This window comes from Callospermophilus lateralis, chromosome 11 (assembly GCF_048772815.1).
Source record: "Callospermophilus lateralis isolate mCalLat2 chromosome 11, mCalLat2.hap1, whole genome shotgun sequence".
NCBI classification, from domain to species: domain Eukaryota; kingdom Metazoa; phylum Chordata; class Mammalia; order Rodentia; family Sciuridae; genus Callospermophilus; species Callospermophilus lateralis.
In genome coordinates, this window is record NC_135315.1 from 120409361 (window position 1) to 120481449 (window position 72089).

General features: G+C 35.1%; 1 protein-coding gene and 1 non-coding gene across 2 annotated transcripts; one reads left to right on the plus strand and one right to left on the minus strand.

Moving 5' to 3' along the window:
* The first annotated feature begins 1415 nt into the window (after window positions 1-1415).
* LOC143410788 (transport and Golgi organization protein 1 homolog) lies at window positions 1416-39521 on the plus strand. The gene is made up of 26 exons (XM_076871508.2): window positions 1416-1509; window positions 2529-2662; window positions 5540-5626; window positions 7482-10281; window positions 11865-12068; window positions 14332-14480; window positions 14731-14752; window positions 23611-23699; window positions 23940-24017; window positions 24104-24214; window positions 25450-25521; window positions 25719-25823; window positions 26466-26588; window positions 26687-26795; window positions 27834-27889; window positions 27978-28068; window positions 28240-28378; window positions 33151-33252; window positions 34100-34160; window positions 34275-34310; window positions 34387-34454; window positions 34566-34666; window positions 34850-34987; window positions 35930-36006; window positions 37610-37772; window positions 38783-39521. The coding sequence occupies exons 1-26, from the start codon at window positions 1416-1418 to the stop codon at window positions 39094-39096; spliced, it is 5523 nt and encodes a 1840-aa protein (XP_076727623.1). The 3' UTR covers window positions 39097-39521.
* Window positions 17500-17606, minus strand: LOC143411019 (U6 spliceosomal RNA). The gene has a single exon (XR_013092750.1). It is a non-coding gene; the product is annotated as a U6 spliceosomal RNA (small nuclear RNA).
* Window positions 39522-72089: the final 32568 nt, after the last annotated feature.

Consider the following 72089-nt stretch of genomic DNA (forward strand, 5'->3'; position numbering starts at 1 on the left):
TCCAACCTGGCAAGTGCTGGGCCAACTGGACCTGAGCACCGGCCAGCGCTTCTGGAAGCACAAATTCTGTGCAGACGACGAATGCAGCAGTGAGTGCGCAGGCGGGGCGGGCGGCCCGGGGTCTCCGCGGTGGCTCTTCAGGGCTGCATGGGGCTCTGATCCCCCCCAGTCCCCAGCCCCGCAGGCTGGGCTAGGGGGTCACAGGACGATGGGTGGGGCGCAGGAGTGACAAGAGCCTCGGGACCCTGAGTGTGTCCCCTCCGACTCTGCCGGCACCCCGGCCAGCCCGCTCGGGTTGCGGGGGCTTCGACTCCCACTTGTTGCCAGCGTTTTATTTTTCTCTACTGACTGAGGCGGGGTTGGGAAACAGGATTCCCCAGAGACAGCTCTCAGTTTATTGCCTTCCAGGATTCGCCTAGGATCTCAGTGGGTGATGGGGTTGCGCACCACGCGCCTGGGGCTCCCCACGCTGTAGCAGAGCGCTTTTCTGCCCCCGCCACAGGGACCTGGGCAGGTGCAGTATCAGGGCAGATGCTCTCCAGGGCTCGGTGGCCCTAATCCCAGCGGCAGGTTGATGGTGGGGCTCCTTGGGAAAGGCTCACTGGCCCCTTTGTCTTTTTGCTGCACTGGGGATTGGGCTGGTTTTGCCTTTTAACAGGGACTAGAGTTTAGGCTTGGGAAGAGCACTGAGTCCAGGCATGCATTGTGTTCCGAGGTCTCGACCCCGACTCTGCTTCAATCCTGTCATTTCTGTGCATAGAAGCCTCCCTTCATATTTGAGGTAGGGTAGCAGGTGGGCCAGTAATCTTTTGCTTTTGAAAGAGGCCAAGGATCTGCACTGGCCACCTGGGAACTGCAGCCTTTTCTGTGCGCAGGAAGCGGACAGAATTTCTTCCCAGTCCTGGATTGGAGGTGGGCAGTGGGGAGGATGTAGCCATTCAGATTCAGATGAAGAGGTTTGTTGCAATAACAATAATAAATACTCCAAGATTTTTATAAGCCAATTCAGTTTTAGACTCAGTCGCTAGTGTTGTTGGAACCTCTTTCCTCTATATATTTACTGGCCCAGAATACTTCTTATGGCCTCCCGCTTGGTTTCTAGTAACCTTCTAACTTGATGACCATGTTGTCCATAAATTGTAAGCAGTACATACTTTAAAATATTCATGCTAAAAAGGCCAAGAAGTTTACCATTGAGCTCTTTATGCCTAAATTGGTGTGACCAAAAACAAATTTTATAATTTGAATTGTTTGTTCCACTCCAATAAAGAAAAAAGATGTCTCCAATATATGTTAAGCAGTTCCTAGAGGTAACCCTAAGGCTGGAGTAAATAAACACTCAGAAAAGCAAAGCAGCTGCCATGATATTTCCTTTCAGTTTTGGGTGAACAAAATCAGGCTTCCAGCATGGTAGAATGTTTGCTATTCTTGGCTATCAAGCGCTATCCTACGTGGGCTACCTGGACAATCTCATCACTGATGCTTCCTCGGTACTAAGACATGGTGTTGGTAAGGTTCAGTGGGGTAACATAACTTGAGAAATGGCCTGTGTCCAAACAGATGTGACTAAACACAACAGGTGGGTCTGTTGTGTTGTAGGAAGTAATGAGGTGTGTATGTCAGGTGTCCTTGTGTGCCTTCCAAATAAGTGCTCCAAAAAAAAGAACTAAATAGATGCTCCATAGTATGCATTATGTTGTCACCTAATGTTGAAAATGTTGCTTCTACCAGTTTCTAGATCAATTGTGATTCTAGTCCTGCATTTTAAGCATGAAGGTATTGCCTGACCTTTTCTCATGGTTAAACTTGTTCCTTGTCAGATAGGATACCCACTTTTGATTTTGTTTATTAAAAAAAAATACGAATGAGGATGTTTTGAAACAATCTTAATGTTGGATATAGTCAACAATATTTGCTCAGAGAAAATACATTTCCTGGTAATTTACCCAGATCCTGAACACAGAGACAGCAACTCTGCTGCAAATGAAATTGACAGTGTTTATGGCTGCATGGTAGCACTTGCAGCCACTTAAAGGTAATGTCTTCTAGTGGTTAGTTCAAGTTAATTAACCCCTTGGGGGTTCCTGGATATTCTTCCCTCTTCCCTCCCTATTACCTCTGCATGAAGCCATACTTAAGCCTGTCCGTGTCTACACTTGGATTTACATATTTGCAAAATGAAGCTTTTTATGATTATGAATCAGAAAAAAATTGAGGCCTGCAAGAACCAAGAGTTTCACTGAAACCAGCCATGATTGGTGGTAGCCACATTGCTTTTTATTTCTCAGCACAGAGAAAAATAGAGAAGCTTCCTTTTCCCTTGTCTAATTGCAGGGAATATTGTATTTTATAGCAATAAAATCTCGAAGAATTTTAGATACTTTGAGCAGGTGAATTAAAAGTGATTCCAGTACTGGAAAAACTTGATTTTTGTTCATAGTGGGATTCATATTTCCTGATGGGTCAATGTGGATTGTGAAAAATCAAATTCTAATGTTTGTTTTTCTTTTTTCAATGTTCATATACAGTGTTAATGTACCGAGGTGAAGCTCTTGAAGATTTCAGAGGCCCAGATTGTCGTTTTGTGAATTTTAAAAAAGGTGACCCTGTATATGTCTACTATAAACTGGCAGAGGTATCACCAGAACTTTGGGCCAGAAGTGTAAGTAAAAGTTTGACAGGTGTTATATTCTTACTTTTGATGGGTTTTTCAGCAGTGTAGATTTAAATGACTGATTTCTTGGGGTCTTTGTAGAGTTAACCTAACCTCTCTGCCAGGCCCTGTGCTCCTAACATGCCTTAGGCCTGGCACAGCATAGAAAGTCAGTAGACTTTCTGAAACAGAACTGAACTGGTTGTGGTTGCTACCCCTCACATCAAGTTCTAGAAGGCTCTACACATCATAAAGGTTGTCATGGTGAAAACCTGACAATTCTTAGCTTTGTTGCTTCAAAAAGGAAGGATTCAAGGACATTAGAGTTAATCCTATAAATTAAGTCTGAGATAGTAACTCAGGCATGCATATTTAAAGTTGATTTTTTGTGTATTTTACCTAATCATTTGTGCTGTTTTTACTCTAAAAAAGCAGAATATTATGTTCATTATGTGCTTTTTTTTTCTTTTTTGCAACTTCTGGGTCATCCATTTCCTGCTTTTCCTATAATCTATGCCTGAAGGTTCCCCCAGGGGTTCTACTTCTAGCCAGTTGTATGGATCTTCTGATGAAAGACATGACATTGTTTATATCATGCTTTGATATTTTAAATGGGGAGATTCACTAGGAGTGACCTCATTGAAAGACTTATGAGTATTGTCCTTTTCATTTAAATGTGATATGTGGATTGTTTACTTAAAATAGTAGCAAGGGTCTTTGATGACTGTAGGAATGTTCCAGTTTAGAGACATTCCCGGTTGCATCCCTGAAAGTTCTCACCCTAAATAAAATACCACACAGCAGAAAATAAGAGTAATCCCTATGGGAAAACTAGTTTCATTTTGTTGCCATTTCTGATTCTTAGGGAATGATCTTGAAACTTGGTGCCTTTAGGTACAAACTTTATATTTAGACAGAGTCCCAGTTGCAGTACTCCATATAAAGAACCATCTATTGTTTCTTTCAAGTATACCAAATAGGATTCGTAATCTTTAAACTTGGAACTGTTTTTCCATGTACCTAAGTGGCATTTTTCATACAGTAGTCGTCTTTCTCCCCTTCTTTGAACTTTTGGATAAATGGGCTTGATTTACATTTTCTCCTGTCACATTGTAGCCTGTTAACTATGTTCATCCCTAGGACTCTTGCCATTCTGGGTGGCAGCACTCATCCTGTCTTCCTGAGGAGCCCTGCTTTCAGCACCTGACCAGAAAGGATCTTTGCCAACTGATGAGTGTTTGGGTGGCACTTTGTTTGCATTGCTCCTGTGGCATTCATTTGTCTTCTTTGCCTTCAGTCAGGTTGTGTTTTATCTTAGCTCCCTATAAAGTGAAAAACTCCGTTAGGAAAGGACCCCTGTCTAATCCATCTTCCTTTTGAACATTTCCTTTCAGGGCAGTGGCACTTAAGTACATTTGTTCTGATAGTAGCTTATGCAGAATTTGTTCTCTTGTGGCAGTTCTTTGCTCCCCACCCACAAATCAAATCAGCAGCACCTCGGCAGGGATGATGTATGGAAGCAAAATTAGGTATAAAAATTATTTCCAGTCATGAGCCTCCATGATTCTGCATCATTTTTTTTTTCATATCACAAGAAATGGGATACCACCCAGTGTGTAATTATGGAGCTTTATATAATCTATGGTCTCAATTGACACAGATTAAGAAGAGATAAATGTGTTTCCTTTCTCCATACATCTCTGTTTTTTTTTTCCTTTTCCAAATTTAACCTTAATAGAATTTTCATCAGAAGGGAAAAGTGTATTTCCCCTCAGACTCGCCTCTCATGTCATGAATGTTATACTTAGGAAATTAAAAACTCTTTAGTTTTCAAAATGATTCTCCTTTTGAGTTTTTAGTTTTCATTCTGCAATGTTGTTGATTTCTAGAGTCTCAGACTTTATCTGCCAGTGATGAAGCTTTTAATTGCTCCGTCTTGTCTTATCTAATCTTCATGGCAGTATTCTACCACTAATACTGGCTCTCAGATGGTTTCTAGATATAACAAGAACATTCATGAATGGGGATATTTTAGAGTTAGTGATAAGATGCCTTTTTTAATTTTCTTTTTTGGGCGTTTGATTTGCCTATCAGTTTCCTTTAATTATTGGCAAGAATCTTCTGTTCCTTTTAGTCAGTAGTTAGTAATAAGAGTCTTTCTCAAGGGGAACTTTATATACCTTTTGTACACTTTATGTAACTTCATATAATTTAGCTGTTGGTGCTGAAAATAAATGGGGTTCTTTTCTGCAGAGGATTTATTTTGGGTGAAACTGAAGCTTGATATGTGGTTTAGTATGCATTATATTGAATATTATTTTCTCCCCAAGTACTTGTAAAAGTAGATTTGGAAAAAGCTAGGAAAGCATATACTATCAATACATTTGCTATAGTGGTAATACATTTTAGAGATTTTGTATTGTTTTTACTTATTAATTTTCATGACTGTTGTGTATTGGTTAAGAAAGACATAAATATTGGTTTATGAGCAATGCTACAAAATGTACAGGTAAATTCTTGCTAGAGGTTATTTGGAATTGCATTTATAACCAGCTTTGATTTATATAGTTTTAACCATATAATATACAATAATCTCCTATGCAGATCTTTTTATTTACTTCAGAAGTCTTAACTTTATATGATCTGTGTTGAGAATTAAGCTAAATGTAAAAAAGAAAACTTCAGTGGTTGGAAATGTTGTTTTAACAGTTCTGTAATTAATTTTTATTTGGAATAATAATCTCAGTGTAATTGTTATAGCAACTTTCTTTCTTGGTTATACCATATACCTATCTATTATGTGTATATTTCCTGCCACTTCTGAGAATCTCTTATTTATATTCCTTGTACAGAATTTATTTTATATTTGTCTCCTTTGCACTATAGGTCGGCCATATTTTTCGATATTTTCCGAAAGATTTCATCAAGGTAGTTCGTGAATATACTAAAGAAGAGCTACAAATTTCAACAGTTGTAAGTTATGGATTTCTTTTTTGTTCTCAATTGTAAACTGGCTTATAAATCCACCCATTATATTCAGTTAACTGCTTCTGAAAGTTTTATAATGTGTTTATAACATTTGTGTATCAGATTTTCATTTGAAATCAGACTACCTATAAAAAAAAGTTTGAAAGGCATTCAAGGGTGATTATATTATAATCTGAGAGTTTTCTAATATATTGAAACAGATATTCTTATAGAAGGCTGTTTACTCAACTATAGGGCTTTTCTCTTCTGTTTTATATGTGAAAAATAAATAATGTAATATATTTGTACTTGGCTATTAAATTTAAGAGGTAAATAATTTCATTTTACAGGCAAAAGGAGGTATTCCAACTTGAAAACTACTCATTGGATAGTTATTAGACATTTTAAGTATATTTAGGTTAAATTAATAAACTCTAACTTTTATACTAGGCTAGAAATACATACTTACAAAGGTTTTCTTATTCTTAGTCATATATGGGATCGTAGTCATGTTACAGATTTGGAAAAGGGGACCTGAGCGTTTCAGGTGATGTTCAGTCTCAGATCTTTTAAGGCCCCAACTGCTTTCTTTATACAGCATTCCTGTATTGTGCTCTGACTTAAATTGATTTTGTGACTGAAAGGATTTCGTGTTCTAGAATTCTCACTTCAGCTGATTATTTTCTAGAGTTTTAAATTGTGTAGTAATTGATGCCCACCAACATTGAAACATCTTTGGGCAGCTCTTTGTAGTGGCTGTAGAATATGCAAGCTGCTAGGCTACGATAGTTCTTAGATTAGATGGGGTGAATGGATAAAATCATCCTGTTTGTTGTTGCTGTTCCTAAAATTTCTTCATAATCTCAGGGGCCATAAAAATCACTTCTGTTGCTTGTTGGACTTCATTGTTGGTAAAGAGAGTTAGTTCTTGGGATTTAAGCTGTGACAGCAGTTCACTGATTACAGAGAACTCATTTGTTTTGAACTCTGCCTTTTCATTATGTTTCCCATTACATGCATCCCTCATGGCTTAGAAATGCATGTGATGGGGAGAGGAAATCACTCATCCCTACTACATTGAACTGCCTCCCCCACCCCCAGAACCCCCACAGAATATTATGAAGATTTAATTAGGAGATGGAAATTTTTAAAAAAAATTCCATTCATACTATGGCTCCATTTATATGTCAATTTGCTTACTAGTGGCAAGAAGGAAGACTAAATAAATATATAGATAGTCCCGAGAGAGGTCTTAGTGACTGTGAAACCCTGATGAAGAGGAAGGTGTATAACTTGTTGAATCTCGTTTTCAGTTTGTTCTTGTGGTAATAATAATGTGAGGAGCCTCCTTAATATCATTCTTTATTCCATCAAATGTACTTGTATCTCAGTAAGATACTTTAAAACTGATTCATCTTTCTCAATGCTGCAGGATCTTCCAGCTTCTCCTGAGCAAATGATTAAGAATTAAATTCCTGAAACATAGGTGTAGATTTTAGAGCTGGAGGATCCTACAAGTGATACCTTGCCTTTCCCTACTTATGCTCAGAGCAAATTGAGAGAGACCCAAGAGTCAGGCTGTTGGAGACCAAATTGTCACCATTTTTACTCATTATGCTTTTTAAAGAATATGACCCATGTTAAAAAAAGAAAGAAAGAAAGAATAGACTTTCTAACACTGTAGTCTAGAAAAAGACAGATTTACTCAGCCATAGAAGGAGTTAGCCAATGGGGGTTGGAGGAGGGTAATCTGGTTGACCCCAAAGATTCTTTAGAACCAATCCTGAATTTGGGAGCATGGATGAGTTTGCTTTTGTGACACTTTGTTATTGACACCCTAATGTTTCCCTTTTCCTTACAGGAGACAGATTTTGTCTGTTTTGATGGTGGAAGACATGATTTTGATAATTATAGTGTAGAAGAATTTCTAGGATTTTTGGAATTGTATGATTCTGCAGATGAAGATTCTGAGAAAGCTATAGAAAAAGTGGAACAATTTCCTGAAGTCTCCCAGGATGTTGAACCTGAACCTAAACCAGTAGTAGCAAACTCAGAGCAAATTGAAAGTGCATTCTCAGAAAACACTATGGATCTTGAGGAACAATTTCTGGCTCAGAAGAACCATCCTCATGCAGATAGTCAAACAGATAATGCTCAAGGTGAACAAACTTCATTTGAACCCTTTGAAGAAATACTACAAGATGAATTGAAAGTGCAAGAAAGTGAAAACAACAAAACCAGCAACAGTTCTCAGGTCTCAAACGAACAGAAGACTAATGCTTATACACTTTTGAAAAAAGAAATGACATTAGACTTGAAAACCAAATTTGGCTATACTGCTGATGCACTTGTGTCTGATTATGAGACGACCAGACTGGTGACTTCATTAGACGGAGATTTTGATGATGAGCAATTGGATGCTGATTATTATGCATTTGATAAGGAAGAAGAGGAGAATGAGGAAAGCTTTGGGGAGCTCCCATTACTAACCTTTATAAGTGAAGAAGGCATGAAATTCTCAGTGGAGTTTCGAGTGGAGAAATATTCAATAGGTGAAGAGCAAAATTCAAATGAAGAAGATAAGGTTGAGGTAACTCTGCCCCCAGGCATCAAGGATGATAAAAATATACTGACAACCTTGGAGGATACTTTATATATTGGCACAGGTGGTGATGAGAAAACAGATATGATGGATTTGCGGAATTCTTATTCAGAAGAAGAAAAAGAAGATGAGGAAGCTTTAGTTCCAGACAGAAAACAGAAGAAACCACAAGCAGCAACAGATTATATTTATCCTGAAAGTGCAAAATATGGTCTTTTTGTGGAAACCTCTAAGACAGATAATGATGAAGAGCCAAAAGTGGACATCGAACTTCATATTAAAGGAAAAGAGACAGATGTTCAGGAGCCTAAGAAGCACCTGATGCAAGATGTTTCAGAATTAGAGGATGAGAAGATAGAAGGGATGATTGCATATACTTCTCCCCAAAGCAATAAGCTCAGCTCATTGCCAGCTGTTGAAAAGGGCAAGGACACATTAAAATCAGCCTTTGAAAACAACAAGAATGACCTAAAAGAAGCAGTTATCCATATCTCAAAAGAAGTGAATGAAGAACTCTCTTCACCTGGAGAGAAGATTTTGGAAGATAGCTTAGAGAATAAATCTCTACATAAAGCTGTAGGGAGTCTGATGACCCAAGAACAGAGTAAACCACCAGAATCCTTGGGTATTGCAACATTCCTGGGAGATAATCAAAATGATGCATCCAAAGATGGAATGGAGGAGCCAGGTTCAGTAAGTACACCAACCCTGCACATAGACTCAGTGGAGCATCAACCTCAGGAAATTAAAGAGGGACTAGTTCTGAAAACTGAAAATCAATCTGGATTCTCCTCTCCAGATGGAATTGGTTTGCTAAGAGAACCGGAAGAAGAGGTCCCCAGTCCCGGAAAAAATCTTTCTTGGCAACAAGAAAGAGATGTGATTGTTACAGTTAGTCATGTAAATGAGAAGATAGGGCTTTCCAAGGATGAGGGTAAAGAGCAGTCCTCGGCTGAAGAATTGATTCAGCATAAGGCAACACAGGGGACACAGGAAATTAAAAAAACAGAGCAAACTGACGAGGTAGAAGTACCGGGTCTCCATACCAAAAGGCCAGCAGCAGTAGAGGAGGATTATTATCCCCCTGAAGAGCTACTGGAGGATGAAAATGCTGTAAGTGCAAAACAGTCAAAAGAAAAACATTCTGGGATTCAGAATGTTAACCAGCACGTTCTTGAGAAAGCAATTTTAGAGACTATCAATCCTGATCTAGAAACCAAAGAAAACAAACAAGAAATGAGTATAATTTGGGAGATTTTTAAGAAAAGTGAAACCACAGCCAAAAGGGTAGACATGATGGACAAGGAACGAGGTGATATGGAAATGGGAAAGGAGGAAAGTCCTCTGGCAGATGAGGAAGCCCAGGGACTCTTTGATGGAAGTGATGAGGAAAACACTCAGACTTCAGGGATAAGTGAAGTATTTCAGGATAAAGATTCTGACGATCTTGAAAAAGACAACCCTAAGGAACATCTGAACACTTCAGGGTCTACAGAAAAGGCTACTGGAAAAGAAATCTCAAAAGAGGACCTTGAGGACATAGGGCATATCACAGACACAGAAAGCCAGGGTCCTGCTTCTGCAGACCTTGAAGATGATATACTTCCACAGAGTCCACATATAGCCCTAAAGCCAGAGCTTAGCGATCAGGAGGAAGACTTGCCCATAATCCGCAGCTTCTTTACAGAACAAAAGTCCTTGCAACGCTTCCTGAAGTACTTTGATGGCCAAGAACTGGAAGCCATGTTGCAGGAAATGTCATTAAAGCTGAAGTCGGCACAGCAGGAGAGCCTGCCCTATAATGTGGAAAAAGTTCTAGATAAGGTCTTCCGTGCCTCTGAGTCACACATTTTGAGCGTAGCAGAGCAAATGCTTGATAATCGTGTGAATGATATTAGAGACATAGGAATAAAGGAAAGTAACATATTTGAAGAGGCTGCCGTGCTGGATGATATCCAATACTTGATCTATTTTGTGAGGTACAAGCACTCCACAGTGGAGGAGACTGCTTCATTGATTACAGCGCCTCCTCTAGAGGAAATCTGGGCTAAAGCTGAAGGTAAATAACTGCCTGCGGCTTGAGCTGGAGAAAAGGAGTTGTTCCATCCAGGTGTTTTTGTGTATTATTGTAAAGTTCTGTTCAGTTTCCATGTGCCTAAAGGAGAAAGAAGGCTGACTCAGGAGCCCCATATGTTCCTTTATTCATTCTTTGGGGCTAGAGCATGAAAGGACATTGCTTATTCTTTTTTTCCTTTAGGACAGTTGGGATTGGTTAGCATGTTCAAAGAGAAATTTTATAAAAAGCTAAAGAGAAAGATATAAATGAGAAACTAATGCACAAAAGTAGACCTGTTAACAGTACAGATTTTATGTTAAAATTATAAAAGGGCTTTATTAAACATAATTTCTTAATCATAAAATATCTGTACTAGATCATGTGGGTGTGGAGTGACTAGCATAACTTTTTTTTTTTTAGAATTTAATCTCTTTTTATGTGGTGCTGAGGATCGAACCCAGTGCCTCACCTGCACTAGGCAAGTGCTCTGTCACTCAACCCTAGCCCTAGAATAACTTTTAATGGATAGCTTGCCTGAATTCCCCTCCCCAGCATTTATTTTTTGTGGATACCATGCTATTTCCAGTCTCTTGGGGGAGAGGTCATTTATTCTGGTTTTACTCCACTGGGTTCTAAGGTCCTTGCATGCATATTAATCAAGGATGGAACCAGGATGACAAGCCTTATAATGTAGTGCTTGACACATAGAAGCCTTTCAATTAAATATTCGTCAAACTGACAATGAGCCAATATCCTGATGAAAGCTTTCTGTTTCCTGGTTTCATATTTGATCATCTCTATCTATTGTTTTTCAAAATGAAATATTTCAACTGAGAGTATATGATAAGAATTTCAGAAGGACATAAAGCCATTGGAAAAATTTACTTCCCAAGAATGCTATTTTTACCTGATAATTTGGGGAAGAAAACAGTTGTACATTTAATCAAAACAGATATATTTTGGATAAGAATGCAAAGTACAAGTGAATGTTCAGGGTAGAATATGAAGCTGTAAAGAGATAATCTTTGCTCTGGATCCTATTGGTCTATGTCCTGAGCTCAGGAAGGAGATAGGTTCACCATTTGGCTCCTAGGTTACTTTGAACATATTTGAAAGGCACATTAGCAAGCTAGACTTACGGAATTCCCTTCTCTATACTGGCTCGGTGAGACCAGCACACTTGTAGATGAAAGAGTTCCTGTTATTTCTGAGCAGAATAGACATTTCACATTTTTGTTCTGGACCAGAATTCTCTTCTGCACATTTATTCATGTGGGTGTATGTTGGTTTGCCAAGGGAAGGTAAGTTATTGAAGCCTCTATCATAAATGTATTTGTTTATAAAATACTTTGGATTAAAGGCTTCTTTATAAATTTGACTGTATAGTTTAGTCATCCTTTAAATGGGATGAAAACAATTAACCCTCCCATATTCTTGCCCAGTTGTTCTCATGGGCGCATGCCAGGACATGGAGGGCAGTGTTGAGGTTTCTGGAGCTGTGTGCTGAGGGGGAGTGCTGATCATTGGGCTTAAGTGGGGGTAGATAGTGTCATACAGCTGGCTCAATGCATTCTTCTCCCCTGTAGAGATGCAGCCACCCCATGAAGATGATTTTCCTAAAGAGAACACAAATAATCTTAATAGAAATCTTCATGAAGAGCCTCGCCTCCTGAGTCATCATTTAAATATGAACCATCCTGAAGAGCCCAGCCTCTTGAGTCAACCTGTGACTGAGGACATGGGTGTCTTAGAAGTGTCTCAGATCCCAAATACTGAGAAAGTAGACCCAGGTAAAGCTTGTCAATTTTTCTCTACAAAGTAGAGGCATTATCATAATGAAGGCTTTCAAGGATATTTGTTGCCAAAGGTACAAAATAGAGCAGAGAGTGATATAGGTACATGTGAGTTCAAAAAAAAAATCTCTTAAGTGAGAGAAAATAAAGAATAAAGATGACTAGAAATCAAAAATAGGCCAGAGACTGTAACTCACCTAAAAGCAAATGTTTAGCTATGACTAGCTTGTGTAAACCATTTACAACTAAAATATTATTCTTCAAAGGCCTTATGCTCTAAAACTAATTTTCAACCAGACCAACAGCACCAGAAACTCTGGGGGTGGGACCCACATTCTTTGTTTAGCAGGCCTTCCAGGAAAGTCTGGCCTGGTACAAGTTAGCTTGAGAATCACTGTTAATAGTCTCATAAATTCTGTGTTTTTTCCCTTTTCTTCTAAATGGAATGTAATATACCTCAAGTCCTGTTTTGACTTGCTTCCTGGACATGGTAATTAAACTTTTTCAAATGCAGTCAATGGTCCAGATCTTTATACTATATACTTACAGGAAACAGTACAGAACTGCAATCCATTTTAGACTGACACTTATGAATACTTCATCATAGTGCACAGTATCCAGTGGGAGATGAGAAACAATTTTTTTAAAAAATCCCCAATAATGGCATCAACAGCATTCTACTTTTGTGTTGCTCACTCTCATTTTATCAGTAAATTAGATGATGACTAATTGTTTTATTTTATCCATCCAGTATGGTGCTATGAAGCCATAATTACTGTATTTTGTGTTTTTAAAGGTTCTGGTCTGTAAGCATAGCTATAGCATTATCCTGCACCAGTGCAGGGCTTAGCAGCACTGATCCTGACCCCGCCCCCATCTGCACACACAGAGTGTAGGAGAACTCATGGCAGGGGGGCATTCAGTTAATTTGGGAAGGAATAACATATCAGTTCTCCCATTTTCCAGAAGACATTGCATCCATATATGAACACTACTGACTTATGAACTGTGTTTAACTCCATAAGGTTCTGAAAATGAATAACGCATCATTAAGATTTGTTATTTTCATGCTCCAAAACTTTCAAGATTAGGGAAAACTTGGCTTACAAAATTAAGCATGAATTATTTCCCTGGCCTTTTAGGTTCCACCACAAAATGATGTCAATCACCTTTATAGGTAAAATCTTCCCAAATGTCATTTAATGTGTCTCAGGTGCTGAGATGCTGAGCCAATGGGCAGACTTCACCAGCAGTCAAATTCATAGACCAATAGTGAATGGAGGGCCTGGGGTTGTAGCTCAGTAGTAGAGTGCTTGTCTAACATGTGAGGCACTGGGTTTGATTCTCAGCACTGCATACAAATAAATAAAATAAAGGTCCATCAAAAACTAAAAAAAAATTTTAAAAAGTAGGCAAAAGCTTAAAAAAATAGTGGTGAATGGAATCGGCGGACACAACATCTTTTTTTTTTTTTTTTTTTTTTTTTTTTTTTTGTATGTGGTGCTGAGGATCGAACCCTGGCCGCACGGCCAGACGAGTGCATTACCGCTTGAGCCACATCCCCAGCCCAACTGGTCCAACTTCTTAATAACTGCATGTTGGACTCCTAGCTGTTTAATCAAACATACTCCAGGCTCATGTAACCCATACTGAAATGCCACCCCTACAAACTCTCAGGTCTAACTGGAATTCTACCTCATTCACAGAGCCTCAATGCAGGTCTGTACCCAATTCTCTTTAGTCTCTCTTGGTATTACTGTGTTCTTTTTAATAGCTGTCATCTGTCCACTCAATAAATAGTTGTTGAGTATCTCTGCCAGGTGCCAGATGCTGTGTTAAGCCTTGGCTCATTCCACCTGTAAATCTGCAAACCAAGACTCCCTCTCTTTCAGCTTTCCTAAAATTTTTAACACAAAGTTTCACCAGCACTAAATCCATGTTTGTTGAATGTGACCCTGTCTATATATCTCTGGTTTTAAAAATTTTCCTTTAGTAAATATTGTTCTGGTAGCAGTTGTATGGCCATGGAAGTAGTGGAGAGTAGACTGGAGATTGTTCATTTTATAATTGAAGGGTCTGACAGCTCTAATTAGGATTTTGAAGTTTTTTTCTCTGTGTTAATTGTCTTTAGGAGAGCCACATATTCCAGGCACTGTGACTCATATATTTAGTGAAACACTCGATGAATATTGAAACTGAAGAGAGACAATTCTTATTCTATAGCATAAAATAAAATAGCCATTTCCCCTTTCAATTTTAGAGCTACTTATAACAGAAGGTACTCCTGTTGATAATGCTGATACAGAAGAAAAACTAAAGGAGATAAAGGTGGAAGAGCCACCAGATGCCACCCTTTTGGACAACATGCTTTCCTTGTTATATTCATACTTGCTTTATTTCACTAAGATGGTAAGTTTGACATAGTTTCTTCAATTAGAATGTTGATTATTTATTAGTTTTTAAGTGGCTTCTGGTCATGAAGTGAAGAACTTAAAATGTCTTTATGAAAAAGATCCCTGACCCTTTGAGTAGATAGCTCCTAAAACTAAAGCCATAGGGGTGTGACTTAATGGCTACTTAGTTTAGCATATGAGGAAGATTTGCTGTCTACCAAGGCTGGACATTTGTACACCTGTAAAAACTTGGTTCTTCCCCTCAGAACCTTTCGTTCTTGAAACACAGTAAGATAATGGCAGAAAGAGAGGTATTTATTTGATGGTAGAACATTATTGTCCATAAATGCATTTATTATGGTTGGAAGGGTGATCAATAAGGTCAGAAAGTAGTTGAGATGTGTTTGAAGCACAGGCAAAGGGCAAACAGGAGTGTGACATGTGGTTTGGTTTTGATTAGTCAGGCTGGGGTGGAGGATGGTGGGGGAAGCTGGCAGTCAGAAGAAATGTGTTCAGAGAAATGGAAACATGAAGAAAAGGATATTTGGGGAGGCCAGGAGAAGGTGAATAGTTGGTGTTGTGTAAAGTGTGTAGTTGGAGGGGAATGGTCTGTTGGAGAGGCCAGCAAATCTTAAAGGAAGTCATGAGCCAAAGTAGCATTAGACCATTAATAGTGGGGATCCTTAGAAAGTTTTAAGAATGAAAGGAATTAGGTTAGAACTGTTTCTTAGAAAGAGTCACTTAAGGCTGACCTTTCTAAAGAAAATCATGATCCAAACAAGACATTTAATCTGCTTAGAAGCTTATCTAAGCATTTTAGGACTTACCTCCCCCTCATGGTATTTGTTGATGTTGGACTTTTAGAGTTTAATTATAGGAATGAGAAAGCTTTTAGAGCTTGGAGGTGAAGATGGTCCTAGGGCCATTGTGACAGTAATCCTTCTCAACTGAAGTTGTTCCCTGTAGGTTGTGTTATTTCAAGACTTGTTTAAGAAAAGTGATGTTGTTGTTTCCCTTGTAAAATGTATAGATTTTGTAGCCAGGTAGATCTGGTTTCAAATCCCAAGGTTATCATTTAGAAGTTTGGGCAAATAACTAAACTTTTGAATATCAGATTCCCCATCTGAAAAATGTAGATAATGCTTACTCCAATCATAAGAATTAAATGATTTGACAAGGTAAAGTGTCTGGTGAGGTGTCTGGCATTTTGTAGTGTTTTACCCCCACACACCCCCTAATTCTCATGTAGGCAGTCAGAGGTGGTATAAAGACAATGAATACCTGGGGAGGAAAGACCACCAGGGTGGAAAAGATGTGATGGGGAGAAATGAATCATTTTTCAGTTGGCTCCATGTTTGTTCATGGTGGTGGCAGCCACCTGGGTAAGGAGTATGTACAAGCCAGGCAGTTAGAATAATGATATTTCCAGTGATTAAAGCCCAGTCTTCCACAGTCATAATTTGATTATCAGAATGAATCAACATCACTTGGAAAGTTTACAGCCTCACGATATGGGAAGGATTTCTTTATTCATATTTTTAGGTATGCACAGAGCCCTCCTCTAGGTCTAGGTCGGGGTACACGAATGTGGTGCAGGTATGCTCAGTGATTTTGCAGTGATAGGTAAGACATTGACGTGAGTGGCAAAGAAGAGGCACAATATTATGAGACTGATTTGAAAGGAGCCTTCAAAAAGGCATTTTGATGTCCCAGTATGTACAGGACATTGTGCGAGGACTAAAAGAATCTAACAGGTGTAAGGCATGATTGTGATTTTTGAAAGTCTTAAGAAAAGGACTTAACAAATATATGCAAAAATTATGAACAAGTCAATGTAAAATCTTAAACAAGTAGTATGATATCTGATAGGACTGGAGAGTAATAGGCTCTGATGTGTTTGGGAGATGTGCACCAATCAGATTCATTGATCAATGGAATCTTAGTAGAATCTTAGTGTTAAAAGAAACCTTGGAAGGCTGTTAGTCTAGTTTCTCACTCATTGGTGTAATTTTCTTTACTGTGGCCCTGACGAGTAGTTATGAGGCCTGTACACCAGTATTTCCTAGCAGGAGTCACTCTCTTACAAGGCTATATGTTCTTCTGTTGTCTAGTTCATCCTTGTATTGACTCCAAATTTTCCTCCACATGATTTCCTCTATAAAATTGAATTCTTTTCTACATAGAAATCCTTTAAATATTTGAAGTTATATCTTAATTTAAAAATTATTTTTAGTATTTTTATCATGGAAACTTTCAAATAAGAGCAGAGAGAATAGTAGGGGACTATAGGTAACCATAACATACTGTACATTTCAGAATACTAGAAGAAAAGATTGTGAAAGTTTTACCATAAATGATGTTTGAGGAGGTAGATATATTTAACCTGATTTAAACTTTACATAGTGTATACATGCATCAAAATGTCATGTTACCTACTTCAATAATTATAATGTTTATTTCTATGTACTAATTAAAAAATAAATGTAATTAGAAAAGCTTTAAAGAAAAGCATAGAGAATAGTATAATGAACCCACGGGCCATCACCCAACTTAACAGTAATTCCTTGATAGCCAATATCAGTGAGTTTTTTTTTTAATTTATTCTAATTGGTTATACATGATAGCAGAATGCATTTCGATTCATTGTACATAAATGGAACAAAACTTTTCCTAGTTGTACACAACACATGTAGTAGTCCTACATGTACCTCGGGTAATGAAGTTCATCTCATTCCACCATCTTTCCTATCCCTATGCCCTCTCGCCTGTCCTACCTCCCCTTTGCCCAATCAAAGTTCCTCCATTCTTTCCATGCCCCTTGCCACCCACCTCACCCCCATTATGGGTCAGCATCCACTTTCAGAGAGAACATACAGTTTTTGGTTTTTGGGATTGGCTTACTTCCCTTAGCCTGATATTCCCGTTCACCCGCAGATGCCATAATTTTTTTCTCTTTTAATGCTATAAGTAACATTTCATTTTGTATATGTACCACAGTTTCTTTATCCATTCATCTGTTGAAGAGTTGTTTCCACAAAACTATGGAATGCTTCACAAATGTGGGTGTCATCCTTGCTCAGGGACCATGCTAATTTTTTCTGTATTGTCCCAATTTTAGTATATGTGCTGCCAAAGCAATCACACTCTGAGTTTTAACAAATGTAGATACCTATGTAAAAACTACCATAATCAAGATATAGAACAGTTTTTTTCACTAGAAAAGGGGTTTCCTTGGGATCCTTCCCAGTGAGTTCCTTCACCACCTGTTCCAGGCAACCACTGATAACTTTTTTTTAAACTATAGATTCATTTTTCCTACAGTACTATTTCATATGTATGCCCCTATAAGTGGACTCATATCTAGGAGTGCAATTGCCTCCTACGTCTAATGTATGCTTTTATCTTATGTGATACTGTCAAGCCATGCTAATAAATGACCACAATCATTTTATACTTCCACCAGCAATTTAGGAGACTTCCACTTGACTTCATCTTCACTAGCACTTGGGCCATTCTAGTGGGTATGTCTTTGTGAGTTTATTTCCTGATAATTAATGATATTGAGTGAACTTTTTTTTTGAGATAGGGTCTCACTAAGTTGCTTAGGCTCTTGATAAGTTGCCAACCTCAAACTTGGGATCCTCCTACCTCAACCTTCTGAGCTGCTGGGATTACAGACATGTGCCATCATGCCTGGATCAAATACTTCTTCATGAGCTTGTTGACCATACTGTTTTTGTATGTCAACTCTCTCTGGCTAGCTGGAATCCAGACTTCTCCCAGCTCAGTGCCAACTGTGGGATTGGTTAGCTTATAGTTGTTCTTGGCCCTCGCAGGTACTGCTTAGAATGTAGCCCCAAACTCAAGACCACCTCCATGCAGATTTCTGGAACTCTCTTTCTTTGTGGCTCCCATCTTTCTGGTAGTTTTCTCTACATGTTTTTTACTGCTTAATCTCCTGGAACTCTGGTCTCTTTCTCCTCAGTGAGACTGTTAGGCCCCATTTGGGTTCCCCTTCCCAAACTGAGGTCTAGAGGGTGCCTCAAGGTAGAATGCTCACCTATTTGTTCTCCTTCTCTTAGGGGTGACAGTTGCATGTCCCTTGTGGCTTTCTATCTGAAAAATAGCTCTTTAAAAATACATTTTGACTGTGCATGGTGGCACATGCCTTAATATCCTAGTGGCTCAGGAAGCTGAGAGAGAATCATGAGTTCAAAGCCAGCCTTAGCAAAAGTGAGGTTCTAAGTAACTCAGTGAGACCCTGTCTCTAAATAAAATACAAAATGGGGCTGAGACTGGGGATGTGGCTCAGTGATCAAGTGCTCCTGAGTTCAATCCCTGGTACCAAATATATATATATTCCAACTTTCTGGTTGCTTTCAGTGGGAGAACAAGTCTCATATAAGTTAATTGATTTCTCCTTTTGTTGTAACTTTTTGCAATAATTGAAAAAAATATGTTTGTGGGACTTCTAGGATATATTGTAGTTTTGGTGAATAAATGACATCCCCCTGGTACAACAATTTAACCTGTTTTCTCTATTGCCTTTTTTTTTTTTTTTTTGGTGGTGCTGAGATTGAACCTCGGGCTCCATGCATTCTAGGCAAGTGCAGAGCTAACAACCTCAGCTTCTCTCTGTTGCTTTATATTTCTTGGAAATTCATAGTCAGGTTTAGGTTCAATTCTTTTTCTTATGAAAACTTAATAGGAAATATTGCATTGACATATGCATATCCTCTCCTTTGATGTTGACTACTAGTCAACAGTGACATTGGTGAGATTTGCTAATATATTATAGGTTGCAAAATAGCAATGGTCTGAGTTGCTGGATTTTTCTTTCTTCATTTAAAGGATGGGATGCCTACACAAATAAAAATTTGATTATTCTTTTTTTTTGGGGGGGTATTGGGAATTAAACTCAGGGGCATTTGGCTAGTGAGCCATATCCCCAGCCCTATTTTGTATTTTATTTATATACAGTGTTTCACTGAGTTGCTTAGCAATTCCCTTTTGCTGAGGCTGACTTTGAACTTGCTATCCTCCCTCCTCAGCCTCCCTAGCTACTGGGATTACAAGTGTGTGCCACGGCGCCTGGCTATGATTGATTATTCTTTACACAGTTATTTGGTTTGTATAGTTAAGGCAGGAGATAAATATTTGATTCCTTTTCTTTATTTAAACACTTTTCAGAATAGTAAGGTATTCTTCTAGCTTATCAAATGATACCCAAAGGGGCTTGAAATCTTTTTATTGTTTCATTGTTTTTATTTGTTGCCATAAAATTAATTAGTTCTTTCATATATTTAAGTTTTTGTCTTAAATAAATTTTTTAAATTATAAAAACCAGGTTATCTAAAAGAAAAGAATGATCCAGAGGGATTCTAGCCAGGTGTTAGACAATGTGATGATATAGGGCCTGTTACAAACTGGAAAATTTAAAGTATGCTCAATTTAAAGTATTTAGATTCAGGCTGGGGTTGTGGTTCAGTGGTAGAGCGCTTGCCTAGCATGCATGAGGCACAGGGTTAGGGTTAGGGTTAGGGTTAGGGTTAGATGGTTAGGGTTAGGGGTTCGATCCTTAGCACCATATAAAAACAAAATAATGTGTCCACCTGAAACTAAAGATACATAAATAAATTTTTTAAAAAAGTATTTAGATTCATTATACTTGAAAACACTGCAAGTGAACAAAAAATATGAGACTGTCAGTATCCTTTCTCTTGAAGAAACTATTGGAAAATATTGAGGAGGTGGATTTCTGACGAGGAGGTTGGTTTAGAATTGCCATGATTCTTTGTGACTGTTTTGTTATAAATTTAAGGTTTCCCATTTCTTCTAATTTGTCTGTTTCAGCTGTTTACTACATTGCCTGATGAGTATGAACCTGGGCCTGATTTTTATGGACTACCATGGGAGCCTGTAGTTTTCACTGTTTTCTTTGGATTGGTATCCTTTGTCATTTTCTTTTGGAGAACTGTTCTTGTTGTGAGTAAATTAACTTACTTATCTCTTAGCACATAAGCACAAGGATTATCTTATATAGTCACTGCCCCCCCACTTTTTTTCCTTTTCAGTTGCTAAAACACAAATTAGTGGTTTAAGTCAAACTAACCTTATAAAATAATTTAGTGTGGGTGCAGTTGGTAGAACTGGTAATTCTTACAGCCATCCTGACCAGTAGTTTCATACGTATCATAAGTCTTAAAAGTGGGATAAAAGATGGGATAGGTTAGATAAATATCCTTTTATGTAGCATATATGTCTAGTAATCTATATTAAAGAAATAACTATGCTTTGAAGATTTTGGTAATGTTTTTCAGTGGAACAGTGTATTAGATTGAAGACTTAGCACAACATAATTCATTTAGGGGATATTGTATGTTCGCTTAATGGAATAGTAGGCAAATTTATCTATTTCAAAGCTTTGAGGTACAGAAAATGCTCACAATTAAATGTGAAGTGGAAAAAAAAGCAGAAACTAAGATTTAAATGTTGATGAACTGTATGTTAATATAAACACATATAAACAGGGGGAAATGCTACAAAGAAATACAGTAATATGAGAAAAAGGAGATAAGATAATTTTTCCAGTCTTTTATATATATTTTTCCCAGATTTTATGATTTGATCATATGTTCAGAAAATACCTTTTTATTTGGAAGTATAGATTATGTGTTGTCCAAAAATCCATTAAATGTTTTGTTCATTAAGTCTTTTTTTTCTGAGCAGAATTAGTCTACTCTGTGTATGTGTGTACATATATGTATAAGCGTATATATATATATAAGCTTATACATACATATGTTTGTACTGTAGGTCATTCTGTTTCATAGTTATTTAACATAATTGGAAGAAAATTATTTTAGGTAAATGGACTTTGCATATGAAAAGCCTAACAGTTAAAGAGGCCAAAAGCATTGGATACAAATCTTTTCAAATCTGAGTGTTCTTTTTTTGATTTCTTAATTATATCAGACATATCATTGTTAAGATAAGTTTCCTCTCCTTGTACAATTGAGTGTAAGATCTCTTAAAAAGCATTCCCTTCTTAAATAGAAGAATCGTTTGCCTGGATTCCTGTGAGGAATTTTCACAGTTCAATCTCATTGAACTTTTTCTCAGCTAAAAGGAAAAAGGAAATAGAAGGATAAAGAGAAGGGAAAAACATGAAAACCCTTTATATTTCTCTCTTGTTTCTTTCATTTCAAGAAAGAAACAATACCTGTTTCTCTTTTCACTAGGTTATGTGGGATCTGGTTCCTAGCTGTTGCTCCTCAGTTTCAGCATTTGACTTTGGAGCTTTAGTCTCTTCCTTAGATGACTGCTTTTATGCTACTTCCCATTTTCTTCTGTTGTCATTTTGAGTAAAAGGTTAGCAAAGCTATGACATTAAAGAAATGCCATTTCTTTCTGTGTTGGAGTTTTCTGAATGCAATTTCCTATTACGAAGATCCCATGGATGATCCATGGACATATCTGAGTATTCCATCACCATTTATAACATTTGAAAGGACAAGTATATGCTAAGTTACAAAGAAATTTAGTGATGTTTTTTAAAAAATTTCTGCTTAGGTTTTATTATCAGGCAGTTTATTGCTGTCTTTAGGAAATGATTGTTTTTGTCCTTTCCAGAATATGTTAATTGTCATTTCTCTTGTTGCTTGTGCATTTTCTTCTAGCAGTCTTCCCTTTCAGATTTCTTGCTATATATTTAGTGGTTTGTAGAAACAAGATGATGTAGCCTATTAGTTTCTAAATTCAGCCAATAGCCAAATTTAAATTTGAGTTCTAAGATGTTTTCTGGTGAGTGAAAGTGGCATATCTTAGTACAAAGATTATGCCTTTAATATTGTTTCCTCAAATTCCTTTTGAATAGTCATTGTTTCTAGACTTTATCCTGGTTATTTAGAATTCTCAAGTAAATGATTTTGAGTACACACACACACACACACACATACACACACACATCTTTACTGTGAAATAAGGTACATATCTTAGTGTTTTTATGTCAGAGCCTATTTATGAAATATAACTACCAATTAAATTTAAAATGCTTGTTAACCTTTACTTATTTTTAATCCTATAAATTTATTATTCTGAACCAGAATGTTATTAAATTCTCACTTGGTTATGATTCTGACTGTTGTTTTAGGAATGCTGTTTCTATTGAGCAGATGTTTGACATCAAATTTAATCTTTTTTCTCTCTTCTAGGTAAAAGATAGAGTATATCAAGGTAAATTTTTAGGTTTCTTAAACTTGTATTGTATTGGTGTTTGATGTGTGTTTTATGTATGTTAGAAGTAGACACAGTGACTTTTAATGTCTATTACTTTTTTTACCTCCTGAAAATTTTACTATTCCTAGGTTGCTAGCATGGATAACTGAGTAGATGATGATGGTTCCAACTCTGAGATAGGAGATAAAGAGGAGGAACAAATTGTGGATAGGGAGATGATAAGTTTTAATTTGGGGCAGATTAACTTTGAATATTGATGTAATGCAGATGTATTACATTTGAAGAGTATTTCTATGCTAATGATTTAATCATGCATTAAGTAATTGAATAGATAATTTAAAGAATGGTAATGTGAATCAGTATGCTTTCATTTCTGTTTTTCTTTGCAAAGAATTAAATGATTCCATTTTCTGAAAAGAAAGTGTTTTGAGAAGGGAGGAATATCAAGCTACAACACTTTACTGTATTTCCCATCTGTGAAATAAGCTTAAATTGAAATATCATTTTGGATGGGAAGGGTACCTGGGATTGAACTCTGGGGCACTCTACTGAGCCACATCCCAAACCCCCTATATTTAGAGACCAAGTCTCACTTAGTTGCTTAGTGTCTCGCTCTTGCTGAGGCTGGCTTTGAACTTGGGATCCTTCTAGCTCAGCCTCCTGAGCCACTGGGATTACAGGTATGCACCACCGCGCCCAGCAAAATATCATTGTTCTTATATTTTTCTTAAATTTTAATAATTTTATACTCTAATTGCTAATAAGCATAGATTGCTTTTTAAAAGCATAATAGTTATGCTAAGAAGTATTTCCTCATAGTACCATATAACATGTCTTTGCTTTTAGTAGATTGAGTAATTGGATTTCATTTAGTGATTGTAATAATCTTGTGTATTTCCCCCTTTTAGTCACTGAACAGCAAATTGCCCAAAAGATAATCAATTTCATGAAAGAAGATGAAGAACTGTTACAGAAATTTTCAAAGTATGAAGAGAAGGTATAATTATTTTTTTGTTTCTTTCTCCCTTGGTTCTAGCTTGAATCATTTCTACCTGTTTTAATTTAAAAATCATATTTTAAAGTTTTTACTTCATTATTTCCTACAAATCATCCAAATTCTAAGCAGTCATATGTATTAAGTACTGCTTTCTTCTGGAAAGGGTCACTTGTCTGGAAGTAACTTGTATAGTAGCACTATAATTTGTGTATCTTAATTCTGAATGCTTTATTTACATAGATAAAGGAATCAGAGAAACAGATCCAAGAAACCATGAAACAAAATATGATTCTTTCTGATGAAGCAACTAAATATAAGGTAAAAATCCCTTCTTTGGGGGGAATTACATTCTAAACTCAAAAGTAAATGTAATGAGTGAGTAATCTTGACACCTTTTTTCCCAGGATAAAATAAAGCTTCTTGAAAAAGCTAAAGAATTTCTGGATGAGAGAGCTAAAAGTCTTCATGTTATGTTAGAATCTGAAAGAGAACAGAATGCTAAGAATCACGACTTGGTAAGAGTTTTGCTGCTAAGTGTTGCTTTAATTTGGCTTTTGAAATATTTTGTAAAATTGGTTAAGTTGAACTTAGTCCAGCTGTTAACTAAAGTAAGATTAGGAGTCAAGGAAGTTGAACCCACATCTGTGCCCATTTTGTGGAACTTTTAAGTACTGATACAACAAATTATTTTTATGGGCCTAGGAAATATTTTTATTCTCAACCTTGGATAATTTTCATATTGCTTTGCTCTGCCCTTGGAAACATGCAGATCAACTAAAAAACTATTGTCCAATTGAACAGTATTTGTTTACTTTTTACTTGAAAGAGTAATGAATTAATCAATTTTCTGTACTTAAAAAAAATTTTACTTACATATTTCATTTTCAATTTCTATAAGTTTCTGTAATTACATAAAAGTTGCAAAAGATAGTAGAGAGTGTGTTCTGAAATATCCTACCCCCCAGTAAGCTTGATCACCTAGCTGAGGTAGTATTTATCAGATTTCTTCACTGTAAAAATTCTTTCCAATCCTTTTCATATTATATTCTTTGGAAGTTACCATGCACAGCCCACAGTTAAAGTATGAAGAGTTACGAGCTCAGGATGCAGCTCATGGTAGAGCACTTGCCTAGCATGCATGAGGCCCAGGATTCAATCCCAGGCATTGCAAACAAAGATTGGGGAGTTATGTCCACTTCCTTAAGGAGCGAATATCTTTGTAAATTTTTGGGAATTCTTCTGTATGTGAGATTAGTCTATTCTCCCTTAAATTTTATCATTTTTTACTTCAGATAAGAAAATTTTAAAAATGATCTTGGGAAATTTTTTTCTCTATCACTAGAAAAAAAATTACTAATTTGAACTGGTTTATTTGAAACAGTAATTAATTAATTTTCTATGCTTTAAAACATTTTATTATTGCATTATGATTTTCTATACTTTGACCTTTTTTTCTGGTTATCTCATAAACAGTAAGGTTGTGGATGCCATGAAATATTTATGACTTCATTTTCCCTCATCTCTTTCAGTTCTTGATTTTTTGCTTAGTTCAAAGCTGGATCCCCTGCATTACTGAAATGTAATGGGATGGCTTGACAAATATTTTGTTGTGTTTATCTTTTTTAATATATATATGTGTGTACACACACACACACATACACACACACGCACACACGCACACACACACACACATATCACTATTTCTACTGAAATCCTAATGCATATTTTGTGTTCTGTTTTCACCTGGCAGATAATTGAAAATAAGAAATCTATAGAGAAGCTTGAAGATGTCATTTCAGTGAATACTTCTGAATTTTCAGAGGTAAAGCTGCCAACTCTTGCTAATGGGATAGTTGGCATAATGGGATATTAATACTACATCTTAGTTTTGTTGCGGACCAAAAATTTGAAGTGTGCTAAAATGTGCAAAAAATGAGAACTATATGATGTCTGGTTTGGGAAAGTATAACTTTGTTTTTTCTTTGGAATTAATTCACTAACTCTAGTGTTTTGCATTAGCTTCAAATTGTCTTTAATGAAGCTAAGCTTCGTGAAGAGAAGGTGAAGTTGGAATGCTGTCAGCTTCAGAAAGAAAATACCATACTTAAGACGACGAAAGAGCAGGTAAAGAAAATTTGATGTCATACATAATGTAAACTAGAGAAGTGAATATCATTATCTTGTATCTTTCTTGGATCTGTTTCTGAGGTAAGGAATATTCATGTAGGACCTTTTCTAGATATGCAAAGTTTAAACATGCTCCCTAAATTGAGTGCATATATATGTTCTCCATCTGTTTTGGATTTTTGGATTATTGCTTTTCTTATCAAATGTCAATCAGTTATTAACTTGCATAGCCTCAAAGAAACTTTTTAAACCAGAAAATTAAGTATTTTATGATCCTCTTTTGAGTAGTTACTGATTCACTGGCCAAGGGAAGATTACATGATAAGGAGTCTAAATTTAGGAGACAGTCATATGTGCCCAGCCATTCCTGCTGGAGGTAAATTATTTGAATTGGCAGCAATTTTCTGGGGAATGCAATAAACAGGGTCAACTTCCTGAGAACTCTGATGTTCTTACTGCAGCTGTGAGAGTTGGGGCCACTCTGCCCTCTTCCTTAACCAAGGTCTCAACCCCCTCAATTGAGGCAGGCCACCGAGGAGTATGGTTCTCTATTTCTTTGTCTAAGTCTTGTAGTCCTGATGTATCCAGTGCAGAAACCCCTCCCTAACCCACAGGAATTCATGTGTTTTGACTTTTCAGTTGCAGCAGGAAGTCAAAGACTGGTGTACATCACACGCTGAGCTCAGTGAACACATCAAATCATTTGAGAAGTCCCAGAAAGATTTACTTGTATTTCTTAATCACAAAGATGATACTATTAATGTAAGTTTATACTCCAAATACATGTTTCATCTCATGATTTCTCCTGAAATCTTCTGAATTAAAATTGAGAGTCTTCCAACCTTTTGCTTCTTTTCTAGGCTTTGACTAATTATATCACACAGTTGAATCGGTTACAATGTGAATCTGAATCTGAGGATCAAAATAGAGAAGATGAGTCAGATGAATTAACCAACGGAGAGGTAGCAGGTAAGATCAGTCTCAGGGAGGTTGAATCCTTTTTTTGCTTTCCTGTCTTTAATTAAATATTTATACAGATGCCACTTTTCAGCTGGCTGATTTTCTTCTTAAGCTTCAGGGTTGTAGACACATATCACTGGATCTATAGATATGTCTGTTGCATTGGCAGAGGTGGGTTGCTGGGGTATAATATAGCAATAGGCATGTGAAGAACACTGACCTTTTCTATCCCATTGAAAACTAGTAAGTACACTGCAGCTACAATAGTCACATCCTGTACAATACTTAGAGTATTGAACATTGTACAGTAAGAGAAATTTATTTCTTATGCAGATGATAGTTGATTTTGATACTCATCATCTCTATGGCTCTGTGGTTTTAAGGTCCACAGTCAGTCTTAAGAGTCCAGAGGTAGTTGGAACCATAAACTAAGGCTGTGAGAACAGAGGCTAGAGACTATCAGAAAGCTAGAGAGAGGGAGTGTAACAGTGTTTACTGATGAGGAAAATATTTCCAGATGTTTTCTCCCAAGTTGGATATTGCTTACATAGCAAGTATTTCAAACCACACCTGGTAGTAGATGATTCAGGGAGAAAATAGAGGATTGAATCTTTCTAAATAAGACACTTACTTGCCTAGGTGAAGATAGATCTGAGAGAGAAGAATAGCTTTTATCTTACAAGAATAGCATAGATAACATTTTAGTTGTGCAAACTAGAAATTCACCTTTTTTGTTTTGTTTTTAAGACAGACACAGTACTTTTATTTATTTTTATGCTGAGGATCAAACTCAGTGCCTCACACATGCTAGGTGAGCACTCTACCACTGAGCCACAACCCCAGCCTGAAATTCACCTCTCTCTCTCCTTTTTTTTTTTAAATCTAAGCTTGCAATTCTCTTAAAAGTCATTAGTCTAATCAGTTTAGTTATTTAATTGATTTTTTTTCTTCTGGTGTTTGAACACAATCATTATTTAGTTTGGGGAAGTTAGGAGAATATAGAGTTAAAAGTAAGGAAAGAAAAAGCTAAAGTCTTTTGTTTTTTAGGTGATCGGAACGAGAAGATCAAAGATCAAATTAAGCAGATGATGGATGTCTCTCGGGTATAGTTCTTTGTAAGAGTCCCATAGTGCCTGTCAATTCTTCCTGTGCCTCACTTTTAAGAATACCTCTCTTTTCTGCAATTTTTAGACACAAACTACAATATCAGTAGTTGAAGAGGATCTAAAACTTTTACAACTTATGCTAAGAGCCTCGATGTCCACAAAATGTAATCTAGAAGGTGGGTTCTTTTTGAGAAGAAATTGCCATGTTGGAAAGACATAAAATTTTATTGGAAAGATAAAGAATGGCTTCTTGCTTTCATGCTTCTTACTTTTCTTGGCACTACTCCCTCAAACAAGTTCTTAAGTCCTTGTACACATATAGAGATAAGCTGTTTTATCCTTTACAGACCAAATAAAGAAATTAGAAGGTGACTGCAATTCACTACAGTCTTCTAAAGTTGGACTGGAAGAGGAATGCAAAACTCTAAGGCAGAAAGTGGAGATTTTAAATGAACTCTACCAGAAAAATGAGATGGCACTACAAAAGTAAGATTTTCATTGTTTGTTATTGTTATCACTGTGTGAACTAATAGATAATTTTATGTTTTCTTAAGATTATTTACAATTTCTTCTAGTTGTAATAAGTAGAGATTTGTCTTTTTTCCTTTGTGTTTTGTTTCCTATAAGTTGCATTTTTCTTTCCATTGTCAGTCTTAAGAGTCCTGAGGTAGTTGGAACCATATACTAAGGCTGTGAGGACATCGTAATCAATTGTCAAATTCATATGAAAGCAGGAAGTGGTAAAATGGTATTAACAGTCACTGATGTGGAAATACCTCTCAAAGTTCTAGACCCTTTCTATGATCTCCCTATTTATTTTAATTACCTTTCATTGTGATCAGTTATGTAATTCTAATGTTTTGAACTTGTATCTCTAACTCTGGACCTTTAAAAATACTGAGTGATTTGGAATGACATGTTTTAGTAGAATAAAAACTTCAAAAAGGGATAATATTTACTTATTGATGGTACAAGTTTTGGACTTGAATATCTCAGATGTTCACACAAAATTGAACTGTGGCAAGGACCTTAGGAGTTATGATTACAGAAGTACTTGTCTGTAGAATATATTTATATATTAATCTTCTTAGTGTGGAGCTAGTTATTTTTTGAAAGTTCATTTGAAGTTTTTAATCCACAAAAATACTTGGATTCTCTAAAAATAGGTTGTGTCAGATTTTATTTGTTTGCACCTGATTTTACTCTTCGGTATATATATATATATATATATATATCTTGTATATATATATGTATATATGTATGTATATATGTGTGTATGTGTATATAATATATATATATATATATATGTATATATATATCTTGTAAACCAAAGACAGACCTTCTTACAGACCTAACTATTTTTAGGTATTTTGACTTCTGTTGCCTAATTAATGCATTAAATATTGAAACCTTTCCATTAACTTTTCTAAAATTCTGTGATCTCCAAGCGACCTTTTTAGAATCTCAAATTTTTGTTCAGGCCAGTTCTAAATTCCTGGCCTGTTTCAAAGAAACATTTCTCATTTTATCACTTTTTTTTAAAAAGAACACTTGTTTTCTCTGTCCCTACTAGTAATCTGAATGACCTAAATGGCAATTAATTTTTTTGTAATGCAGTTAAATTGTAGCACTATTTTTCTCAACTCCTCCAAAATTCATTCAGTCATCATCTGTGGTTTGTACTCTTTTTACTCATCCCCAGGTACTATGTTAGTTCATGCCTGTGTCATCTTTTCTGTTTCTAACCTAGATCATCTGTCTTCATTCTCCATTTTTTATATTTGTATATAACTTATTTCAAATTCTTAGTAGTTTTCTCTATAGCCGCTTGAGTGGACTTTCTAAAATATAAGTCTGTCCATGTCAATATGTGCGTGTGGTTTATGAAGAATTTGCTTTCTATTTGATGACCTGTTCTTTTTTTCTTCCTTGTATCTTTTTAATAGTTTAAATATTTTTAATTATTTTCCTCATCCCCTGTATAAGCTTGATGTAATCATAAATTATAATGGAATTATAATTATATAATTATAATTTTATTCATCTTCTCATAATTTAAAGGCCATGGTATATATTCTGGATTTAATAAAAACCTGACATAGATTAATAGGTTTATTATTTTTTTTATGGGCTTTAAGTAGCTCCTGAATCAGATAACTGTTGTGGCATTGTATGTTAGTACTTCATATACTGTGAACTCCACAAGACATTCATTCAATTTATACACATATTTAAAGTTTCTGTAGTTCTGCATTCTACACTGTTGGTTTCTTATTTGAAATTATTTTCATTCTATTTGAACATTGTCCTTTCATGATAGATTTGATTAGTGTATCAAAGGTAGTACAAGGATAAACAGAGAATAGTATTTTATTCACTAAATATTGCTACCTTTATAATCTGTATTAGGTTGACATGAACTTCATGATTAGAGTTAAAACCAGTTTCCATTTTTAAAGGATCTTTCTTTTGGCTACTGAATTTTGACTGTTACTTAGTTTTAGCAATTTAAAAATATCCAATTAATTACCATCTGTTTTAAATTTTTTCTTTAAAGAGTCCATTATCATTGTTGTTTGGTCTTATCCCTCTTCTAGTTTCTGTAGTCCTTTCTCTTTTTTTTAACAGTTGTATTGGGAAGTGCCTAGGTGTAGTTTTCCCCACCCCACCCACTTTTCCTCTTGCAGTTATGTTGCTTGGGATGAATTTTCGAGTCTTTTTCTAAATGTTGATTTTACCTCATTCTCTCTTCTGATTATAATAATGCATATTAGAATTTGATTTCCCCTGCCTCCTACATTCTGGATTTACTTCTTCTGGATATTTTCTTCTGACCTGTCTTAAAAGTGCTAGGATTTATTTTACTTCCCAAATCTGCTGCTAAAATCATTCATTGAGTTTAGGATTTTAAAAAATTCAGGGTTTAAAATATTATTTTAGTTGTAGATGGACACAATATATTATTTTTTATAGGGTTTTTTTAAGAGAGAGAGAAAGAGAATTTTAATATTTATTTTTTAGTTTTTGGCAGACACAACATCTTTGTTTGCATGGGGTGCTGAGGATTGAACCCGGACCGCATGCATGCCAGGCGAGCACGCTACCGCTTGAACCACATCCCCAGCCCGACACAATATTTTATTTATTTTATGTGGTGTTGAGGACTGATCCCAGTGCCCCACACATGTGGGGCCTGTGCTTCACCACTGAGCCACAACCCCAGTCCTATTTCAGTACTACAGCTCAAACCCAGGACCTTGAGCCATGTGCTCTACTATTGAGCTACCTCCCCAGACTCCTTGCTCTTTCTCATAAGGGACTAGGGTCTTACTGCTTTCCAAGCTATCTTTAATCTCATAATTCTGCCTCTGCCTCCTGAGTATCTTCCACTGTAGGTAGGTTACCACACCCAACTATTTATTGGTTTTATAGTTTCTAATCCTTTGACAAAATTCATAATCTTTTTTTTTCCTCTTTTGTGGTGCTGGGGTTTGAACCCAGAGCCTTGTGCATGCAAGGCAGCACTCTACCAACTAAACTATATTCCCAGCCCTGAAATTCATATTCTTGACTTTACTTTTTTGACTATATAAAGCGCAGTGATTTTAAAACATGTGCGGATAACTCCATTAGCTGGTTTCCTTTTCTGTGGCATTTTTTCTCACAGAATTTTGTCTTAATGGAGTGCCTGGTCAGTTTTGATTGGCCAACATTGTTGTGATAATTATAGATGAAATTTGAGGACTAAGACGAAGTTATCTTCTTATAGAAAAGTGTTGAGGTTACTTGAGTAAGTTTGTCACTTTAAACTTAGTCAGCAATTAAGATAATTCAAAAATGACTTGTCTTTTCAATGTTTCAGTATTGTTCCTTTTGGATTTTTTGCCTGTTCATCACTTAAGTGTGCAGTACTTTCTAATCTAAACTCAAAGACTAGGGCTTTTATTAAGGGTCCCTTTATTGGTAGCCTCTTTTTTCCTCTAAGCCCAGGAATTTAATGAAGGCTTGGTTCAGACTCATATCTTTGTGTTATCTTTAATAGGAGAAAAGTACCTTAAAGTGCCAGCCTTACTTGTAATTCTGAGTTTCCTTTTTCTAATGGATCTTGGCCACATACGTATATCTTCACTGACTTTTTAGCTTGGATCCCTTCAAACACAATTTTATATTCTTATAAAGATGTTTTGATTGTTCTTAGTGCTCTCAGACTAACTCTTTGATAATTGGAAACAAAATTCTCTCTGTCCTTCAAGATTCAGTTTTCTCCATATTCTTTCTTAAGACAGTGGGGAAAATTATTATATTCCTTTAGGCATCATTTATACCTGAAACAGTGAGCTCTTTTATTCTTTAGCATCTTACAAGGTAACTAGTATATTATAGCCACTCATAAAATACTTGCTGAAGAATTAAATGAGAAGCTATATAAGAATATATAATCCCCTTTTTCTATTTGGTATCAGTAATCCTTTTTTACTGTAGTTCTGATTTATGGAAAATTAAGTTTCAAGTTAATTATCTTTTGAATTGGAACTATGGCTAAAGTAGTACAAGGATAGCAGAAAATAGTATTTTTTAAATCCTTAAATGTGGCTACCTTTGTGTCAGTAGATGAACATCTTGAGTTTCATGATCAGAGTTAAAACTTGTCAGTAGATAATACTCTGATAGTGGGTCAGTTTAGCTTCTTTTTCTGGTTAATAGACATTATCAAAACTCAGATTTGTCTTTTTGCTTAATTTACAATTCTTTTGAAATAGATATCTAAAGTGTGAAAAATGTTCTGTGGTTAATTGCATAGCTAAAAGATATATTCCAGAAGATTTTTTCTTTGACTGACTATATGTTTATTATGGTACCAGTCTTGGATTGAGAAAAGAGTTCCTCCATGACAAAGATATACTTAGTGTCCTACCCATGGCAGAAACGAGAAAAGAATTATCCCCTGCTTTATCCTAATATGTTTAATTATGTTAGGTTGATCAGTCCTGATCTTCCACATTGAAGTAAAGTGAGTTTTTATTATCTTACACACAGGAGACTTGCCCTTGGGGCACATGTTGTTTTCACATTTATTTTATTTACTGGTAAGTAGAGAATTAAGAGGAGAAGTTAGAAAATGTAAGTGATTTGCCAGAGTTTGATTTATGAAATTGCAGGTTTGAATTCCTATTTTATGTGCCTAAGCATTTTATAGAATTGTGGGAAGTGATATTCACAAAGAGAAACTTTTGATTTGATAACTGGTTTTATTTTAGGAAACAGAGTCAAGAAGAATGTGAGAGACTAGAAAAAGAGCAGCAGCTGTCAGCTGCAGATGAAAAGGTGGTTTCCGCTGTACAGGAAGTTAAAAATTACAAGTGAGTTCAGTTTCTAAAGGAGGGTGTCAGTGTCTAATGAATTAGTGTTAGCTTTCTTTTTAATCTTTTTTTTTTACATTATGTAGATAGAAGAAAATAGCATGGAAGTATAAATAACGAGAGGATATGAACACATTCAATTCACACAGGAGAAAAAATAAATTTCAACTTAACAAATGAAAAATGTTAACAAAAATTTACTTGTACCCAGTGGGCAAGACCTTAGGGAACTTGATCAATGCAAACAGTTCTGGGGGTTTTGTATGTTGTAGTAATTCTTTAAGAAATCAGTTTGCTGTGTGTTATATCAAGACCCACAGAAGTGTGGCATTTGATAGAACTTGGAAATCTTCTATGGATATAATTTGAAAAAAAGAAAAAGTTTTAAGGAGGAAGATATTTCTAGCAGAATTACTTGAGAACACACTGATGAACAGTTAAGGGAATTATAATTTATCAATTCAGAATCTCTAGCAATTAAATGATAAAGAAGTTATTAGTATTAGGTTTTTATTTTATTTATTTATTTTTGGTGCTTTACTACTAAGCTACATCCTTAGACCTTTTTTTTACTTTGAGACACAGGGTCTCAGTTGCATAGGTTCCCACTTAATTGCTGACACTGACCTCGAACTTGTGATCCTCCTGCCTCAGCTTCCCAATCATTGGGACTACTGGCATGTGGCATTGCACCTGGCCTGTAGTATTAGTTTTGATCACACTGGATTCATATAACTATAGAAATGTTTTTCTTATGTATGATAAAAGTCTTTAAAAGTATAGCTGATGGAATAAAGGGAAAATGGTCAGAATGTTTCAAATTTTATTCAATTGTTGTAATTCTTAGGCAGAGAATTGAAGAGATGGAAGAAGAATTACAGAAAACCGAGCGCTCATTTAAAAACCAGGTAGTAATTAATACTGTCCTGTAGTTGCAGAATTCTTTGATATCTAATACAGACAATTATAGGCTATAATAATGAATTCCTAAAAACATTTTTTTAATGTGTTGTCTTTTTCAGATTGCTATGCATGAGAAGAAAGCTCATGATAATTGGGTAAGATTTTTTTCCCCTTTTCTTTATTTTTTGCATAGCCTACCGCAACTGAATTTGAATATTTTCTCTTTAATAGCTCAAAGCTCGTTCTGCAGAAAGAGCTATAGCTGAAGAGAAAAGGGAAGCTGCTAATTTGAGACAGAAGTATGTGATTTTTGGTATCTTACTGTATGTTTTATAGTGTTTTAAGGTTATGCTAGATATTATCTATGATTGCTGTTTCATAATTCAGCCCATTCTTTCTCAATATTCAAGACTACTGGAAATGACCCAAAAGATGGCAATGCGGCAAGATGAACCTGTGATTGTAAAACCAATGCCAGGGAGACCAAATTTACAAAATCCTCCTCGGAGAGGTAGGGGGCACTTTGTAAAAGGAGCTATTTTATTTCTTGGTGCAGAATGTATGTAAATTACTTTTTATTTCTGTGTGTAATGGTTATGAAATAATCTGAATGATTTGCTAAAGCGGGAGGTGTGGGGGTTGGTGTCAGGGAGAAGGCTGCCTTAAAGTAGTAACACGGCATTGTTGTCTTTAGGTCCACTGAACCATAATGGCTCTTTTGGTCCATCCCCCGTGAGTGGTGGAGACTGTTCCCCTTCACTGACAGCAGAGCCAGCTGGGAGACCTCCTTCTTCTACTATTAATCAAAGAGATATGCCTAGAAATGGATTTGGTGAGCATTTACATGTTGCTTTATAGTAAACTACTTCAAGGTTTTGGTTTTTTTTCCCTTTTGAATATTCTAATGAAAACATAGAATTTGGGCCTGTACAATATATAGAAGATAATTTCTTACTTTATCTTAATGAATGTTTTCTGTAAAATCTGTTCTAGAATAGAAAACATTTTTTTTTCCTCGAGGTCCCTGTATTGTTTTTTTCTTTTAAATTTTACACTGTGAAGTGTAAACCTTTATCTTTAAATTAAATCTCTATGGTGTTCCTTTTCCAAATATTATAAAAGTAGCCTTAAACTTTATGTAGCATACATATTTCCAATATGAAATACTGAGTCTTATTTCCAATTCTAAATAGGACTGTAGTCTTGGTAAGATTGGAAGTCAGGTTATACAGACTAAAGAAAAGCCAACTTACACATACTTCAAGTCTGTAGCTTAAAGTTTAGGACCAGTACGTATTAATTTGCTGTTCTATCAACCCAAGGCAGTTCTTTATTTTACTTAAGTCTCTTCATAAATTGTGATTTATATATTGGGCAACCCATTTTTTTAAAATATTTTTAATTGTAGATGGTGTGGTGCTGAGAATCAAACCCAGTGCCTCACACATGCTAGGCAAACACTCTGCAACTGAGCTACAACCCCAACCCCTGAGCAACCCATTTTTAATGTTGCTTTCTAGTTATTGTTGAACCCTGACCTGTCCACCAGTGGTTTATTTCTTCTGAAAAATACATACAAGGGCTCTGATCTTTTTTCCCAAGGGTCAATGGATGGACCTTTACCTCGTACTCAATGGTCTTCTGAGGCATCTGGGAAACCCGTTGCCTCTGGTAAAGAGACCAAGTAATTTCAAAGAATCTGTAATTGTGGATGCAGGATTTTTATTCTCTTCATGTTAGAATAAGTCTGAATCCATTCTTTGATCTCTAACAGACCCAGGATGTGGTCCAGCTCACATGAACAGCAGCTCCAAAAGTTCTTCTCCAGCTAAGGTGACGGATGAGGGCAAGGTAAGTTCTGTAGTTACTGTGAATCACGTGGTCGTGCAGGAACATGTTGCTTTCCTACAGTACTTGCTCTTTGCTTTATCCTTCTTTGTGTTCTATTTGTACTATCCCATTTGTTTTTTAAAAAGCAAACTGTTCCCCAAGAACCTGAGACCCCCTCAGTTTCTACCATTACTTCTTTAACTGAGCATCCAGTTGGAGTAAGTACTTAGAGGTTGAGAACTGAATTGGGTTTTATTCTGTGCATTTCTGGGAAGGATATTCAGAGCATGACACTGATCTTGTTTGCTTTAAACTGCATGCAATATTGAGCTTACTTTTCTCCTTGGAAATGTGGCTTAAGTGTGTACAACTATAATGAACTACAGAATGTGAAAAGTTATCACTCTAACTTTATATGGTGTTTTGTGTTGAATGTTCTAAGGCAAAGTAAATTCATTATAAATTATATAATTCATCATTTTTATTTTTGTTTGGAAGAATGCTATTTAAGAATTCCTCCATTTGTGCAAACCCTATTTTGAGTGATTTGAATTAGATTGGTATCAGATTTTCTGAAAGTGAAATACTCTTTCAGTGCAACAATGATAATCTGAAATGACCTCTTGAGCCAGTCCCAAGCAATGGTCTCATTTGTTCACATAAGTGCATTCTCTTGTAACTGTGTTGCTATTATATCTGGTAGGTCTTCTGCAGCTCTATAATAAAATAAATTTTTAATTGTTTAGTTTCAAACTCACTACTCATAGGAAATGATAAATCAATATCTCAAATGGTGTACAGTAAAATGAAAGTAAATATTAAAGCCTTGTCTTCCTAATTTGTGTATATAGCATTGTGTTGGAAAATACTTCTCAAGTTCCAGTGTATACATATTCCAGGAATATACATTTCTGGAGAAATCTAAGGGCAGCTTAGATAAGACCCCCAAACCCCTTTGTAGTAGAAGATTTAAAAGAGAGCAAACACCCGTTGTTATAGAGGAGTAGAGGTGGGAAAAGCATGGCTTGGAGGCAAACCTGGGATTGAGACCCTTTAATATGTAGTGTGGCCTTCAACAAATTATCATAATCCATTTGCTTTTGTTCCCTCTTATTTAAAACAAGACAGTCTACTTAAAGATCTCAGAGGTTGAATAATTATGAAAGACTTACTGAAGATACTCTGAATAGTAGCTATTATTACATGGGTACAGAATGTATTTTTCATTTTATTCTGTTCATTCTTAATATGGAAGTAATGAGCTACTGTGATGAAAGGGAAGTGATGGGGAGGGGGGGGACTCCCTTTGAAATAGGTTGTAGTGAATACAGCATGACATACTGGTCAGAAGTCACCTCTGTTAATAACCTCTGCCAGTCCTCTTGCCTTTCCCTTTCCTGTGCAGATATAATCACTAACAAACTGCTCCCTCTTGTGGAATCCTTCTAACTTCTGTAAGCTGTCAGTGGGAATACACAGGAGGGGTGGGTAGAGTTTTGTTGCACTGATGGTGTTCTCTGGACAGGTGCCTGTTTTGGGTTTTTAGCTTTTATCGGTGTTGGTACTTTGTCTTAATACATAGGAATTTTAAAACTGTTAACTGCTTTCAAATCTTAAATTGCAGGTTAATATGGCTATGAAAGGGCCCCCTCCTTTCTCAGGGGTACCCTTCATGGGCCCCCCTATGGAACCCCCAATGGGACGGCCTCCACCACCTCCCTTTTGGTATGGACCGCCATTTCAGCTCGGTGGGCCTTTTGGGCCTCGGCCAATTCCTCCACCATTTGGTATGATGATCTGAACAGTAGTGATTGACTTATAAATCACATTCATCTTTCATTTCTATTGCTTGCTAAAACAGTTGGTTGCTATCTCAGGTCTTAACAATGAAAGGATACAACTGAGTACATTTTAACTTTTCCTCCAGTTTTCTGGGATATATGGGACACTACATAATCTTATACTGAGATAGGCAATAGCTATCTCATAGACAAGGATAAGGGGCTATATAGAGAAAAGCCACAAATATTACTTCTGCAGATGTTTGTTGAAAATATGTTGATATGCACTGCAATAGATGGAAAGGTGGATGAGACACATGCCATAACTTAAAATTTTGTCACAGATATGAAAATCCTATAACATAAAGTTTGTAATCACCCATAATGGAAGCATAAGCAGTAGGTTATAGAATATAGAAAAGGAAAAGTCAAACCCTCCTTACCTTGAGAAAAGTCAGAGGGAAGTGTTAAAGAGGAGGATTTAACAGTGACCTAATAAATGTTGCTGATTTAATTAGGTGGCTGTGGAAGGCCTTTTCCAGGGGGGCATGCACCTTGATTCTGATGGCATGTGTAAAGTCCATGCTGAAATACTTCATGAATTTTTAATGGATACAATAATAAATAGTGGGATTTCCTTTTATCAAAATTTCTTTGATGTAGTAAAGTTCTTATTTCATAATCTATCATCTTGTCATGGTAATATAATACTTCCAAATATAAATGGAGCTCTTTTGAGATAGAAATAATTCTGCAATTATATAGTAGGGAAAGAAAAAAAATAAGCCTGGAGCTAGGTAGAGCCATGTTTAAATCCTTAATATGTTGCTTCATGGCTGGTTGGCCAGGCTATAACCTAAACTTGTTCTATTTCAGTTTGCCTCATCTGGCAAGTCAGGATGTGCACCAGTTGATGTTCTAGGCTTGGGAGAAATTAAAGACTATATTAACATACTTGAAATCACCCAAGTTCAGAAATTTCTGGGTATTTACATCACTTCCTTTTTATTTTCCAGGTCCTTGTATGCGTCCACCAATAGGCTTCAGAGAATATGCACCAGGTGTTCCACCTGGACAATGGGATTTGCCTTTTGACCCTCGTGATTTTTTTCCAGGACCTGCACCATTTAGACCTTTAGGCTCATTTGGCCCAAGAGAGTACTTCATTCCTGGTGCCCCATTACCACCTCCAACTCATGGTCCCCAAGACTATGGGCCACCACCTGCTGCAAAAGACTTAATGTCTTCAGGCTTTAAAGATGAACCTCCACCTACACCCGATTCTCAGAGTAGTGAGGGCTGTTCACAGGCCTTAAAACAGGGCCCATAAAATTATCCTCTGACACTTAGTCAGAAAGTGGACTATGAACTATTCATTGTGTTGAAGGATTATTGGCTTGAAAATATAAAAGTTTATTTTAAATGCCTTATGTTTTTAGAATGAAGCTGCCTTGGCGCAGTATACATTTGGAGCCAAAATATTTTCCCCCTAAATATTCCCCACTTAAACTAGAGTATCCTTCCAACTTTAAAACGTGCAATAAGGAATACCTTTGTTTTAGTTAATGTAGCATATACAATTGCTAAATGATTTAGAATGTCATAATTATGGACATTTCCTGTGGAAATGCTTTAAGAACATGTATTTCCATTATCCTATTTTTAGTGTATTCCAGTTGATAACAGAGAAATGGTGTTTTATAACCTTGATTTTTCTCTTTAAATATCTGGTCACAGAGACTGTTACGCTAAAAATGTTTACTCAAAGATCATAAACTTCATTTTTCTTCTTGCTGAAGTTCTTTGTTGTAATAGTTCATAAAAAATTGTTTATTAATATTTCCCAAGTGTCTGTTGATTCATTGGATCGTCATGAGACTTTTTGCCATTGGGGAAGCATGTAAACTCACTCTCAGAACTGAAGATGGTGACTTGGCAGCATATTTCCTGTTGCTCACTGTTAAGGAGGCTGGCCCTTGGTCAACTGTGGACTTATACAGAGGAATTTCTTTTATTTGTGAGAAGTCTTATGGCTCTATTTTTGTAGCACATTCATGTACTTTTTTCTAACCACTGTCCATGTGAGAATGGTTTTCTGAAAATGAGTTTACATTAGTAGCAAGAGTTGTTTGGCCTGAAGTTCTACTGCTTTTGCCATTATTGCATTATAACAGTAAAATATAGGGTGGTATGTTGTGTCTATAAAAAGTAAGGAAATTAACCAACAATAAAAATTAATTTAAAATAAATAATAAGGAAATTTCTTAAAAAAAATGTACACACACACTCTTCTCTTTCCCATACCTTGCCACTGATTTTCAAGGAATATGATAAAAAAATTAGAAAAGTATAATCCTCTGAGAAAGAAACTCTAAGGCTTATAATGTCTTTAATCAGCAACTATGGGCTGAATTAAATTCTTTTTTTTTAACAGATACTCAAATATATTTTATTTAAAAATCAATTAAAGCAAGTCCTGAATCTGTAACTACTGTCTTTAAAACAATGTTCCTAACAACTAGCTCTCCAGAGCTGTAATTTTAATTACAGCAATTTTAACAGTACATTTTAAGAGGTTTAAGATTTAAATAAAATTATAAAAGCCTGGTACTTATGTTTACTGCTAGACCATATTCTTCTATTCTTTACTAGAAAGTAATAGGATTGTTGAAACCTAGAACATATCATTGTTCTTTTTATGTCCCCTAAGTATTCTCAAAATAGGGGCAAAAGCTTCAGTGTGAAACAAAATCTCTGTGAAACAAAATCTCTAAACTTCTGAAGATGACTCAGAATCAAAAAGAATGAGTCCGTTAGGAAGAATTCAATCTACATAGCCTCCATTTAATATCAGAAGCAGCAGCTGTGTGTAAGAGGAAAACCATATAATAGCTTATGCCATTTTTAACCATGTAAAATAAAATTTAAGTCACAAACACCAATTTTGATTGTATCTTTCAACCTCTACAGGACACAAGGCAATGCTGAAGTTACTATAACTTCTAATTTTAAAATAGCATTTAAATAAAGGTGATGTCAGCTAGGAAGATAGATTTTCAAGGAAAGCCAGATTTATTTTTTTATTCAAAGCAACAGTAGTTTTCCCTCTAAAGCCTTTTTTGTATTTATTCTATTAGTAAGCTATAATGCATTCTACGTAGTTTATCTGAGCAGTTCTGAACCCACCCATAGTTGCCTCTCCTTACATCCATCTGATTGTACCACTTCTGTAGCAAAGCCCAAGGTAGCTGCCCATATACCAGTTGTGAGAGAATACTGTCCCTTGATTCAATTATACTTTTGTATCTCAAAAGTTTTAGAAGTCCTCTCCAGCAAATTGTGTTTGAGTTTAGTTACTAAAATCATTTCATTTGTGAAGCAGTAGTGTTTCAACCTGAAAGTATTACTGCTATAGTTGTAATTATTGTCCAGTGACTCATCCCCTCCCACACTAGAAAGTAAATTTAAACAACTAATTTGTGAGATACAGATTGTTTTGTGTTAATTGCTTCAAGATAAAACCACCTTTTTTGGCGGGGGAGGTTTGGTCATTCAGGTCTGAATTAAAGCTAAGCTAATGACAATGTTCAATTTAAGTTTGTTTAATGCTGATGAAAGACATTCATACAAAGCATCCTCCTTTTTTTTTTTCATATAACCCCATTCTTTGGTGGCAGCTGGGGTTGTGGCTCAGTGGTAGAGTACTTGCCTAGCACAGGCAAGGCCCTGGGTTTAATCCTCAGCATCACATAAATAAATAGAGGTTAAAAAAAGCATTCTTATGTGAAGGATGCTAAATGTCTCTTCATATAAATTATCACTTTGAGGGGCTGGGGTTGCCTGCGAGGCACTGGGTTTGATCCTCAGCACCACATATAAATATAAAGGTACTGTGTCCATCTACAACCAAAAAAAAGGTTTTTTTTTTTTAATTATCACTTTGATATACATGTTTTATAGTCTATGAAAAAACAGAAAGAACAATGTATCAGTTTTGCTACATTTTAATAGTAGATTTTAAGGGAGCAACTTCAACATCAGTAACATCAAACAAAAAGGTACTGAGTACTCCACAGGGTACAGATTGCTGCCAAGCACCTTGGAAAGCATGACATGGAGAAGATGAGGCCCTTCTCTTGAGAAGTTTACAGTCTGGAAATTTTGACTACTCAGAGTTTCAGTTGAGTGAACATTTTATTAAGGCAAATTCTTCATTTCCTAGAACTACTGTAAACTGAACTATTTTTGCACTTGTGAAATTAACCCAATCCAGATGAAAGAAAAGACTAAATTTGGTTGAGAATTCTTTCAGCCTCATATAGTTTTATTAACATTCATCTAGTAAACAAAATTGACCTAACAGACAACTGAAAAATTAAAGACTAGATGTCTTGAAGTGCAAGGGCTAAAATAACTGTTATTCGTTTTAAAAAGCAAACAGATGGTATGATTAGGGTTTACACTAGTTTAAAAATAGGCCAAGTATTGCATTCCCTTCATGCATTGTTCATTTAAAATAGTGAATATTAAAATACATGGGTTCTACATGTAACCCACAAAAAAGCTCCTCACAAAACTTTTATGTTCTGTGTATCAAATATCCACCTTGTGTACTATGAAAGATTTATTTATGTCTCATCATTAAGTTAAAAGTAATGTAAATGGTGAAATTACAATAGGCTAATGATCTGCATATTTTCATATGAATGTCAATATATCTAAATAGGAAATAAATGGCAGTTGTATCTACCTATATTTAAAAAAAAATAGAATATCTTTCCAGATTTTGCATACCCATCACTTTATAAAGACAAGGTATGCAGGTTTTAAGGTTTCACTATCAGTTGTCAGAAAAACAGCAGTTGTTCCTGCAGTATCTCATTAGCATCTGACTCAATTATATTTAGAGGACATGATTTAAACCCACCCAAAAATTTGTAATTATTCTGAGAGAGATGGTTTTAATGTTAACCCTAGAATCATTAATGTTAACCCTAGAAACAATAGCAATGTGATGTAGAACAACTAATCAACATGACTAAAAATATGCTTACTTTCAGAAAAACAATCTGGTCATCTGGAAAAAAATCACAGCTACAATCTGGGGGGTACTCCCCTATAAGATATTGATCTGGTCAAGGCACACTATTTCTAAGTAGAACTATCAGATAAGGGTGAATTTAGTCCAGCTCTAAGGAACAGCCTATAAGACAGACCATAACTGATCCAATTTCCTTTCAAAGCAATCTGGAACTATCCTACCCAATTCAATTCAAAAGTTTGAAGTTAATTCAAATCAAAAGACCATATTGGAGCAAAAGTGAGCAAATGTGTAAACTCTAGCACATTCTTATTGCTGTATTTTAAAGTTTGAAGATGAGCATACCTACTACAGCAGTATTGTTCCAGGAAGCAGGGTAGGAACAGTGGTAAATTAGGAAAAAGACTATTAATTGCAGAATTAATAGAAAAGTAAAAACATGTTTCAAAATCTACAATAAACCTTGTATCCAAAGGAGTCATAACAATGAGGTGCTGGACTTTAGTTCTGTGGTACAGCTTTGCAATGGACTCACTGGCCTATAGGTACGGCTCACTTCCTGCCTCCTGAAGGATGAATATGCTACCCAGAGCTATGATGGTTTCTACTGAGTGGTATAATTCACAGAAATTCCACATTACTCATGTCAGAATCATTCATTGTGCAAAGTTTGATGTAGATGAAGATAAAGTGGTTTCTTGGTCAATAACTGCAATTTCTTTCTTTTAAAGTCAGTGGGTTTCTTGTATCTGTAACCACAATAGAAAGATGATTGTTTAAAATACTTTGATGATTGATTTACTCCAATGTTACATTCTAAATAAGAGGGACTAAGAAGAAACATGAACTAGTAACCATTAGTACAGTATGAATCCTATATGTATGTCACTTACAGTTCTATTACAATTGGCCCAGGTTTAATCTCATCCATCTCCATGAAAGCAAAACACTTGGTGCTGGTAAACCTTTTTTTAGGCTTGTAGTGTTTGAATTCAAAGAAGATAGCTGCACCTAAGGAATTAAAACAAACCACATAAGCCAGAGACTACACATTTCTTATGTGTCACCAGAAGCCTATGATTTTACAAAGTAACATGTGTCAAACAGTCTGATGACACAACTGTTGATAACTCACTGTGGCTGTCACTCCAAGCTCTTCTACCATGTCTGAGTGACATTTCTCCATATCATTTAATTCTACAAAGTACAACAAAATTGTATAGCAAGAATGTAAGTTATGTACACAGGTAGAATCATAAACTACCAAAGAATATAAAATATTAAATACCACAAGAAAACAGAAGTTACTTAAGTATCAGCAGTACCTATAGAAATGGTTTCAATAAGCACCTATATTACAATAGAAATTTAAAAGAGTTCCTTTGATATTTTATTTCTCTCCCTCCTGAAACCACCATGCCCAGATTGTCCTTTCCATATTCTTACAAACTAACTGCCAGTTATAGTATCTTTTTACCCAATGCATCTTATTGAAAGAAAAAAAATAATTCCTTAACTGTTAAAAAGTAATCATTAGGTTCCTAAAAGGACTTAAGGTAATTATTAGAGAACCTGCTTTCCTTAACTCTGTATTATGAGAAATACTTCCCTGTCAAATAATATTTAACCACATTATTACACAACTAGATAATGCAACTGCTAATTCTCATATTTTAAAAAAAAGATTGTTGATTTGACTTTAAGTCAATATTCATAACTATGTGAAATAAGATCTTGTTTTAAGTACACTATCAACACAAACCCAGATAAGTACTTTCCTTAAGAAGTCCTTAAGAAGTCAGTAACTGATAATTACAAACCTTTGGTTAATTTTTCAATATGCTTCTGGAGCTCAATGTCCACATTAAAATGAACATATTTATCTTATCTTCTTGAAGCCACAGGAGTATCTTACACAGGAGTTAAATCTATGCCATTCAGATCTGGAGAAACAAATAAGTTTCTGCTTATGAACATTCACATATACAGACGGAAAATCTAGAAACTGCAAAGGTTACAGTTCCTAAAGAGGCATGGAAAGAGCTGAGAGGAGATTCTCAGGCTAAGAAATTCCTATTTGGTGTGAGCAAGTATGTGAGAGTTGTTGAAGTTCATGGGGTATGTGGAGAGAAATGAATATAGACTGGATAGGAGTCCTCATGAAGGGGACAAGGAAGCCTTTACATGGCCAAGTGGACAAAACTTGATCTTCATAGTGAAGTGGTAAAAAGAACAAACATGTTTTCCTTAGGGAATAGCCCACTATATTTTTCTATGCAAAAAAAAAAAATCTGGAGTATATAATTTGCCACAATGGAGCTCTTCCACCAATTTCTAACTTTGATCAAGTATATGGCTTATTTAGAAAAGCCTTTAAACCTAACCTTATCATAATTTCCCTGTTAAGAACCAAAAATGGATGAGAACAGCCAACAAAAACCCTTTTGTTAATGAATAATTTTTCATATATATTATCTAAATTCTGGTTATACTGTTTACAACATACCCTGAATTTACAACAACCAGATGGTACGTTATATATAGTTTTAATTTTCTGGGTTTTAAAATCTCAGTTTAATGAAATTCAACATGGACTCATTTAATAACTCCTCAGTGTTTATGTGTTATTCATTTATGTGTCTCAAAAAGCTCAAAAACAATTTAGTACATTTAATAGTTAAAAAATATTTACATAAAAATATTTCAGTTTAACATATGCAAAGGTAACTTAACATTTACAACATCATTAAATATTTTTGTGTTTTAAGTATACTTTCTGAATGAGTATGCAGTTTTACAAATGGTCTATCAAACAATGTAAATATTTTCCAGTATACTATATATTTGATAAGTGGTAACATCGGAATTTAAAAGTGTACCAGTATTAGTGCTGTGGATTATGTTCTTTAAATAAATCTTTTTCTTTGTGGTCATATTTTTCTTTTAATTAGCACTAATTAACCCATGGATCTGACTTTATTTCTGCAATTGATAAAAGTTCCTCCATTTAATTTCAGCACCGATCTGTTCCTTTGGTGCAAAACTACAGATTAATATAAGCCATTTGTACTAACTATAGTTATTTCTGTAAAATGCTATAATTTATTCCTTAATCATATCATCATCCCATGGGATTGCTTTCAGGGCATGGATGTTATGGATGCACCCTACTTCCCTGTCCCCTGATTTTCATCTGCCTCTGTAGGACTCACCTATGTAGATACCTCAGTAGCACAGGAAGAAGAGGGGCTGAAGCAGGAGAGATGGGAAAACAGGACATGGGGCTTTGTGTAGAAAACTACACACCCATGGAAGGTGAGAAGTGCTATTGTTAATCTACATCCTGAAGGCTGTAGCTGCTGTTAAGGACAATGTGTATGTTTAGTCCGCACATTAGCTGGAATCTGAAGAGCAAAAATCTATACAAACTCAAAAGCAAGTAGGAAATATATTTTGTAAGTCTTTCAGAACTATGTTCTGTTATGATCTCTTCTAGGATTTTGCCTCATTATAGAATGCATTAAAGTAAGTTGTCACATATAAAACACCATCCCCTGTCAAAAACTTTGTCCCATATAAGAAAAAGCATAATGCAATTTGCCAGTTATTTACCCTTTACACTAACTGTAATATAGGGATCAATGCACTGTCCAGCATCTTTCAGACCAATTTTCTCAATCCTGGTAGTGAGTAATGTCATTCCCGGTTCTGATGGCAACCTTGGTAATAAAGTACCTGGCAACAGAGAAACCTCAATAAAAGTTAGCTCCACCAATAATTCAGAGTAAATACTTTGACAAACAGAAGATATAGCCTACCTCTTAAGAACTAGCTAGGCATTATGTATTTTTATTTTCAAAGTTCATGAACATCTGATTTATACTTTTTTAGAAAAATATTTAATTTTACACATAATATATCTGCATTTCCCAACCATACAATCACCTTTAAGCAGAAATAATAATTTCTATAATAATAGTGTATAGTATGTATAATAAAAGTTTGTTAAAAACATCACTTGAGGAAGCCCAATTATACATAATAGTATAAAATGCTCACATAATATTTATATTCCATATGTACTTCTATATTATACTCAGCATCTTAATATGAAGTGGTAGAACAAAGACAAGAAAAGCTTTTAAAATACTTGTTATTCTGTTCTAAAGTCTGAGACATTTAATATCAGAGTTGATCAATACATTCTTTCCTTTAGTTACTCCTAATAAAGAATAATTTACAATTTGATATTTATGTTTTAATTTAACTATATAGTCTAACTTCTATTCTTCATTCTATTTTGTATGATTTATTCTCAGAAATTAGTACTATACAGACTGCCATATAAAAGGGCCATTTGTATAACTGAACATTTTCCCCAAAACCAACTAAAATTTTTAAAACTAAAAACCCACCCAGAACAACATGACAACATTCACCCACCAAGAACATATGAAGAAAGAAATCAACTGTTCAGTATGTTCCCTTTTTCGAAACTACCAATAGAGGACAGATGCAAATAATCTGATTTTAATCAAGTATGTATACAGAACCTCAAAATACATTTAACAAAAGATTTTGGTTAATGTTTTTCAAGTTTCTATTCATCAATGTGTTATGCTACTTTTAATGATGAGTTATTTGAAATAAATGAAGCAATCAACACACTATATTTGAAAATACACATTTGATTGATGGCAAATGTGGCTTGAGGAAATTTTGGGAGGTGATGGGAATGTTCTGAACTTGTATAGTGATGACAGATGCAAAACTCTATAGAGGTGTCAAAAATCAATGAATTTTATTCTTACAGAAGGGAAATGTTATGATATACAAATTATACCTCAACAATGCTGTTAAAAATGTATTACTTTCTAATTTAAACAAATATGATGACAATAAAGACAAATGCAAGAATGGGAAGGCCTGGAGGCTGCATTCCACTGTTGCATTAACAAACCTAAATGGGCTCAGGCTGATATCATTAAATATATGCATAATACCTTTTATGCATCTTCTTTGATTGACAAATGAGGGTACTTTTCCAAGAGGGGCTTGTACCTGGACATCTGGGATGAACTTCAGAGAGCTAAGGAACACCTCTGAAATTTTATGAAAAATGTGAATATGTATACATTTATATTTATATACATACATATTCACATGTATGTATATTACATATGAATTTTTCTGCAGAAAAGTTCATTCTATTATGTAGTACATGGCTGTATAAATATGCTACAGTTTATGTACAAATTCTTGTGTTGATAGATATTTGAATTACTTCAACTGTTTGGATATAGTTAACAAGGCTATTATAAATACTCTTCTGAACATCTTCTGGTGCCCATAAGCACCCATTTCTGAAATAGAGGATTCACTAAGTCACCTGACATGTTACCTCCATACCTACTATGTAACAACAATCCATTTCCCAAGGTGGTTGTGCCAATTTTTATTCCTAGCCCAAGTGCAGTAGTGTTCCCATTGCTCCACTTCCTCATTAGGTACTGTTTTCTCAGATTCTTCACGTTAGCCAATTTTGGTATAAAGAGATCAATCATTTTAATTTGCATTCCTCTGAAGATTAATAAGGTTGAGAACCTTTTTGAATAAATCAAATAAATGATTTCCTCTTTTCTGAAGTGTGTTCAAATATTTTGCTCGATTTTTTATTGAGATGTCTATCTTATTCAGCTGTAGGAGGTCTCTATTTTTTTGCTAGACAAATGTTTTACAAATAGCTTCTTAGTAGTTTTCTTTTATAAAGACTTTTTGTTGAAGTAGAGCATATACATTTTAAAATGTACAAATTGTCAGCACAGTTTGCTGAACTTTCACAAAGTGAATACACCTGTATAACTAGCATCAGATCTAGGAAAGATATGATCAGCCTCCTGGGAGTGTCCTTCCCCACACCCTATCCAATTCACTCTTCCAAAAGATAGCAACGGTTGCTAACTTCTAACACCAAGTATTAGTTTTGAATGTTAAGAATGACTTTTGTCTGCCATGGTGTCTTCTGATTATGATAAATACTTACTGCTAGTAATATCAAATTTCTTAATATCTTCCTTTACAATCAGTGCTTTTTATGTTATATTTAAGAAAACTTACCCCACTCCAAAATCATAAAGGTATTATCTTGAAAGCATTTTATTGTTTTGCCATTCACACTTAATTCTATATGTCACACAGAATTATTGTCTATGGTGTATAGTAGGAGCTTTAATTTCATTCAATTTTACATAAATACTCAATTGTCTCAGCACTACTTATTAAAAAGACTGACATTTTCCACCACTGATCTGCAGTCCCACCTCAATCATAAATCATGTGGCAATCACTTTCTGAGTTTTCTGTCTTACCGAACTGTTTATCCTCTTATCACTAATACAGTATCTTAATTCTATAGCTGTATAAAAGGTCTAGGAACTGCAATAAAAATTCAGATGAGTTTCAGAAAGAGTCTATCTTTATAAATTACTTCTTCTAATTTATGAGCTAGTATATGTCTTTACATTTTAAAAATCATAACATTTATTTAATAGAAGTTTATTTGACCTAAAAGCCTTCAGAAATAAAGACCTACAGATCCAGGGAAAACTCCTGTTTTTATGTTTATGTTCCATGAAGAATGGATGGCCATGTAGAAATGACTGGAAAGGGGGTGTGAGCTAATGGTAAAAGGCTGCCAGCGTCCTAGCAAGCCCTGTCTGGTCAGATTCTTCTTGGCCTCTCTGTATAGCCTTCTTTCCTTCTGGACCTAAGGTAGGTCCTGTCTGGAATGAGGGTTTTTAAGGGAGGGGGGAAGGGAGGGTAAGGGGACAGGAAGGGAATAGCAGGGAGGATAGAGGAGAGAGAGAGAGAGAGAGAGAGAGAGAGAGAGAGAGAGAGAGAGAGCTTTCTAGGTTTTATGAGAGAAGGCTTTGGGAGAGAAGGGTGAAGGACAGGAGAGCAGGAGGAGGGCAGAGGCTTTGCTTCTGAGGTTGCTTTCGGGATTCCAATCTCCTTCAGTTAGAAGTTCTCAGCAGGCCAAAACCCCACCCTTTGGGCTATCATATTCTTCCCCCTCTCCCTCCCTCCTCCTCCCTTTCTCCTTTTAAGAAGGGAATGTGTAGATCTTTCCATCTTCTAAGATCTTCTTTGATTTCTCTGTTTAGGGTTTTGTAGTTTTCATTGTATAGATCTTTGACTTCTTTCGTTGATTCTCAAGTATCTTATTTTTTTTTTGAGGTTACTGTAAATGGGGCAGTTTTCCTCATTTCCTTCTCAGAGGCTTTGTCACTGATATACAGAAATGCCTTTGATTTATGGGTGTTGATTTATATCCTGCTCCTTTGCCGAATTCATTTACTATTTCTGGAAAGATCTACCTTGCTCTTGGGATAGGCAGAGTTAATATTATCAAAATGACCATACTACCAAAAGCACTATATAGATTTAATGCAATTCCAATCAAAATCTCAATGGCATTCCTCATAAAAATAGAAAAAGCAATCATGAAATTCATCTGGAAAAATAAGAGACCAAGAATAGCTAAAGAAATCCTTAGCAAGAAGAGTGAAGCAGGGAGTATCGCTATATGAGACCTTAAACTATACTACAGAGCAATAGTAACAAAAACAGCATGGTATTGGCACTAAAACAGACTGGTAGACCAATGTTACAGAATTGAGGACACAGAGACTAACCCACAAAATTACAATCATCTTATTTTAGACAAAGGTGCCAAAAACATGCACTGGAAAAAAGATAGCATTTTCAACAAATGGTGCTGGGAAAATTGGAAATCCATATGCAACAAAATGAAATTAAACTCATAACTCTCACCATGCACAAAACTTAACTTAAAATGGATCAAGGACCTAGGAATTAAGCCAGAGACTTTGTGTCTAACAGAAGAAAAAGGTAGGCCCTAATCTTCATCATATGGGTTAGGCCCCAACTTCCTTAATAAGACTCCTATGGCACAAGAATTAAAACCAGGAATCAATAAATGGGATGGATTCAAACGAAAAAGTTTTTTCTCAGCAAAAAAAACAATCTGTGAGGTGAACAGAGAGCCTACATCCTGGGAGAAAATCTTTACCCTTCAAACATCAGATAGAGCACTAATCTCTAGGGTATATAAAGAATTCAAAAAGCTAAGCACTGAAAAAACAAGTAACCCAATCAAAAAATGGGCCAAGGACTTGAACAAACACTTCTCAGAAGAGGATATACAATCAATCAACAAATATATGAAAAAATTTTCAACATCTCTAGCAATCAGAGAAATGCAAATCAAAACTAAGATACAACTCTAATCAGAATGGCAGCTATTATGAAGACAAACAACAATAAGTGTTGGCAAGGATGTGGGGAAAAAGGCATACTCATACGTTGCTGGTGGGACTGCAAATTGGTGTAGCCAATCTGGAAAGAAGTATGGAGATTCTTTGGAAATCTGGGAATGGAACCACCATTTGACTGAGCTATTGCTCTCCTTGGACTATACTCAAAGGACTTAAAAACAACATACTACAGGGACACAGCCACATCAATGTTTATAGCAGCACAATTCACAATAGCTAAACTGTGGAGCCAACCTACATGCCCTTCAGTGGATGAATGGATTTTTTAAAATGTGGCATATATACACAATGAACTTTTTAAAAAGAGAATAAAATCATGGCATTTGCAGGTAAATGGATGGCATTGGAGAAGATAATGCTAAGTGAAGTTAGCCAATCCCCAAAAAACAAATGCCAAATGTTTTCTCTGATATAAGGAGGCTCACTCATAATAGGGTAGGGAGGAGGAACATGGGATGAATAGATGGATTCTAGATAGGGAAGGGGGGAGTGAGGGAAAGGGAGGAGGCAGGGGATTAGCCTCCTAATGAATGTGGAATGAATGTGATGGACATCATTATCCAAAGTACATGTCTGAAGACACAAATTGGCTGTCAACCTACTATATATACAAACAGAGATATGAAAAATTGTGGTATATATGTGTAATAAGAATTGTAATGCAAAAAAAACCAAGTACATGTATAATGTGAATTGGCATGAATATGCTTTATACAAAGATATAAAAAATTGTGCTCTATATGTGTAATAAGAATTGTAATACACTCCATTGTCGTGTATTAAAAAAAAATAAAATCAATAAAAGAAAAAGAAGGGAATGGGGAATGGGTAGGGAAAAACTGTGGAATGAACCCAAACTAACTTTCCAATGCACATATGTGAATATACTATAATGAAACTCATCATTTTGAATATCTATAAGATACTAATTCTTAAAAATGTAAATAAATAGATCAGTAAAGTGGATCAAAGGGAACAGTGGGAGGGAGGATGGGGAGGGTGAAGGGACTGAATTGGAGCAAATTATATTCCATGCATTTATAATTAGTCCAAATGAATCTAATGTCAAGAATAACTATTATGAACAAATGAAAAAAAGAATAATGACTTCACTGTTTTTATAAAATGCATTCTCATAAGCAATTCAATCAAGAGAAATGAAAAAAGTAAAAGAGAACGTACAATTAAACATCTCACCAACCATAACAATTATTAAGTCACTCTTCCATCTTTTCCCCTAATTTCAAGATTACTTCAGTTTCCTTTTCCTTTTGATATTTTCTTTCTTTCAACAAAGGTTTATTTTCTACATAAAATTCTTATATTTATTTTGTTGAATTTATAATAAGGTCCTTGATATTATTTAATACTACTATAAATATTATAATAGTTCATTTTCTAAGCAACTATTACTTGTTTGAGATAGAATTGATTTGTCTGTACAGATTTTATATCCAGAAACCGCATTATCTTATTAATGAGTTATGAATAGGTTTTTTTTGCATATTCTCTATATATTCATAAATATGCAAATAAAGAACATCCCCCTTTTATATTTCATTTTTCTTATCCTAGTGCAGTAGCTAGGGCTTCCAAAACAATTCTGATGAAAAGAAGTAATAGACACTCTTGTTTTGTTCAAATTCATCATTAAATGATTTTGGGCTGTAAATGTCATGTAGCCATGTTTTATCAAGTTAAGGATGTTTTTCTGTTCTTTGCCAAGAATTGTTTAAAATCAAGGCTGTATTTCAAACTTAACTGGGAACTTTTCCTGCATTGTTGACAACATTATGAAATCTTTCCCCTTAATCTGCTAATGTGAACTACCTTGATAAATTCTGCTAATAATATATTTTGAAAAATCACTCATTAGTTCATGGAGATTTTCTGAATTATTTTCTACAGCATCCTATGTATCATAGTTTATTCAGTCAATCTTCATATGGCAGTTACATTATTTCTAACTTTTTATCATTATAAAAAACACCTCAACAGAGAATCTGGTATATATGCAAGTGTTTCCCCCTCTTTTTCCTGTATTTTGCGGGTGCATCTTCAGAGTAAATTCTCAGGAATGGGATTGCTAAGGAAAAAATATGTACTTATATATTCTTAGAGAATGCTCAATTTCCCTCCAAAGGAACTGTACCATTTTTCTATTTCCACCAGTGATTAATAAGTACCTATTTCCCCTAAGACTCACCAACAGTAGCTTTAATTTATGTTTTTTATTAAAAATAAAGTTGAGTATCTTTTTATATGTTTAACGGGTATTTTTAAATGTGTGTGTGTGTGTGTGTGTGTGTGTGTATGTGTGTCTGTGTGTGCACACACGTGCACACTCACTCATGTTGTCTGTTCCTCTCATGTATTCCGCTTTGGTTATTACAATTATTATTTTTCTTTATATATTAAGAATGATGGGTTGGGATGTAGCTCAGTGGCAAAGTGTCTGCCTTGCATTTGCAAAATCCTGGATTCGACCCCTAGTTCCAGAAAAGACAAAAAAAGAACCCACCCTACCCCACCCCCCAAAACCCCCAAGAATGTTACCTCTTTTATGTCTTACCTCTTTACTACCCTTTTTTTGACAGTCAAAAGACGATTGCTTTACAGCTTTCAAAGTCTTTTTGATGTTAAGATTATTTGTTTCCAAGTTGATATTAAACTTGTTGTTACTTTGGGGTGAGTCAATTTTATAACCTGTCATCATCTAGATCTTTCAGTTGAAATGGTAGGGCTGATGCTACATTCCTTACCGACAATCTTTTTGCCTGAGACTACACAGTAAGGTTTAATGTAATCATTATGCTTCGAATAATTTAATATGGAGGCAGTGATTGCAAGTCTGAATTTCTTGTTTAATTCAAGGTAGAATGTCAAATATTGTGCTCCATGATGAAGGAAGCTGACTATAATTAAGATCATATATTACATAGAAAGGTGCCTATTTAAGGTGTTTCAGAATGGTCTATGATGTGCTCTCTCTCTCTGCATGGTCAACATTCTACATACTCAGTGAGTCCTAAATCTGGCTAGATTTATTGAACTCCCTCAGCCCTTCATTTTGCCAACCTATAACATTGGTGCACATCTCTAATCATAATCATGTGCTTTTGCTCTGTCTTGCTGACTACACAATAAGCATACTGAAAGATGTGGGAACTGTTCCTTTTGTAGTATGCACAAGGAATAAACAGATCTTTGTTGAAGAAATATTTTATTGAATGAATGACTGAATTTCCAGTTCTAGTGGTTATCATGCTCTAGTAAACAAATGGCTAGAGAATCCATATCAATGAGTGAAGAAATAATAAACATAAAAGAAGATCAAATACTAAAATAATACCATACCATCTATAGCTCCCAGGTTAGATGAAAAAGGTTGCATGTTTTTGCATCAAAGATAAAACCATGATAGTTGTAAATTGAGCCAATGCATTAAAAGGAAGATTTCTAAGTGAAGAATTAACATATCCAATTTCATAGTGTAATATGAGAACAAGTCAAGTAAATTCATAAAATCTGAAGACTAACAAGGATAAGAAAGAAATCACTACACACAATCCAGTGTAAACTGTGCTATTCCAGCTAGATCATCTGCTCACAGATCTAGAGCAAAGATCAGAAGAAATGTTCTTCCACATGCAATTGCTATGTAAATAAGAAATAGCTAACACTTGTGAGCATTTTTGATGTGCCACGTACTGTCCTAATATCATTTTCGAAGCAAAACTCAAACACAGTTTGTTGTAATTAGTAACCCTAATATTACCAGTAGATGTATGACTACTTGGATTGAATGTTTGTATGTGAATACCAGATTTCATGTATTTTTGAAAATATCATTTCAATCCATTATTTAAAATAGTAAACTATTATACTTTTTATTCACCGTATGGTCTATTCATGCATCATCTCTATATACGTAGACCCAGGGTACACCTATTTTTATCCCTGAACTCTGAATGATAGGGTATCAAAACATGCTCCCAGAAATGGTGGAAGAAATATGCATGTCACCTGCTCCATGTATTCTTTTCATCACATCATCTTCTGGACACAAAATTCAAAACTCACACTTATCTTATATTTCTACTAAAGCCTAATTTTAATGACGGCATGAATTACTAAAATCATCTACATCTGCATTGCCTATTGTTTTCAAATTTCAATCCTACGGTGAGTATACACTTGTTTCTTCCTAGAATAGTGTATTCACCCATCTCCCTGTTGAAAATATCCCTGATCTCATCACTCATTTTATACGTTGCCCGATCTCCTAACATCCCTATGGATATCTATTTCCCCAAGTGCCTTGTTGTGACTGACTCTTCTTGTGTGCTGACATTCCCATTTACACTCCAATGGAAATTCATTGGATTGCAAAAAGGGCCTTTAGTCCAAATCCAAAACTCACTCTTCTTCCTTACCCTAGTCTGGAATCCTGCCTACTCTCTCTATTTCACTGGAAGTTCTCTTTTACATTCAGTAGTCCCAGGTACAAGATCTTATGCCATTGTATATGGATTTACAGGATTCATCTCTGCAGAACATAATTAAAAACTATGTATCCAAATCAAGGGCCCAACACCCTTTTGTGCTTCAGATCTTACCTACTTTTCTATTTTCATACTTACATTTCACCTTACATTCTTACAAATATCCCAGTTGCCCAATACCCGTATTCATCCAGCAGAATGACTCCTAACCCAAATCGAACATGATATGACCCTTAACCATACTCTGTTCCCTCAATCTATTTTCAAATAACAGCAGGTCCTGAGTTGATCTTGCCACACGGGTATGTAGGGAATCCTACAGCTGCTGAGAAGCTCAAAGGTAGATGCCGAAATGCTTCCTGGAGCAAATGTAGGCAGCTAGGTAGGACCTGTGAGGTCTCTTCCATGGCCAACAACCCAGTCAGGATGAAGGGATGTGGCTGAATCAGCCTCTCTCTTCTCAATGCAGGGAAGATGGACACAATCAGGCCTGTGTGGATTGCTGATCCCAGGCTCCTAGGGTATATAGAGCTTTATGTCTTGTGAAAATGTCACAGGAAGGTGGGGCAGCCTCCATCTCATGGGACCCTTGGAAACAATTGTTAGGACAAAGTGGTTGCCAAGGCAGTGACCTCATTCACTTCCCTGAAGAAGTGACCTCACCTCACTTCCTTGGTGATAGAACTCTCTGAACTTGGGATCCAGAAGGCAAGGCACCCAGAGGCAGTTCCAGTCTCAGTGGGCTCACTTGTTTGTCTGTACCAAGGCCAGAGTCATCCTTTATTGGCACCTAGTGATGTGTGGAGAGCCAAATGCCTTAAATGGTCTGAACAGGGACCTTTCCTGAGAAAGAAGTGTTGGCTCATTGCTGGCTCCTGACAACTACACAGAGATGGCCAACGAGACCAGAGCTAAGAAAGGGCAGGCCACAGCTGGGGAACATATTTTCACCCACCACTCAGAGGACAGAGTGGATAGATGCAGACCAAATACAGGGGCAGTTTGTGTGTCTTAGTGGGTGTGTGTTGCAATTTGTCATTTTGTCTCATGTTCTGAGAACATGAAGGAAAAAAGTTTTTCTGTTGTTGTTGTTGTTGTTAGTTTAAAATGGGCTGTAGACTAGTGAGTCTTTCTATGTCAGTGGATCCCACTGGGTTTGTGTTTACAGAGAGTAGAGAGAAGAATGCAGCCATGAATGTGTCCTTTCTAGTGGAAATCTTTGCAGGACTTCTCATGGCCAATTAATGAATGGACTGATGCTTGCCTTGCAGATGGGCAACACCTACCAAGATCCTAAGTTCCTGTATTCTTCCTGAATTTTGACCACTCTCTGAAGGGGTTCGTGGTTTTGTGTCCAAGATGTGTACCACCTTCAAGCTGTGTGACCTGCCCATGGACTGGATTGCTGAAGGGAATGCCAAGCATCTCAGAAAACTCAAAAATTAGCATGACTGGTAAGGATCTCTCTGGAGAATCCCTGCTTGGATAGATGGCAACCCAAGTTGCTTGATTAGGAGCTGTCAGTGCCACAGTGTTCAATTAAAGCCAAGTTTTTCTCCAGGCTTCTTTCTTCCCTATTGTTCTGTTCCCCTGAATGTCAGGGAGGTATTTGCCTTGGGGCATTCCTTTGGGAATCCTCAAGAAAACAGTTTCAAATGGAAATGAAGAGGCCTAATCTGTGCCTTTGAGGTAAAGTGCTTTGTAAAAGCTGTGTCTGAATCAGACTCTTGGTGAGGGACAAGAAGCATGTACTATTTTTTGAAGGGTTGTAGTTAAGTTCCCCATTATTAGTCAGTTATATTATTCTATGTGAATAAAACACAATTATTTTGAATTTCTGTAAACAGGAAGATAATATATTTAATCTTAGAATATTGATCAGATCTTGAGAAAAGTTTATTTACTATAACAAAATATTTGCTTGGTTAAGCATACAGAAAATATGTCATTAGTATTTCTTTTCTGTAGGCTCCTGAATCGTGAAATTTGTACTGGTATTTGTATTTAAAGATTTTTAAGAGGTAGAAAAAATATTTATGTGTTCCAGAACCTCTATAGTAGATGCAATCTTTATAACATTTATTCATCAATGTATTATGCAATAAAAAATAAATGGGATATGCAGTTTGGATTATTCATAGACAATTCACCTAACATGGATGCTTTTGTACAGATTTCTTACCATTGCCAATATTTATCCATGATTTTTATTGCTATTATATCTCTAAGTTTTCTCCCCATTTCCATTACTATCACCATTAGTTGGTCTCCTAAAATATTTTTTTTAAGATAGTATTAGTAATCAAACCCAGGGACACTCTTACAGTGCACTACACCCTAAGTTCTTTTTAGATTTTGTTTTGAGACAGAAGCTGACTCAGTATCTGAGACTGGTCTTGAACGTGCTGTACTCCTGCCTCAGACTCCTGAGTCACTGAGATGACAGGTATGCACCATAATGTTTGGCTTTAATACTTTAACTTGTAAAACAGAGTCTACCTTAAAACCTTTGAAATATGATAATCAGATACAGTTACTATTTCACTGTGAACCTCCAAAGGCTTCCTATTTCACATAGGATGCATTTTAACATCTGATTGTGACCAGACAATTTGTATTCATTCAGCCCCTTTCTCTCTTTTGGTTTGACTTCTGGAACATGCCAAATTCTTTCCCCACCTTTTTTTTACATTTGTATTATTTTGCAATGTTGCTTACATCATTTTCTTCTTTAAATACCATGGGTCTCCTCAGTTCAAATGCCATCACTTCAGAGAGACTTCCCGCAGTCTTGTAATATGGCCACTGTCTTCCACTCACTCTTTCTCAAAAAAAAAAGAAAGAAAAAATTACTATTACTTACAATTTAAATGATTTTGTATACTCATTGTGTGATGATAAATTCAACATTTTAGTTCAATATATGAACAAATGGCTAAAAATAATAAAATTTTGTGCTTATTCTTTATCCAAAAAGTAAAGCAATAATTTCTAAGATTTACAGTTTCTGAAATGTCCACATTCAGTGATATATGCATATACAGATAATACTTGAAAAAAAGTGGCAGTATTTTTGGTGTAACATCAATGGTTATTAGAAATTATGCCAGACTAGTGAAAGATAGATGTCTGCTTTAGTTGGTGCCTATAAGGAAGAGCATCAGATTTAGTTAATCCATGGATAATAAAAATTAAATAATTCAGAAGAAGAAGAAGAATTCAGAAGAATAACACCACATGAAATACTAATATGAATAATGGGAAGTTTTTTCTTTCTTACTGTTTTCTCCTTCATTTTGTCTCATACTCCATTACCCTACTTTAGTTGTTTCTGTGTGTCATTTTCTGAAGTTCCATCTGGATTTCTTACCACTTTCTCAACTTACCACTCTTCATTTTGATGAATAAAACTTACGTATCAGTGGTTCTTCTCCTAGGGACACTACCACTGAGTTACCCCTATCCCCTATTACAAAAATTACTTTGAGGGACCAGGTTTGTGGCTCAGTGATAGAGCACTTCCTGACATGTGTGAGGCATGTTTTGATCTCCAGCACCACATAAAAATAAACAACAACAACAATAAAAGCTTCCTTAAAAAAATTACTTTCTAACAGGTTCCTGAGGCTAGTCTCAAATTTGTGCAACTCCGGTCTCATCCTCCCATGTAGCTGGGATTACAATTGTGCCCCATCATCATTGAAGCTTTTTCTGTCAGCACATGCCTGTTTCAGTTTGTTGACTTTCTAAAAAAATAATTAATTATTATTTTTATTTATTTATTGACTCTTTAACTATACAGTTGATATTATCCTATGTGTTCCAGAAAAACAACAAAGTATCTCGGTCTTATAATTTCTCTGAGAAATATTTTTGACAGTTTGAAAGAAATAAGAAGACAACAAATGGCTTTCAGAGATACCCATTTTTACAATCCAGATTCATTTTTAATGCTTTAGGTCAAATTTCAAGTCCTTAACACCCCTCTCTAAAATGTAGGACCATCCTGCACATGCAACCTGATTTAACTAAAGATATGGAGCCCACTGCTGTGGCCCATGCCTGTAATCCCAGCAGCTGGGAAAGCTGAGACAGGAGTATCACAAGTTCAAACCCAGTCTCAGCAAATGTGAAGTGCTAAGCAGCTCAGTGAGACTCTGTCTCTAAATAAAATACAAAATAGGGCTGGTGATGTGGCTCAGTGGTTGAGTGCCTCTGAGTTCAATCTCACCCATAAAATACATAAGTAAATAAATCAATGAAAAGATGAGGTCAGAAGGGATAAAAGTGCTTAGAAAGGGTATGTTGGCTTTGATCTCTTTTCATCTCTTCTTACCTCTGTTTTTTGAAAATCAAGTAAAAAATAAAACAAATCTAATAAAAAGATTGTCAAATAAAAAGTTATTTGAAAAAAAAACTTGAGAAATGTTATAGATCTTGTATTCATCAAGACCAGAGACATGGATTTAATGCTTCTTAAGTCTGTACATTGTTTTATTTTGATGAAACTACAGAAGGATTAGCAAAATACTAACTCTATAATCTTAGACCTGGAAGAAGGATGACAATATAAGAACTGGCTGTGATGTATAATATGGAGTAATTAGCTTGCATTATGATTATGAATAATGTTTCTGTGAGCAATTGCTTTCAACATTTTCATTTAAAAATGTTTGTCATATTAACCTTGGAAGGGGATTAAATTAAAAGAAATATTCTTAATCATTACACATTTTAACTAAAACTTTAGTTAAATAGGCTCTAATAGTTCACAGCCAATGGAGTTAGGAATAGTTCTTGAATATTATGTTTGTGTTTTTCAATATAATATTTTGCATAAAGATTCATGTCATTTTTGCTCCCAAGTAGGTAATTTTTCTTTGTTTATAAGGAGAATATAAAGTCTTTGTAAAAAAAAAAAGAATAAAAAGTTTAATGAATAGCAAATATGAAAGAAGCACATTAAGAAGTTTGAGAAGTTTGAGAAGTTTGAGCTGTTAAGATAAAATTCCAAGTGTTGGTCTGTTTATTCACTAATTCAGACAACATGCCAACCTATGAGAAACAGGTAACAGATACAAGCAAAATAAATTTTCTTTCTAGTTCAAACTGCTTCAGAGAAATATGATGAAAGAGCTAGTGATACCTGGATTACAACCTTAGTAAGATTAGCTATAAACACATATATATATATATATGTATGTGTGTATATATGTACATATATTTAAAGAAAAGGAGAAATAAATATGTATTAAAATATACATATAGAATTGGATATAAAATTAAAGCAATATTGAAATGGAAACTGACATGATAAAAAGTTTTGTTATGTTGTACTTCAGCAATGGGACTGCTGTTTCATTTCTCCTATTAGCTGTTAATCAAATTTATGTTGGATCTTAATGTTTTGCATATATAGTTGGAAAACATTACCATTTTTATTGTATTTAAAAATACCCATAATTAGAAATAAGAAATAAAATTCAAAACATGGAAATGGGAATTCATATACATAATATATTTAACAATACATAAATGTATACACTACATGTAAGTAACACTAACTATAAACGAACTGTGTGTTTCTGATTTGATTAGCTTTTGGTTACATAGTATCTGTTAAATGTGAATACCAATAAAATATTTTAATAATTTCTTGCAAATATGTTATATATGTTATATAAAAATAACTTCTTAAAAATCAGTACTCTTGGTAAAATCTTTATTATATAGTCAGTATTTTAACATGCTCTTATGTGTATTTTAACATGCTCTTATTTGTATATTGACAGAATTTGTTTATGCTATGTGACATAGTTAAAAAGTTTCAAAATAAGATGATTACAAAGAAAAATATTCCTCATATTATAGAAGTGATTACAGCAGTACCTACATAAATGTGATATGCTTAGATATTAAAATTATGTAAATTTTAACTTTATTAAAATTATGAATATTAGAAAAGTTTTGCAGGAACAACATGATTTTATAGAATAGTATCAAGGAGGAAATATCAAGTATCATTTTGATATATATCTAAAAGTTTAGAAATAAAAGACCTACATATGACCATTTTATTCATTTCTAGAGTAAGTTCATCATTATCTGAATTATATTTCAAATGCTGAAATGCCAAGCATGCAGGAATGAGATAAAAGGATGATCCAACTTAGTTATTATCTGAAAGTTGAAAGGAATTTGATTTAGTGACAGGATTGGAATAGAATACCATATAATGGTAGGATCCAAAATTAGTTTCTTGGAAATAAGGGCATTTAAAAAAATACGTATTGAATAAGCTCAATCTTATTAAAACAGAGAGACATCCAAAATGTAGATGTAATGGAGGAACAGATTAGTAGATCCTGTTTTAAAATGGTCTTAAATCAATTTAGAAAGTAAACTGAAAGGCACATGTAGAAGTAGAGAAGTGAATGAAAATCACAGATAATTAACATTTCTAATTATTTGTTGTCATACATGTAACAAACCACACACACACACACACACATACATACACAATGCCTTTATTATTGATTATAATCATCAACACAGACAGTGTATATTAGGACATTGTTTCCTTATTATAGAAATTAAAGTTGAAGTTCTGGGAAATTGACTATTGTCAGACTGCATTGCCCAAATCTTTCTTTCAATGCTATATTAAAAGATTTCCTCATTCTTTGTAAAGCTAAGTCATATATTCCCTGTATTTTAGGCATTTAAAATTTCAAAAAGTATATTCAAACACCTTACATAAGAGAAACATTTTAGTCAATTATAAAATAAAATTAAAAAAATAAATTATTTTTCAGAAATCAGTACTCCACGGGACAGGAGATATGAAAGTTGAAAATATGATTAAAATAAATCATCATTATAGGAATATCTCAGCATGTTCATTTTCTATGAAGTGAAAATAATAACAATGAATTTCTTTTGGAACTTTTAAATTAATCACTCAATACAAGTATAAAATAATGGTATAACACATTATATTGTGTCTCATGCACAAGGCTAGAAACTGTACATTTGGTTGACATTTTTAAAAAATAACTTTATTTTATTTATTTATATGTAGTGCTGAGCATCAAACCCAGTGCCTCGCACGTGCTGGGTGAGTACTCTATCACTGAACCACAAACCCAACCCCAATGTGGTAGACATTTATATTCTCAAATTATTTTACAACAAGTTTGCTGATACTAATAATCAAATAGCTCATATTAACTTCATTTGATTAGTGTCAACAATTTAAAAAACATACATCATGATGGATATCTTACTGTCTCAAACCTATGTACAATGTAATGGAATAATTATGAAGAAAACAGTGTATAGTATGAAAACAATACTACATATGATATTATAAAATGATCTTCCTACATAAGTTCTTTGAAAATATAGATAACTATGATAATTTCCTGAGCAGAAAAGTTTTATTCTTTTCAGTTTTTTTCTGTGTGTGGGAGATCTCTCTCTCCCTCTTTCTCTCTCTCCCATTCTCTCCCCCTTTCATAATTTTTTATGTCAAAGAACATCAGATAGGCTGTATATTCATGAACATAGAATTTGATAAATCTGATTTTGAGCTGTATAATAATTTTGTAAAAACTGAATGGAAAAAATAATTGTATAAAAGCCAAAATTTAAATAGACATTGGTATTACTAGTTAGTAAAATTAAAATTTAATAGAAATGCTAATGGAGATATTTTTGAAGAAAAATAGAAGCTGATAAGGAAACTAAATAAAAAGAATATTGTCAGAGTCATGTAAAATTGTTGAATTGTTTTATGATTTATTGTGTTCTTCTTTTAAGTCTACAAGTACTTTCTGGTTTTGAAAACATAATAAATATCTACTATCAAAACATTAATGAAAAAATTATCCATATAGGATGATGCTTACTAAATCTAAAATTATAAATTTGTGTGTACAGAAAAAGGTACAGATATTTGAAAGTAAAGCCTTTCTTTGGATATAATATTGAAAATTTGTGCTGACCAAAGAAGGATGAAGAACACTCTATCAAAGAGGTAAGTCTAAGTCAAAATATATTAAATCATATTATAATGTAGGCATATACTTTATGGAAATATCATTGTATCTAAATAAAAGCATTAAAGTTGGATAAAATACTTTTAAAATGTATGGTGTCTCATTGTTTGCTAACATTTTCATATTTGAACTTTACTTATAGACAATGCTTCAAGCTAGGCAATATTATCATCATTTGAGTTTTCAATAAATTTCCATTGAATTTTTGTCAATGCTCTGAAAAATTGAAGATTCAGAAAAGGAAGGAAGGAATAAAGGAAGGGAAGAAGAAAGGAAAGAAGGAATGGAGGAAGGAAGGATGGAAGGGAGCTGGGAATGGAGGGAGGAAATAAAATAATCCTGCTCTTTAGAAGCATGCGCTCCAAATGCAGATGCACAAGTATTTATAAATTGCTTATACAAAGTTTTATTTTAATTGCTATGGTTTGAAGGCTGTTAAAATGACAAATGATTTGTGCAACTCATTTAATCCCCTCAAAATTGCCGCAGTCTCTGGCTGGGCACAAATCACGAGCCTCCACACAGCTTGTAGATTCAAATAGCAATTCTTTATTCCCGAACTCACACCAGCCGTCTACAAACACGTTCTGGGGGAACCCACGTTCTCTGCCCAAATCCACCACTCCTGGGCTTCTGTCTCCCAAATATACTGTCTGACCCTAAGAACTCAAGAGGAACTCAGCAGCAGGATACGCCCTATTCTAAAGGGGGAACACCCTAATCTCCTATTATGCTAAATTGCCCTATTCTAAAGGGGGAACACCCTAATCTCCTATTATGCTAAACCACCCTATTCTAAAGGGGGAACACCCTAAACACGGATCTGCCCTGGTCCTTGAGCAAGGTCACCTAAAATGCAATGTCCTGCAAAATGTCCTATTTCCATGAGTCCTTCCACTAAAGAAACATGGGGGTACGCTGGCAAGGAAATTGTCATACCTACTTGGCTGATGGCTCCCAGCATCTCCCCCCTTCTGTTTAATCAAACAACAAGTAATGTGGCTTAAGGACCGTGCCTGGTAGGTTGTCCAGTTCAACATATGGTTCTTACCCGTCATTGGAAAACTGACCTTTAGGCGTCAGCCTCCTGTCTTAGGTTGATACCACTACAACTGGATCATACCCGTCACTGACTACCAGTCCAGCATACAGCCATACTTGTGGATAGGTCTATGCACCAGTGGGGGGTGAGGTTCTTTGCCTCACCTCTGTTGGCCCCCAAATTTGGCCTTGGTGCCAGTGGGGGAGTGAGGTTAATGTGGCTTAAGGACCGTGCCTGGTAGGTTGTCCAATTCAACATATGGCTCTTACCCGTCATCGGAAAACTGACCTTTAGGCAACTGACCTTTAGGTGTCAGCCTCCTGTCTTAGGTTGATACCACTGCAATTGGATCATACCCGTCACTGACTGAGACTGTGGCACAAAATGATTTTATAATTTTTAAAATGACAATAATAACAATACCTACAAATAACATAACATTCAAATTTCTTAAATAAAATTAAGCAAGATCTGCAAGATTATCAGAGAGAGAGAGAGAGGCAAAAAAGCTGATAGAGGAGAACAACAAATGTCCTTTTTTTCAGTGAAGGAATGCTTTCTTTTTGATAATTTCAACACTTGAAAATAAATATCTCAGCACTGCCACTCTCCTCTCTCTCAGATCTCTGGCTTAGGACTAAACAAGACCTGAAACTCAAGAGGAAGGGGACTGATCAAATAATCTTCAGAGGACATGCTCCTGAGAATTAGATGGAGATCTCTGGAGAACTGATCCACAGGGGCAATAAGGAAATACTGTCACTTCATTAAGTGTTAAGGTTGTGGTGAGGTAGGAAAGTCAATCAGATCAATGTCAAACTGATATGTAGAAGTTTAATCAATGCAATTTCTTAAATACCGTGTCTATGTAAATGACTAAAACCTCCAGGGAAAGTTTTCAGGAGACACTTTCAGGGCACATTGAGGAATTACCTATAGCCAGTTTGCCTGGATTCCTTCTTCACATATGTTCCTAGTTACTGCCCATGAAGTTCAACTTCATCTTTTGTTTGAAAGGCAAGTTCTATTGGCTCAAGCAACATTGCCAAAAACTCTGTAGATGACTGTAGCTTGTGAAATAAAAGATGTAATATTTCCTGTAGGAAAAGTTGCCTTAAAAAATAAGGGAGAATGGTAGAGGGGAGATCACTGTACCATTGGCCCCCATGATTCTTGGATTTTCAGATTAGATCTAGAAATACACTCTGGTTTTCCAGGCGACCGGATTGAAGTCGCAGATCATAGAATTTCTCAAATGCCATGATCATATTACCTAATTCTGTCATTATAGATATTTATTCAAATATGAAATAATGTATTGATATTACTATTCATTTATCTATTTATATAAATTCATTCATTCATTTATCTACTTATCCACCATACTCTCAGTTATTTCTCTGGAAATTCTTGAATAATATACTAGCCTACAAAGTAACTACTACAAATGTGATTTTAAAAATCTGATCCAAGTTACAGATACAGATCTTTGGGAACACTTTTTAATGCATCTATATTCTTTGAACTCATGAATATTAAAAAAAATTGTACTTAGGAAATAAAAAAATGAGTTATAACAATCTGAAAAAAAACAGGGAGTGACAGAAATAGAACTTCTATTTACAGAGACTGAGGATAATATAAAAGTTTCTTAAAAAGTTGACACCTGACTTTGACACCTCCAACCCCTAGTAACATCAATCATTACCTTCACAACACTGATAAACACTCCAAAATGCATTGCAGAAATTCTGGAAAAGCTCAGCAAGAAAGTGGTCACAAATTGAATTTCTTGATTAAAATAGAGTGAATCAGGTAACGAGGGGCTGAGTTACCTGTAAATGGAAAGCAGGGGATACAACCCCCATCAGTGTTATTACAACTTATAGAACAGATGGAGGTAACAACTAATAAATATGGTTATTAATATTTTGACTACAAATATCTGTAAAAGTCTTCTGGCTTGTAGGTACACATACACACACATATCATTTTACATATACACACAGAAACATAAATGTATGTATTATATATTATATACAGTTGTTCCTTGAAGTATAAATGTGATACATCACAAAAAAATTCAACATATGCCCAAAATATTATAAGTTAGAATGTATTTAACACTTTCACAAACTTAGCACAAATTGAAATGTCATAAGTTGGGTCAGGAACCATATCTACCTGCATATATATGAATATGTTATATTTGTAACTATGTATGCATATGTGCATGATAAAAACAATGGTTATATTATATAATTTATTCAAGATGTTTTCAGACAAAATTGTTAATGCTAAATATTAGTTCTAATACAAATGAAAATTTTATTAAATTTAAATTTAGAAGCTTAAGAACAAGTAATTAACTTAGTATACCCTAAATATAACTGCATGTCTTAGCTATTAATTTAAATTATTCTTTATGAAAAACCATTGAAGCCCTAGGGCAAATATTAACAATGCTAATTTCTAAAATATTTTCTAATATTAACCATAAACTAGTGCTTGTCTTATTTCTGTCCCATGATATATTATATCCATGCTAATGCAGAACAGAATAAATTATTAACTATTTCATAGTTTTTAATATGAAACTGCTGATAGTTGCTTAAAGCTAACACTTTCTTGTAGCATTTCAGAGAATAAATTGAGGATTAATTGTATGAATATCTTTTTTCTTTACATCCAGTAGATTTTTACTTACCATTTTTTCAAAGCTCAATATTTTAACTATAGGAAGTTAAGAGAAGTTTTTCATACTACTTCTATCAATTGTCTATTATTTTTAGAAGTATATATTTTTATACTGTAACAATCTTTTAACATTATATTTAATAACATAAGAAATTGGTATTTTATGATCATGAGTGTTCTTAAACTTGTGACACAAGGCCAAATACTTAGCTTGATATCTCCATTAGGAAAATATTTAAAACTTTACCTTTCAAGAATAATTTTACTGTTTTCTATCACACTCAAATTCCAATTAAGTGGAAATCAATTGCTATTTTTCAAGCTCTGGACCTTTTACCATATATTGTAGAATCCATAATATAATGTGATTAAAAATAATGGTGGTGACAGAAATATGTAAAAGTCAATATATGGATTTTTACACCCATTAAAATTCCAGACATAATTACATAAAATGAAAAGCATTCTTTTATTATAAGCAAATGAACTTTACCTTGTTGTGCTTGATAAAATGATTCCCAGTTGACTTCTAACAAGTAATTAGCATGTTTTAAATCTTACAAATCTTATATCTAGAGATTTTTTTTCATTTTGAAGGTTTAGGTTTCTATAAGTCTTGACATTTAACTACTGTATATGCATTGTATAAATTTACCCTTTAACATTACAAGTCTTCTTTAACATAATGATGAACATCAACATTACCAGTCTTCTTTAACATAATGATGAAGGTTATTATTTTTAAGTTTAAAAAAATGATTGTATTGATATAACCACTCATTTAAATATTGAAATTAATATCAAAAATCCCTGATCTGTAGTCACAAAGTGCAACATCTATATCAGTTTGAAGGCAAAACATTCTGTGGGATAATTTGATATATATTTTGTTAAATATAACATTTATTTCACATATTTTACTAGAAAAAAACCTGCATTATTAATTTGTGTTTACTTTCACAGATTTCCTGCAAATGCTATTTATGATAGAGCATATACAATTTTCCAAAGTCCAAAAATTCTAGGACTGTATATTTGTCTATAAGGGTTACATAAGATAGTCTATAAATACAACACAATTTCATAGTAAGTAAATTTTATATATTGTTTTCAGCAGTCAGACATGAATTTGCAGAGACACAGAACAGCTCTATGTGGAAGGTAGAGTGACAGAGAAGACCACAGAAGCAGCAGAAAGTGAGAAGAGATGGCTAAGGACTGATGGTCAATCTCAATAATTTACATCAAATCTATTTATCTATTTAGAACAGAGAGAGGAAGAAAAAGTCATCAAAGAAACATCTGGGGAGAAGGACAGGAGCACAGATATAGTTCAAAAGAACCCAAGGGAAAATGAACGTGGGATGCTAAGTGCCAGAAACTGAGCCAGGGTGAGAAGTTGTAAGATTAGGCATGATAAAGATTATAAAGTGAACACAAATGAACTTTTGTACACTCGATGCTTAAATTTCAGTAGGCATCCTGGAGAAGAAACAAATATTAAGAAATAAATAGAAATGGGACTTCAAAGAAATGGGTTCATATTATGTGAAGGAAGAAAAATGGTTGTATAGTTTGAACATTTCTTTGTTTTCCTATGTATATTTACATGAAAAATACCATTGTGTGTTTTCTTTTCTTTTTTTTAAGAGAGTGAAGTTTGTTTTTTTTTAAGTTCTTGGTGGACACAACATCTTTATTTTATTTTATTTTTTTATGTGGCGCTGAGGATTGGACCCAGCGCCCCACACATGCCAGGCGAGCATGCTACCCCTTGAGCCACATCCCTAGCCCCCATTTTGTGTTTTCTTAATCAAAGTTCGTTAGTTGTTAGGTCTCTTACTTGTGCCTCATGTAACTTGTATGGAATGGAATCCAGAAGAACTACATGAGCTATAGTGACCCTTGTTCAAAAATTATTTCAAGACAGCAGAACTGGTTTGCCCTTCCAGCCTGTGAGAATTCAACTGAGAGAGTTGCCCCTATGAGGAATGGGCCCTCACCAGACACTGAATCTGATGCTATCTTAATCTTGGAATTCCCAGATTTCAGAACTGGGAGCAGTAAACATTTGTTGGCAGCCTACACAAACTAAGACAACGTCATTTTAAGGATAAGACTCTGCACAGGCCCGATGCCCATGAATCCTGCTCTTCTATTGCTGTTCTGTGGTCTCTTGCTGGTTCCTGTCCTTGATCACTTAATGCTTCAATGCCTAGTGCCTTAGCTTGGGTTCTTAACACTCTGCACTGATTTTGTGGTGAGCTTGTTTCATCTCATGGCTCAGCCAACCATCAATGTGCAAAAATTCATTTAGTTTCTGTGGAAACCATCGGAGGGTCTACCACTGAAAAGTGCAAAGGAGAGATGGTTCCTCTTCCCTGTGACACTGTGCCTTGCTGCATCTATAGATTTCAAGAGTCCTGTGGCATAACTGGACCTTTCATATCCAAAATTCAGGCAGCAGGGATCACAAATGATATTTTAATATTTTGTTTCTCTGACATAGGAGTACCATAGTTCATCCTTATTGCTTAGTTCACTGACTCAAGATTGGCCCTGTGATGGATAAGGAAGTTGTTTTGAGACTTCATTCCATTTTCCCCAGGATACCATCTTTGTTTTCAGTAGCTGAACCGCAATCTTCATCCCAGGCACTTAATGCTTGCTTGCACTATGGGACCTCTTTCAGTAGTCTATCTGTTCGGTACATGGCAGTTTTCCAACTATACCCAAGTTTTTACTTGTTAAATTTGTGTTCCCAATCAAACACAAATGCTAGTTCATTGGAGAAAAAAAAAAAAACCAACAAAGTTGGCAATATCTATTAAAGCAAAAGAAAGAGAGAGAGGGAGAGATACAGAAAGAAACAGAAGAAGGATAAAGAGGCACAAATAAAAATATTACAAATATAACCATAAATACTACAAAGAATAAAACCTCAACAATGTTTCATTATGAATAACTTTTCTGCCAGTAAATTTGAAAACATGAGATAAAATATATAAGTCGATTTCTAGAAACATTTAAATACATAAAAACTTGTTAAAAAGCAATGATCCTTATCATATTATAGATAGTATGCCAATTGAAAAAAAATCAGACATCTTTAAAAGAACACATGAATTCTAAATGAATTCTAAACGAATTTGAACCTTACAAACATTTTCAAGGAAAAAAAATGAAATGAGGAAATGCTCTTTGAATTTATGAGGCTCATCTAACCTTGAAAGTAAAACCTGTTGAGAGCCACAGCCGAAGGGGCTCCAGCAAACTTTCAGACTGCCAGCTGATGATTGGTTCACAGCGGCCCCAGCAACACCTAGCTGATTGGCTCCTCTGTGGAGATGCTCATTGAGCTGTTTCCCTGCCCTTTCAGACTACCAGCTGATGATTGGCTCACAGCAGCTCCAGCAACATCTAGCAACATCTAGCTGATTGGCTCCTCTGCGGTGATGCTCATTGGGCTGTTTCCCTGCCCTTTCAGACCACGGAGCTGCTCATTGGGGAACTTTTTTGGCTCTGCCCATGCGACCCAGCCAATCGGCCTCAAGAGCAGGAGGATTGTGGGAGGAGGTTGTTGTTGGGGTGTGTGGCTGGTGGGAAGCCGGTGGTGGCAGTTGGGCTCTGAGGGTTTTTTTCCTAAGGAGCTTTTTTGTTTATCTTGTGTGGTTCTAAAAATAAAGTTAGTTTCTTTTGACAAGTGGCTCCTGATTTGTGCCCAGCCAGACTGTGGCAAAACCTGACAAGGACTTAGGAGAAAGAAAAATCACAGGCTAAGTAAACTTATGAAAATAAATTCATGCCATGTTATTAAATTTTTAGAGTTAATAGCTGTCATTTCACCTGGTAATGGGAAAAGCCGCAGAAAGCAAAATTACTATTATGTGCTGATTTTCAAAAGCTTAGGTTTGCACTCAGAGTGGATTTCTCAGCAAGGATGACTAGATAGGCTGATTAAATTTCTATAGACTTCATTCAGTAGATTATATCTACAAAAGAGTATGTGGTCCCCTGTATGACCACAGGAAACCAGAAGATCCTGAACAGCCTATATCCTGTAGCACCAAGGAATGACCAAATTCAATTCACTTTGAGGGATAGTATTGGAAATAAAGTCTAAATTGATCAAGACAGCAATAAGAGTGCTCAGATACAATATTCAGATAAATGGATATGGATATGAGATTCAGAGAATATGGATATAAGATTAAGGACATAACCATGTCTAAAGGACATATTTCTCTAGAGTATTACAACATCACCAAAAGAGAGACTTCTGGAGATATTCAAATGTACAGCCTCTCAAAGAAGAGAAAATTATACTTCATTTTAAAATGAGGGAAGAAAAAGAAATAAAAGGTATCATATAAAACTGCATTATAAGAAAATAAAAATAATTTGAATGAGGCACTAATAATTAGTGCAAAATAGAAAAATAGGTCTATATAAGGTACTTGGAAAAATCTAATAAAACAAAATTTACTAAATAAACTTTTAAAATACTACCTGAAATGAAAAAAAAAGCATAAGTACAAATAGAAAATTTCTGAAGGATGTAGCTGAATAAAAGAAATAAAACTAACCAATCTCAGGAATGAAATAGAAGGTAAGAATTTTA

Excerpts from the sequence above, each read along its gene's own strand:
- LOC143410788 (XM_076871508.2), top strand. The coding sequence starts at position 1,416 with ATGTTTGCTATTCTTGGCTATCAAGCGCTATCCTACGTGGGCTACCTG. Across the intron at positions 14,753-23,610 it reads CCTTTCGTTCTTGAAACACA|TCACTGAACAGCAAATTGCC; the intron begins GTAAGATAATGG and ends TCCCCCTTTTAG. Across the intron at positions 34,667-34,849 it reads ACAAAATCCTCCTCGGAGAG|GTCCACTGAACCATAATGGC; the intron begins GTAGGGGGCACT and ends TGTTGTCTTTAG.